We start from the raw sequence: 71,884 nt of genomic DNA on the forward strand, positions 1-71,884 counted from the left end.
GCTTTAAATATTTTAGGCCTGACCTTGGTTTGTCCTTTTTCCCTTGCTATAAAGATTTTAGCTTTATCTGGTAATAATCTCCAAACTATTCTAGACTACACTGGTATGTCCTGTTCCCCTTGCCACTAGGAGTTTAGGTATATCAGTCATGCCCCGTAAAGGTGCTTCCTGAGTCACTCCCATTCCTTTGTTTATCCATAATCACTCCTATGCTCCCTTCTCCAACTAGTTAATCAGCTCTTCCCCTAATCAGACTCTTGTTAATTTGTATGGTAAGACCTTGCTAGGACAGTGAACTTGTATTGTAAGTTAATATTGCCTTTCTCTTCTCCTTATGTCTTTTGGATAGTTTACTTTAAAACAATCTCTTTTTTGTATGGACTAAGAAAGACACTTGTTAATATGCTTTGGTAACATGGGATTTAATTGGCTTCAAGTATTATTCACTCCCGGGCATCTACTTTCTCGACTTAAACCTCAGCTGCCCTTGCATCGAGACGGGACTGGCCAAAGTGCCTAATGCTTAACTATATGTTAAGAGCTTGGTCATGGACATGTCATGTCATGATCCAAAAGCAACGACGAGACTAGGACCCTACTAGGGATAGGAAAGACTAATCTGGCCTGAGCACTGTAGTCTGAGATTGAGGTGACCCCAGGAAAGCAATTCTATAAGCTTAATGCATCTCTTGCTATGTCTATACAAAATGATTAATATTATGGTTACTTATATGTTAGTTGGACAAGGAGAGGAGAAATACACCCATGGGATTCCGCTCTTGGGTGGGTGTCCTGCTGGAAGAGAATCTGCCTGGAAGCAGCATCCCCTGAGGGAAAGAACTTTATCCCTATAGATTGTGACCACACCTATGTGTAAGCCCCAACCCATCATGCTTGGGGATTTAACTAGGCTTTGAGAGTGGGCTGGGGGCCAGTCCCAGTGCCAGATCTGGAGAAGCTAGATCCACATCCAGATCCAGAGGAGAAGGAGAATGAAGTAGGATGGGGGAGGAAGAAGCAGGAGGAGAATCAGAGGAGAATGGAGATGGGAATGGAATAAATTGCAACTGAGACCAACGAGCCTGGCTCTGTTCCTTCCTTCACCTGCCTCATCATCACCATCAACCTCCCTGGGGTGGGGAAGCGGCTGGAGACTACTGAACGCAGGCCTGTGCACAGTGCCCACGGTGTGGTGCTCCGCGTGGCCCTCTTCCTCTCCTCTCTTTCCTTTCCTTTTTGTGTTTTTACACACTCCACATTCTCTTCTACAGTGAAAAATTTAATTAAGAGGCCAAACTAGATCATAAAACTTAAAAAATGCATTTGGAATATTTGTGCATATTTTATTTTTTTGTACTGCATTTCAGTAATCCTCTATCTAATCACAGAAAGTAAACAGGTATGTAATTTGCAAAATAGGAAGATAGCTGACTAAATGTCTATATATTCAGTATTATATAATTTGCATCTGCTTCTTCCGAAACCTGTTTTTAAATCAACTCAATAATAAATTTGATCAATTATACTATTATCATGTCAGATGAAACAAAACCATTGATCACAGTAAATTGACACACTGAACTTTTTTCCCCCTTTCTTTTTTGGGTCACACCTGGTGATGGACAGGGGTTACTCCTGACTCTGCAGTCAGGAATCACCCCTAGCGGTGCTCAGGAGACTATGGGATGCTGGGAATCCAACCAGGTCCACCGCATGCAAGGCAAATGCCCTACCGGTTGTGCTATTGCTCCAGCCCCATACTGAACTTTTACTTTTATTTTTTTTTTAAATTAAGCTTTTATTTATTTATTTATTTATTTATTTATTTATTTATTTATTTAGCTTTTTGGGTCACACCCAGCGATGCTCAGGGGTTACTCCTGGCTTTGCACTCAGGAATTACTCCTGGCGGTGCTTGGGGGACCATATGGGATGCTGAGGATCGAACCCGGGTCGGCCGCGTGCAAGGCAAACGCCCTACCCGCTGTGCTATCGCTCCGGCCCCCATACTGAACTTTTAGAGTTACAATACATAGATGTTTTTACCATAGGTGTTCATGCTATAATTATCAAAATTTGATAAATGGAGCAAGTAAATGTTTATGTACTTAAAAATTCATACAGATTAAGAACAGTTAGTATTTGAAGTATTCAGTTTGATTTCGGGTTTATGTTAAATCCTCAATAAAAGCTGGCAGTCGGGTAGGCAAGATGGTACAACGTGTACAGTGCTTGCCTTGAACGCAGGCAACTCAAATTGCCTGACGCTACACCCCCCCCCCCCCCCCCCCGGCATTGGGAGTAATTCCTGAGTGCAGAACCAGGATTAAGCCCTGAGCACTATGGTGTGGTCCAACCAGCACCCCTAGTAGTGATAATACAGCAGATAGGGTGACTGCCTGGCAGCCTCCCAAGAGGCCCAGCTAGGGTTAGATTCTCGGCTTGAGGACAGAGCCAGAAGTAAGCCACGGGTGTGTGGCCCCCCAAACAAAGAAATAAAGCTGGCAGTCATTCTAATAATTCTATTATTTTTTCCCATGAGATTCTTTGTGGGTGTCTCACACCCGTTTGAACACTACACTTATCCTCCTTCCCTTTGTCTTCTACATCTTGCTTTGCAACTAGTCACATGTAACTGCTAGATACTAAAATTTACTAGCGTTCAAACTGGCCATAAAGAGAAAATTCATTGGGTTGCAAGGTCCCGTTCCAATCTTTCCATGCCTCTGAGACGCTGCATCAAGATCCTGCCCATTTTTCCCAGAGAGGAAATACTGGGTATACAACTGAAATAATTCCCTCCCCTCTTACCCACTTTCTGTCTATTAAAAAAAAAAAAAAAACCAAAGAAAAAAACCCGTGTTTTGAAAGTTTCCTCAGAACTGTTATCTGAGGCAGGAGATGTCTAATAAGGCCGAGAATTCAAAAATTAACAGAACTGAATTGTTTAATGATGTTAAACGACACGTCGTGTGCGAGTCTCAGGACCTTCGCACTTCTATAAAGGGAAAGTATATACGTATGAAGGGGCCGGGGGCCAGGGGGCCAGGGCTTATTCGGCGCGTAGGGCGCTTGCCGCGCACGTGGCCGTCTCGGGTTCGCTCCGCAGCACCCCATAAGGCGCCCCGAGCCCCGCAAGAGGTGATCTCTAAGTGCAGAGCCAGGAGTAACCCTAGCGTAGCTCCTGGTGTGACCCAAACCCCAGAAAAGTAAACGAAAACGAGGGAGGAGAGGGGCCTTGCATCCGGGAGACGCTTTCCAGAGATTTCGCTACAGAAGAAATTGCTGAAATTCTTGGGAATGTGTCCCGTGTGAGTCCGAAAGAAGCAGAAAAAACCTTACCCAGCAGGTTAAGCTTTCTGAAACGCGGGCACGACGCACTCAAAAACAACGGGAGCCTTTGTTAGCAGGCGTCCTCCAACGCTCGGCTCCGGCTCCTTCCCACAGTTCCGTTCGAATTTCCCGGCCGCGGCGGACTGCAGCCAATCACAAACGTCCTTGTCCGGGCCCCGCCTCCCCCGCCGCCGCCTCGGGGAACCCGGCTCGGATTTCGCGCACTAACCCCCTCCCTCTCACGCACGCTGCGTGCGCACGTCGGGCCCTGACGCCGTTATCGCCCCGGGGCTGACTCCCGCCCCGGCCGCGCCAGCCCGGGGTTGGGCGGCGGGGCCGCAGCAGTCCCACCCTTCGGACCTCCCCCTCCCCCGCTCCGCTCGGCCCGCTGGTCCGCGACCCATGTGGGGGTTCGGGCTTCTGCGGTCGCCGCCGCCACCACTGCTGCTTCTGCTGCCGCAGCTCAGACTCGGAATCGCCGCCTCCTGCTCGACTCAGGCCGGAACCATGAACCTGGGCGGCGGTAGTAGCGGAGCACGGGGCTCCCCCTCAGCCGAGGGGCGCCCGCCGCAGTGCGTGAGGCTGTCGGCGGTGGCGGGAGCCGACCCGCAGCGCAGCAATGAGTTACTCCTGCTGCCGGCGGAGGGGGAGGGACCGGCGCGGCGGGGCGCCCCGGGGGACCCGGCGGAGGAACAGCAGCCACCGCCGCCGCCCCAGCATCACGTTCTCTATTTCCCCGGGGATGTGCAGGTAACCCCGGGGCCTCCCTGGGCACCTGTTCCTCCTCCTGGCGTCGGTGTCTCCTTTAGTGCGTTCCCTTCGGGGCCGGTGCCTGGCCTGAACACACCCCCACAGGCGCATTCGGGGGCGGCTCTTCCTTTAGCCTCACGAAATCCAGAGCCGCCCGGTGCACGCCCCTTGACCCCCCCTCCTCGTGGAGCCCCAAGAGGCAAGGTGTCCTTGGAGAGCCACGACCTCGGAGGAGCACGCGATCGGTCCCGGTTTCGAGGGAGTGGAATGTGAGACGTAGGAGGAATTAGACTGGGTGTGTGTGCGCGTGTGCGCGCGTGCGTGCGCGTGTGTGTGTGTGTGTGTGTGTGTTTGTGTGTGTGTGTGTGTGTGTGTGTGAGAGAGAGAGACAGAGACAGAGAGAGACAGAGACTTAGAAGGAATGAGACACTGTTTGAGACATAGAAGGAATGAGACGTGTGTGTGTGTGTGTGTGTGTGTGTGTGTGTGTGTGTGTGTGTGTGTGTGGCGGGGGGTGGTGTTGTCTTTTCAATTAAATTCAGAAAACGCTGGAATCAGAAAAGCACACCAAGCCCAACAAAAACTACAGGTGTTCAACACTCTCTGTAACTCGAAGAAACGCAGATTGGGTGGAGAAGAGAGGGGAAGGCTAAGCATGTTTTTTATTTTATTGCTCACCTACATTCTATATTTTTGGTGGGACGTTTTCTTTATTATTCCTTTTATTAGCTGCAGGCAAATACCCATGGATATGTTGTTCGGCAGATACTGGGTCTTAAACTCAAACTGTTGTCTAATATAGTAGCTATTAGCTATGCAAATTAATTCGGATTTAATAGAAGCGAAAATTCTGTTCCTCAGGCATCCTGGCGGTCTTTCAAGTGCTCAGTAGAGTTGTGGGTGCTATAATGGGCAGTACAAGGTACAGACCCATTTTTTACCGGATGTTGCCATCATCACAAAATTCTGTTGGATCATGGTGGTGGATGGTGTAGACAGATAAAGACAGTGGCTCTATGTGTTTTTTAATATGACGAAACAGTAATTTATTGCTTTTGAATTATTTTTTTAATGTACTTACAGATTCTGAATTACAAAGTGAAAATTTTGTGTAGATGTTTTTCTCATTCCCTCAAAATGTCTAGCTCACAAAAATACTGCTAAAAAGTTAGTATTTAGATTTAAGAGAAGAACCCTAATTTAATCATTTGATACCTTTTTTTCTCCCAGGGCATTACTGACAGTTACTTTCAGAGACTTGTGGACTAGCTACTGAAGGACCAAGATGATGATGATGATCATAATGATCCAACTTTTATTGAGTTCCTACTCAGTGTTTTTAAAGCATGTTGGCCAAAATTGCAGCACAGCTCTTTAGATGATCTAAAGTGCTAATACAGTAGTATCTCCTTTCACTTTGACACCACCCATTTCTTTATGAAACCTGAAATTTCATTAGCTTTTTGAACAGAGATACACTGTTGATTTTTTGCACAGTATGAAATGCTTCTAAAAATAAAAATCTTTAAGAGAACAAATAATGTATGATGATGCATCAAAAGATTAGAGGCTACATTACTTAAATTTGAACCCTGATTCTGCGTCTTGGGGGTTGTTGTTAAATCTGTGTGATAGATAGCTAGCTCAATTGTAACCTATGAGTAATAATTTATAAGCTGTTAGTGAGGATTAACTATGTGATTATCAACCGAATTATTACTTTTTTTTCAAGAGATATTCTCCCACTGAAATCTTAGATTTTTCTTGTCTTCTTTTACTCTTTTGATGATCTTTTAATTTGTGACTTCACATACCTATAAAGTTATCTTTATGATCTATGATTCTACCCTAGCACACTTCTAGAACTTGGACCAATTCTTGGGAAAACTGCATGTGTGATATTTCTTTTGGATATTTAGTAGTAATATCTTGTTTATTTATCTTATAGATATCTTATATATCTTATCTTATATATAATATTTAGTAGTAATATCTAAATTTTGGATATTTAGATCTAGTAATATCTACTAGATATTCAGTAGATACTTAGTAGACCTAAAATCTTTGGATCTTGCCCCAAATTTGTTCTTTCTGCAGTCTTCTTCATCTACTATTCCTTTTTATTCAAGTTAGAAGTTGAAATTATCCTTTAGTTCTTTCTTCCATACCACCAGTCTTAATCCAGCAACAAGGTGGATACATCTTCTATATGTACCTGATTAGAAGGATTCAGAATCATTATTTTAAAATGTAAGTCATGGCACACTTTGCTTCAAAACTCTGTATCCATACCCCATGTCAGAGTAAAAGCCAGAGTCATCTCACTGGTTTTCAAGGCCCTTGAATCTCTTCTCTCCCTTCTCTCATCTCAATACTTTCGTCTCCTTTTTCTCCTGTTTTACTCTTTACCTTCCCTGCTTCAAAAGTTCCTTCCCTTCACAGCATGGCTTTTTCTGAGCATCTCTCATGTCTGTACAGGATCCCCGCCTATTCCATTTACTACTTTGGTTAATCACTTTGTTTACCTTATTGGTTATTCATCTTGTTTATTATTGGGTTTTGTTTACCTATTTAATGATAGATATCTGTTGCTTAGTGACTGTCATATGGAGGTGGTTGATAGCTTGATGAAAAAGGTGGTTTTGTTATATAAGTCCTTATTAAGCATCACTCCATTTCCAGCCTCTCTGGAGAATAGGGGGTAGAGTTGAAAACTCTAATCATGTCCTGGTCTTTCTGGTGACTAGCACCCATCTGGGAGCCCACCAAGAATCACCTCATTAGAACAAAAGACATTCTAATCATTTAATAAATTCCTGAGGATTTAGAATATTATGCTAGAAAATTGGGAGTTTTTATTTCATACCTGCCCATATACTCTAGCTGTTCCTGGATCTAACAGGCAGTCTTCTTAGTCTGACTTTCTAGCTTGCTTCCTTGAGATACTGACTTTATGATCAGTAAAGGACTCTGCCCCATTTAATCAAATTATGGCTTGTAACCAGTACAGTTCTTAATGTGCTATAAGTACAGTTCACCTTAAATCTTCGTCATGAATGTCTCCAAACTATTGGAGACAAATGTCAAGTTTCCTTTAAAATCCTTTGTACCTTTTGGGCTGGAGCAATAGCATAGCGGATAGGGCGTTTGCCTTGCACACGGCCAACCCGGGTTCGAATCCCAGCATCCCATATGGTCCCCTGAGCACCTGCATTCCTGAGTGCAAAGCCAGAAGTAACTCCTATGCATCGCCGGGTGTGACCCAAAAAGTAAAAAAAAATCCTTTGTACCTTTGCTTCAATAGCAGTTTGGGGTAGGCTCAGTAAATTTGTGCAAGTCTCTGCATTAATCTTCATTAATCTCTGTAAAGTAATCTCTTGTCTTTTGTCTCACTAGGGTTGAGTTGTTGCCCCTTAATCCATACCAGAAGAGCAAGAGTATTGTATTCCCAGCTAGCATGAAAACAGAAAGAAAACAAGATCTTTACCCATGGTTTTTACCTTTGCTAGAGATTGGTCATGGGTAATAGGATTGCAGATTCACTCTTGTTAGCAAGGCCTACTGCAGTCCTAGAGTTCTTTCAGAGACATTGTAGATTCATGTAAACTATTTTTGTTGTTGTTTCAAAAACACAAGTGTAGCGGAGTATACCAGGGGCCTTTTAGCACTTATTTTACAATATATATATGAATGTAGTTATTTCATTCTTAGGAACCATAAGGAAATGTCCTTTTACATATTTAATTGTGTTTATAAGTAGTATATAAGTGAAATAAATCTCTAGATGTGGAATTACGAGGCCAAAAGAGAAGTACATTTAAAACTATATTGTATATGTACTCTTTATAACTGTTAGAAATAAAGAAAAATCACAACTATTCGTTCACACCCTCTATTCAATCCCTCAGCAAATCTATAAAAATTTATTCGGTCTGACTTCTTACCATCTTACCATCTTACTCTACAACTGGTTCAAGCTATATTTTCTCATTGGCTTCATGCTTCAGTAGCCTCCCACTGGTTTTTCTCCTTCAGTTTTTTGTTTCCCCTTCACATATAGAAGCCAGAGTAATCCTTCATCACAGGTGATTCGTCCTCTGCTCCAAACTTGTAGCAAAGGCCAGAGACCACTTGTGTCTTTCCAGGCGTGATGAGTGTTAACCAACAATCGCTGGCACCCTGTAGCACTGTAGTCCCATTGTTGATCGATTTGCTTGAGCGGGCACCAGTAACGTCTCCATTGTGAGACTTATTATTACTGTTTTTGGAATATTGAATATGCCACAGGTAGCTTGCCAGGCTCTGCCATGCAGGCAGGATACTCTTGATAGCTTGCCGTCCCTCTGAGAGGGACGGAGGAATCGAACACGGGTCAGCTGTATGCAAGGCAAATGCCCTACCCACTGTGCTATTGCTCCAGCACCCTAGCAATCATTTTTGCTCCTTCTTTCACTTCCACTGGAATGACACTGCCCTGCCCTGTTTCTGTATTTTTATTATGCCAACCATCCTTTCAGCTCAGCATTTTTTGTAGTTACCCTTCTCATGCCAGGAAATACCCACTTGGCTGACTTCCTCAGTTCCTTCACATCCTGCTCAACTAGTCTTTCTAGAGTCTACCCTGTTTTAAATCTTCCCACCCTTCTACTTGCTAAGCCTTCTACTTGATTATGTCCCACTGCACTTAACACACTAATGTTTTGTACAGTCCATTCATGAGCCTCACCACCTGAAATGTTGTTCATTAAGAATCCAAAATTTTAATATTTAGATCTAAATCTCAAAACTGAATTGTTCTTAGAAAACTTTAAAATATATGAACATTGGGGTTATGTGAATCTTTTTTAACTGTAGATTTCATGAGAAATTCAGATTATGTACTTCCAATGAAAATTTAGCATCCAAATTGAGATGTTCCATAAATATACTGGGTTTCAAAACTTGGTAAGGAAAAGACATAATCTCAACAGTTTTTCACATTGGTTACACATTAAAATGGTAACATCTTGGATCTATTAAACTCAGCATTGAGTCATTCAGTTTTTAAATCCATGTTGGATGTTTTCCAGTGCCTATGAAATTAACAACAGAAAAAAAAATTAGGCCGCTGGAGGAAAGTATTAGAATCTGTACAACCAACCTTAAAATAAGAATTTTCTCATTGGCACAAAGTAAGCTCGAGGTTGAAATTTTCATCCCTGTGCCACTCATGGTGCTAAGTATGGTCCTGTGGTGCTGGTAGACACCCAGTGTCACTGTTAAGTGGGCATTATCTGTTGCATTGCAGCCAGGTAGGTTTATGTGAGTACAGCTGTGGAGCACAGTCCCTGGAAAGCCTGTGTACAAACACTATCATCAGTGTGTGTAACCAGATGTGCAAGCACTCCCAGCAAGTGTGTGCAAATTCTGGTCATGAGTAGTCATGAAGGAAAGGGAAGAACTTATACCAAGTTTCTCTGACCTAATTTTTCCATAGGACTGGAGCGATAGCACAACAGGTAGGGCATTTGCCTTGCATGTGGCTGATGGGGTTTGATTCCTCCTCCCTCTCAGAGAGCCCGGCAAGCTACAGAGAGGATCCCAACCACATGCCAGAGCCTGGCAAGCTACCCGTGTTGTATTCGATATGCCAAAAAAAGTAACAAGTCTCACAATGGAGACGTTACTAGTGCCCGCTCGAGCAAATCAATGTGACAGGACTACAGTGCTACAGTGCTAATTTTTCCGTGTCCAGAGATCTATTTAAAAGAATGCACTCACAAATTATTATACAAAGGGGTTTTCCCCATAATGTGTATTATAGCTTTATTTGTGATACAAAAATTTAATTTTTAAATTAAAAATTTAAATTTAAATAGCAGCTTTAATAGGAATTATATATTTATGTATAAATTGTATATATATGTGTATATATATGTAAATTATATTTGTCCAAGTCTCATAAATCTAATAAATGCAATTAATGTTAGTAATGAGAGTGTAGTACATCAAATAAAAATTATAAGACATCTGAATTCTTTTAAAGCAGTTTCCCAGAGTAGATGGTACTACTAGATTTCCCTGATGGGCACTGGATTTATTGGGGCAGGAGTAGGTGGGTGCGTGGGGTGGCAGCTTCAGGCACATTTGGGGAAGTGCTTCCTGAGATCTTGGATTGGAAAGGAGCACAAAAAATTTGTTCACATACTTGGAGATTTGGATATGCAAGTGACAAGCCAAATTCATTTTGAAAATGAAAATCTTCAGATTTTCAGGCCTGGGGAGATAGTCCAAGCATTAGGGATATGGTTTGGTCTTTTGGTGTGAACCAGGAATAGCCCGAGAGGACCCCAAGTATTGCTGGATGTGGCCCTGCTAGTTCCCAAGCACTGCAGAACCCCAGCAACACTGTATCCTCAGATCCTTGCATTGAACCATTGACCAGATTGGCTGAGTGTCACTGGGAGTGGGCCTTGGGCCAGGCCTCCTGAGTACCTTTTGGGACCACACTCCGCCAAAAAATTTACAGGAAGGATGCTAAATCATTTTTCAAATAGATTTGAGATATAAAGTGATTTGTTTAAAATCTTAAAATCATAATTTATATTTTTTACTCTAGTATTTAACCACAGACTCCTCCCCAATAAAAATGGGACTTGTTATTTTGTAGAGATAATTTACATGTATATTTAATAATTCTTCCATCTTTCTTACCTTTCAGAACTACCATGAAATTATGACTCGACATCCTGAAAATTATCAGTGGGCAGACTGGAGTCTAGAAAATGTTGCCACCATTTTGGCCCACCGGTTCCCCAATAGCTACATCTGGGTGATAAAGTGTTCCCGAATGCATTTGCACAAATTCAGCTGCTATGACAATTTTGTGAAAAGCAATATGTTTGGTGCTCCTGAACACAGTAACAACTTTGGAGCTTTTAAACACCTTTATATGTTAGTAGTTAATGCTTTTAACTTAAGTCAAAACAGTTTCCTACCAAAGAATATGAACGATTTGAATAAGGACTCCAAAGCATCGAATTGTAGATCCAGCTCTTCTCATACCTCTAATGGTTGCCAGAAAGGAAAAGAGAGGACCTGTGAAAATTTTGATGAGTCTGCCACTAGTTTTCATCCACCATCGCTAAATGGTGCATCTTTTACTTTGGTTGGATTCAGTAAAGGTTGTGTTGTTTTGAATCAGCTGCTTTTTGAATTGAAAGAAGCCAAGAAAGACAAAGACATAGATACTTTCATCAAAAGCATAAGAACAATATTCTGGCTGGATGGTGGTCATTCTGGAGGAAGCAATACTTGGGTTACTTACCCAGAAGTCTTGAAAGAGTTTGCTCAAACGGGGGTTGTTGTTCACACTCATGTTACACCTTACCAAGTACGTGATCCAATGAGGTCTTGGATTGGAAAGGAGCACAAAAAATTTGTTCAGATACTTGGAGATTTGGGTATGCAAGTGACAAGCCAAATTCATTTTGTAAATGAAAATCCTTCCATAGAGAATCACTTTAGGGTTCATGAAGTGTTTTGAGACCATAAGATTATAAATGCGCTTGTTCAGTAGAACATAAGCACTATAAATTCAAATGAGATATTCTTAAAAGTACTATCTATCAGAACAAAGCACACATTCCTAAAATGATTGTAATGTGCATTGGTATTCCTTGCTTGTGAAGTTTTCAACTTGAACTGTTAAATGAAATTAAAAGCTGGTTTGTGATAATCTCACCAGGAGATGTAAGACCCTTAACAAGGTTATATTATAGTGTCCTTATAAAAGATAAAATTATTAGAAATAGTACATTTTCTGAGTAATGTTTTAAACTTATTTTGGTAACACTATAATAGTAATTATCAATTTCAGCAGTTAAAATTTGAGCGGAAACATTTTTTCAGAGGTAGAGGCAAAGGCATTGATGTTTTGTCATTCATAAGTGACTGAATACTGTCTCTTAGGTTTTGTAAACGTGGGATGATTTTTCAGTGTGCCACCAAATGTTTTTTCTTGAGTCAAAATGTATTTGTCCTGAAATGTAGTGTAAAGCTGATTATTTTTTAAAAAAACATTACAGGCTGGCTTAATTTTTAATTGACAACTTTTGGATATGTTAGAGTTCCTTCAATCTTTGACAAAAACAGTTTAGAAAACTGTTACATAATTTTCAAACAAATTGAAAAAAAGTTGAACGTAATTGTGTTTTGGTAAAAATAAACTGTAGATTTAAAATTTATTCTTCCTATCTTGAAAGATATCAACTTAGGTAAAATATTATTATATATATAATACTATTAGTGTTTTGTTGAAAGGAGACAAATTGTATAGATGTTGGTATTTCTTCAGAAGCATTTTTTGGTCTGGCAAAAGAAAGCGATTCTCTTTGGCCAAAATGCAAAATTATATTGCTGTTAAGAAAAGTTAAAAGGAAAAGTCTGAAGGCACAAGTGAATTTGTTTTGGCTCAGAAAATGAATTTGTTTAACACTGCTACATAATTTGTGTGAGTTTCCTTCTGCCCATTTCTTTTGACCTATATACATATATTTTGAGAAGTCAAGATGAAATGTCAAGCAACAATGAAATATAACTGCAATTACAATAAAAGGTGAGTGGGGCTTTCTTGTTTAGTAATGATTCACTTTTGCAGGTTATAAAATAATTAAGGGGAAGTTACATGTTGGCTTAGTTTTTAAGTCACCAAAACTATAACACAAAGGACATACAATTTTTTTTTAAACAAAAATGTTAACTTGTTTTTCCCCAGAATATATTTTAATGTCTGAAAAAACATTCTAAATACTAAGACTAATGAGAAAAAAATTCTTAACCAAATTCTTAAAAAATAACATTTAATTTTATTAACTACAAAAGTGTCTCAATGAATTTTGTGTTTCTGAACAAAGTACTTTAATACAGTTTCTTTAAATACCTGTCATTTATTTTGAAATCAAACGACTCCTGGTACTGCCATTGCATCAATATGAGGCAGTCAAGTAGTTGATCCATCTTCAAATAATTTTAATACACAAATTTGTCCTTTAGGTGGTTAAAATTGCTGTGTATTTTAGTATATTCTTCTGGATTGTGCCTTTGTGATTGTGGCATGAAATCAGTCAACTTAGTCATGTAAATATGAAAATTATTAACACCACAGCATGAACATACAATTGTACTAAAATTAATCCACAGAACTTTAGATGTGCTTTATGTTACTGAATTTGTTAAAACTTTAGTAATTTGAAAGGAAGCTGTTTATTTCCATTTTTTCTTTGGATATGCCTTTATTAAGCATGTTTTTTCAAATTAGTCTTGATTCTTTTCTATAAGAATACTTTTTTTAAATGTTCATAAAAATTTACATTATTTCTATTTCTTCTATAAAGAGTTGTATAAAACAAAATCAAAAATAAGTTCTTCCTTTTCTGCACTGATCATCTGTGTCCTTTAGCTACTCTTAAAGAGTTAAAATCTGATTTGGGGATATGGTATAGGAAAAAAACCCTAAGGTGTGAATACAGAAATGAAGATTAGACTAAGCCTGAAGAGGCAATACATTTTATATATGTATGTGCATGTGTCTGTATAGTATTTGTGGGTTGGGGGAGGACTGGGCCACAAACTGCCTTACTCCAGACTCTGTCTCAGGGATCATTCCTGGCAGTGCTTAGGGGACAATGGTGCTAAGGACCTAATTGGGGTTGGCTATTTGCCAACTTCTTGGCCTAAGGCCCAAAAGGCAGTATTCTTAAGTGTTAATGTTATCCCTCATTAAAATTATTCTATAGAAGTGTTTCTCAAAATGGGTGGTAATTCCACATTAGGAATTGGGTTCCTAAAAAGATGGAGGTGAGTGAAGTGGAATTAGAAGCCTCAGGTTCAAATGGTGAGTATTCATTTAAAGTAGATTTCCAGGGGACATGGCTGAGTGGATTTTTTCTTTTCCCTTCCTGGAAAGGGGTGGTAGGCCAAATAGGTACAGCAAACTCAGCTTTTAAGAGTCAAAAGTATGAAGGTGATATATAGATTTTTAGGTATACATTTAGAGAGAAATCATTAATTCAAGTTGCTCTTTATAAATGATACAAGGGGGTGAGGAGCTATTTGTGTTAGAGATAGGAAGTCACTTCTGGTCATTCTAGTATCCCATAAAATAGAACTCTGAAAACTAGAATGCAACCTTGGTATATTGAAGACAACAGACTCGTCCTTTGTTCTGGAAGCAAGACTTCAAGGTAATACCAAAGACAATGAAGGGTGACTGCCAATCTACGTCAGTTCTTCCTGAATACATTTATTAGTTTAGCACTAGTCAGAAATACAGTTCCAACTCCATCCAGAACTGCATTCAGCTTCCTGCCTTTTTTGGGGTAGAGGGGGCTGTCAACTTCTATTCAGCTAAGTCTGTTGGCAATTTCAGACAGTTGAAAGACTAGCTACTAAGGTTTATACCAAATGTACACCTAGCTACTGTTTAAGAGGATAAAAAGATTCAAAATAAGCTTCACAGTCTTTGTTTCCCATTTTGTTTTGTTTTGTTTTGTTTTTTTTTGCTTTTTGGGTCACACCTGGCGATGCACTCAGGAATTACCCCTGGCCGTGCTCAGGGGACCATATGGGATGCTGGGATTTGAAGGCGGGTGGGCTGCATGCAAGGCAAACGCACTACCTGCTGTGCTATCTCTCCAGCCCCATTTTGGTTTTTCATGGTCACAAGCTGAACATTAATTACTGAATAGATTCCAACTTATAATTCCACTGTAATTAATACCAAGACAAATTCTCAATATTTACCAAAAGCCAGTAATTATAGCCTACATATGTATTTTCAGAATTTACTTTGAAAATACACAGAAAAAAAGTTTTAAATAATAATACACAACTGTGGATTCTGGCCTGCCCACCTGCTTATTCAATCACTACTCAGAAGCTATCATAGTGGTTTATTTTTGTGTAAATAATTCAATGCATACACAGATGTCTACTTGGAACATGTCTTTGTTTTATACAAATGCACATATTAAACACTTTTCAAGTCTTTTTTTTGTCATTTGGTATCTTAAAAAAATTCCTTGTCAATACATACATCTCTGCATCTCGTTTCTGTAATTATACAATATCCATCCTATACTGGGCTGGCAATTATTCATCAGTCTTTGTATCCCTTTTCTATGTATCAGTGAGAAGTTTTGCTGGCAGATGAAAAACACTACTTTGTGAGTCAAGTGAAGCCCCCAAACTGTAGCCAAATCTACAAAACCATATAGTTTATTCACAATGAGGTATTAACAGGGAATTATTAATTTGGTCACAACTATAATTCCAATTTATTTTATCCAGCTCTTTGAATCTGAAAAACTTACTTATTTTTGGCTTGGTTTTAGGCCACACCTGGCAGTTCTCAGGATTTATTCCTGCCTCTGTTTAGGGGTCAGTGCTGGTGGGCTCAGGGGACCATATGTGGTGCCAAGGATACCAACCTGGGTTGGTCATGTGCAAGGCAAAGCTCTGCCCATTGTACTGTTGCCCCAGACCCTGGACAGTTTTAATATCACAACAGGAACAATCCCCGATTCTTACATAAAGAAAGTATGATTTTCTTGTTTGTTTTGGGTCACAACAGGCAATGCTCAGGGACTACTCCTGGCTCTGCACTCAGGAATTAGCCCCTGGCAGTGCTGGGCCATATGTGGTAGCTGGGATTGAACCAGGGTAAGCTGCAAGCAAGGCAAACGCCCTCCCCGCTGGACTATTGCTCTGGCCCTGAAAGAATGATTAAATAGAAACAAACACCAGCTTTCAACTGTGTGCCTGCCCTTGAACTTTCTCCTGTATTTAATCAGTCATATAAATTATTAGTTAACTGTTTTGAAAATAAGGAAAATAAGCTTCAAAAAGTTTTATTTAACTTGCATAAGGAGAGTCAGTTTGCTTCCCAAATAAACAATAAGATGAATATTCTCTGCCAAAACTGTAATGTTTTCCAAGTTCCCAAGCATCTATCTATGACCCTACATAGATACTTTGTACCAGCTCTCTTACTGATTAAAAGAAAATTAGCAAAACCAAGAAGGGCTTATTAAAGAACTGACTATAAACAAATAATTTCAAACTCAGAATGGTTTTGACTTTTCTGTCAAAGAAAACAGTACTGTAATACTTTAACAATGAAAGACCAAAATTTATAATTAGATATAAATCCTTCATTCCTTCTGTTAGCCTGAACAATTAACTCCAAAGAAACCTAGAAAATTAAGAACAATTTTTCATACAATTTTCATTTCTTATTTGTGCCAAGTGATCTGAGATTAACTCCACATACAGGATATAAGCAGATAATTCTGTATATTTTGGGGACCACACCTGGCAGTGCTTAGGGTTCACTCTTGACAAGAGATGAGGGGACACTGGGGTCAGGGAAATCGAACCCAGGGTTGGCCATGTACAAGACAAGTGCTCTAGTCACTGTACTATTGCACTGGCCATTCAGCAGATAATTATTAATAGGAAAGATTCTTTTCTCTAATATGCACCAAATTGCTATCTCTGAGATGGCTTTTATGTGGGTACCATTGTGTTCAGAAAATGTACTGGGTGTTTCTTCAATGACATTGTAATATAATACTAAGTACAAAACAGAATGGTACAGCCCACATACAATGGCTTACTGTCTTTGATAACCACAGCATTATTAGAATCCCACATACTTGTTTTTATGAACAGAATTTTTTTTTCTTAAGTAAGACTGGCTAAACATTATTAATTGGTGAAAACTTTAAAGTTTATCCATTAGGTACACATTAAAACGGGTTTCTATGTATGCTGAAAACAGTATTTTTTAACATTCAAAGTATAAAGAGCTACACTCAGTACCAAGAATGAAACAGGATCACAGTTTTAGACAAACCATAAAACTAATAATCCAAATAACTGTAATCTAATGCACAATGGTTCTTACATATCAGAACAACCTCTAAGGGGTAATATATAGAGCTATCTATACCAAATTCTAAACACATTGAGACCAAGGCAGCTAGCTGTATGTTTTAGAACCTCAAAAGATTACTGTAATTCGGCATTGCTGGTTTCCCTTTCTTCCTTTCTTATCAGAACTGTTTAAAAATTTCCCATATTTACCCACATCATCCCATTTTCATGTACCTCAGATAAAGAGAATTCTACATTCAGCTCCACAGACCTGACCAGACAAAGCATTATTCTATTCTTGGCTCTCTGCCAGTGACTGCCTTGGATGTACATGTCTATGCTGCCTGAGAACAGTAAGACCCAAGGATCTGGAGGCAAATTCTGGGAAAGTTTTCTTCCACTGAGAGAAGGCCCCTGGAATCCAGTTTGGTTCCTCTGCTGCATGTAAATAAAGAAGCTCATGGCCCCCACTGCTATTGGCAAGCAATCTATGACCACGAGGTTAGCTGGCCTTAAGATGATGCCAATGCTGCCACTGAAAAGAGGGGAGGGAAAAAAAACCCAAAGGTTCTTTGTAATACCAGTGAATCACCGGATCAGAAATATAGAAGCCTATTCTATCAGCAAACTTCATGATGATTCAATACCTTTTATTGTTTTAAATTGGACTTTAGTTATATGCATCTGAAAGCTAGGGTGGATCGAGTACAGTATTCTTCACCAAAACAATCTGTCCTAAGTAGAAACTACAAATATCCCTTCATGCTTGCTAGTTTATAAACCTGAAATTGCTTTATCTTTCCCATAAGAACACAGAATCTTTAAAAGATGATGTTAATGTCACTTCTCCAACATTTGAGCTAAATTATAAAAATTTACATTCATTGCATTTACTTCATCATCTGTTTACTCAAAGTTTTTGCTGTAGGCTTTGTCTTGAATGTGTAAGACCATTCGCCGAGCATAGAAGTCTCTGTATTCCTCTGGTAATTCAGCCAGTGTTTTTAAGGCTCTATCCAAAATTTGTGCAGCTCTTGATGCTGCTGTAGGATCTTTGTTTCCATAGGTATCTGTTTTATCATAGCATTCAGAAGGAAGGTGCTTCCAGAAGACATTCACTCCCACTCCAAACTCCTCAGAAATTACATTATGGAACCATAAAGCTAGAGAAAGTTTTAAAAAACAAGTTAAAAATAAAATGTACAGTTAAAAAAAAAAACACACCAAAATGTCAGTGAAATATCACGAATTGCATATAGCCAATGCAAGAAATAATTCTTGTAACTAGATCTCTTCTTTAGCATACTCCCAGCTTTTAACAGAATCGTTTTAACTTTTATGAATTGCCAACCAATTTAAAGTGTCAACAGCACAAACCTACGTTCTTTGGAAATAGCGATTTTTTTCCTTTAAACTTGAAAGACATAATAAAGTTATATTTGTTTTGTAGGCCTGTAATTTGGAACTGTGTTTTGTGTTACTTGTTTACATTTCCTGAGTCTCTCAACCACATCAAAAGTGTTTATTTTCTTATAAACAGACCATTTCAATTATTTGAGGAATATCTTTGACCTTTTCTGACTCAGCTGAGTAATTTTGTTCTGAAAGACTTCCTGTTAAAACTGCATTTGGTTTTCTAACTTGTCTAAATTTACACTCTTTTGTAGCCTCCTTGGCATTTTATTTCTAATGCAATTATAATTATGTATTTAGGGTTCTTTAATGATATAAAACATTTTGGTGATCCGGAGGATAAAAAACTTTATCACATTGTATTACTAAGTGGTATTTTATATCCACCAGAAGATTTTATTTCTTTTTTTTTGGGGGGGGTCATACCCCGTGATGCACAGAGGTTACTCGTGGCTCATGTACTCAGGAGTACTCATGTACTCCTGGTAGTGCTTGGGGGACCATATGGAATGCTGGGAATCGAACCCGGGTCGACTTCGTGCAAGGCAAACGCCCTACCCACTGTGCTACTGCTCCAGCCTCTTTGTTTTTTAATCTAGTCAATATGTTTTCAAAATATACGTACTATAAGAATATTAAAGCAACAACACCACATTGTAACAAAAATGAAGCACATTCATATCAAAGAATTTTTTAATTTTGTGGAAAGAAGGAAGATTTACAAGATGTTGAATTTTAGAGAAAAATTCTAAGGGTGCTCTAAGAAAAAAAGCCTAAAATACATTGATTTGCAAAATTACTTTTCAAAACTAATTTTCAGTTTTAATTTTAAATATATTTCCTTTCAAATCTTTCCCCCCCAATCAAACAGAATACAAAGAAAGACTTATAGGGGCTGGAGTGATAGCATAGCGGGTAGGGCGTTTGCCTTGCACGCGGCTGACCAGGGTTCAAATCCCAGCATCCCATATGGTCCCCTGAGCACCGCCAGGAGTAATTCCTGAGTGCAGAGCCAGGAGTAACCCCTGTGCATCGCCAGGTGTGACCCAAAAACAAACAAAAAAAAACCAAAAAAAAAAAAAACAAAGAAAGACTTATATTCTTAAAATTTTAAAAACCATTCAGTAAATTTAAATCCAAAGATAAAACTTTTGGTTTTATTTTAAAATATAAGTAAATGGTCAGAGACAGAGGGGGCCCATGAGTTTTAAGATGCTCACCTTACACAAGGCCAACCCAAGTTGATCCTAGTGTCACATACTGTCCCCTGAGCCCTACCAGGTGTGATTCCTGAACACAGAGCCAGGAGGAAGCCCTGAGCATTGCTGAGGGTGGCCTCCAAACAATAACAACAAAATTGTAGATAGAACAAGGGAAAACTAAATAGCCTTTAGTCATGCTTTGACAAAACTAAAAATCTTAACATTTATACTTGCTGTTTTTCACTAATACAAGAATTAGAGGCAATAAAATATAATGCAGCCAAAAATAAAAAGAAGTAAATGTAGCAGATCTTTATGGACAATTATATGAACAATATTATATCATCTTTGAGGAATACAAACTATATATTTCCTTTCTTTTTTTTTTTTTTTTGCTTTTTGGGTCACACCCAGCGATGCTCAGGGGTTACTCCTGGCTTTGCACTCAGGAATTACTCCTGGCAGTGCTTGGGGGACCATATGGGATGCCGGGGATCGAACCCGGGTCAGCCGCGTGCAAGGCAAATGCCCTACCTGCTGTGCTATCGCTCTGGCCCCTATATCCTTATTCTTAGGCACCAAGTAAGAATATATTTTTTAATCAATACCTTTTTACTTAACTATCACTGAAAGAAGGTATGAATGGTTACTCCATTAATTTAGGTTTAGGAAATAACTAATATATTTTAGATATAATATATAAATAGAATGCTCATTTAAAAATTTTTTAATCTGGTGGTATTTATTCACTTTTGAATATTTATAGATATTAATCATATAATTCTGGATACTAATAAAAGGCAATGCTTATAAGCTAAATCGTACAGAAATAAATCCTATTGTATAAAAGTTATGTGATACTAATTCATAATACAGAATAAAAGCATACACAAGATGTCACAAGTGTTAACATTTGTAGCACATTGATATTTACAAAAATAATGTGTTTTGACTTTGAAAAGTATTTCCACCTTTTTAGAAAACACGTTAACATCATAACTTAATATTAAATTGTGGGTTATTTGGGGGGCTTATTTTTGCTTTTGGGGCTCTACCCAGCAATGCTCAGGGGTTATTCACGTCTCAACAATATTCTTGGCAGTACTCTGGAGGACCATACGGAATAAGAGGGACTGAACCTTGGTCAGGTTCATGCAGCACAAGCGCCTTATCCACTGTACTATCGCGCTGGCCAGAAATTATGGGTTACTTTGAAATCAAGATAATGATGCTTACAATAATTGGGCTAAGTACTGGTTTTGGGTTTTCTTTTTTCTTTTTTGTTTTGATTTGGGGCCACATTCAGTGATATTCAGGGGTTATTCCTGGCTCTGTGCTCAGAAATTACTCCTGGCAGGCTCGGGGGGACAATATGTGATGCCAGGGATTGAACTGCGTTCGCAGCATGCAAGGCAAGCACCCTGCTCACATTGTACTACTTCTTGGGCCCTTTTGTTTTGTTCTGGGATCATACCCAGTGGACTCAGGGTTTATTCCTGGTTCTATGGCAGGGATCTCTCCTAGAAGTGCATGGGGGAACCATGTGGTGTTGGAGTGAACTGGGATTGGTCCTGTCCAAGACAAATGCCTTATTCATTGTACTGTATCTCCAGCTCATGGACCCACACTTTTACCTGACAACTGGTACCTATGCAAGGACCTGTGATTAAAAACCACTAAGTGGCAGTAGCTTTTTCCTGGCCTGGCAGGAAATTTCTATGAATGAGATCCAGTTCATGGTCCATTACTTAAAAACCACTGCTTAAACAGCTGTGTGTAAAATCATCTTTTATAGGATAAAATACATACATTTTTTTTTTTTTTTGGCTTTTTGGGTTACACCCGGCAATGCACAGGGGTTACTCCTGGCTTTTGCACTCAGGAATTACTCCTGGCAGTGTTCGGGGGATCATAAGGAATGCTGGGAATCAAACCCCGGGTTGGCCGCATGCAAGACAAACAACCCTACCCGCTGTATTATTGCTCCAGCCCAAAATACATACAATTTTACAGGACATAACACATGCAACTTTTCTGGAAAGAAAAAATCAGCTAATGCATGGCAGAATCCAGATTTTATAACCAACATAGCGAGGCAGAGAAATCTTACCAGGAATGAACAATACATCTCCAGCTTTGAGAGAACATTCATACCTTCTGGCCTTGGAAAACAATGGATATTTAGTTAAATCTGGGTTATCTATATTCAGTACTTCTGATTTAGTACCTGAAAAGTTAAAAAAAAAAGTGGAGGGAAATAATATTAATTGGGTGAAGTTTGCAGTTTTTATAAAGAATCACATGTAAATCTGAAAAATCCATCACTTTTTGTACAATTTATGTAGACTGTGAGAAGTGCTTTCTTCTGAAAGCTAAGACAATTTCCACTGGCCTACTCTTTATTATAACTACATGTAATATGATTAAGAAAATCTGAAAATCTCATTATCCTGTCATTACGTGTATGTATATATATAATGGAAAATAATACATCATAAGGAAGAAGTTCTAAGATGTTTTTCCATGAATAAAGAAGTTTCTCAAACAAGGTAATAAAATATTACTAGATTTTAGAGATATGAATTTGAAAAAATATTACCTGATAAATATAAGTATTGGGCATCACGAGGACTGAAGAGTATAACACGCTTTTTTCCTGTCACTTGTATTAAGAAATTATCCATTACCTAAAAACCAAAATGTTATAGATGAGTAGTATCTAAAATTCTAATACAATCAATAGCATTCAAAACAGTTCACTGTAATCCTATTCTTTTAATAAGATATCACCTAGAACTCTTATAGTTGAAAGAGTCTAACAATGAACATGCAAGACATGCAAGACATTTATATTCCAAATAACTATGCCTTTAATTAAAATTATCTCTGCAGCTCTGCCTTAAAATGGGAATGTGTTGGGGCTGCAGAGATTGTACAGCAAGTAGGGCACTTGCCTTGCCTGCGGTTCACTTAGGTTTGATCTCTGGCTCCCAATATATCCCCCTGAGGATTGCTGGATGTGCCCCCACCAAGAGAATGAAATGGAAGGATCAGTAAAGCCATTAAGAAGCCTAAAATAATGGAACTTTTTGTCTTTGTCCTCCCATTATGGTACTGAAGGCAGTTACACCTATTCAGATCTTTAATTTTCATTAATTACTTATTTATCAGTCACGGAATGTCTCTAAGCCCAGTAAATAGACAAAAGAGTGAAAAAACTTAGAAATTAACGAGGTGCTGGGAAAATATAAGGTACTGTTGCAACCCCTCTTAAACTCTTTTAATACCAACCAAATTTCATCATAGGCATTTAAATTTCTCAATTATTTATATACGAATACAGCCTGGCAAGTTTTCTTATTCTTGATCTTCCATGCACCACACCCCCCACCCCTGCCCTACTTTGGATTATACTTTGTTGGTAGAGATTGTGCGTGTAAATGTTGAGTGTGGCCCTGGGGGCCAGGCAGCATTGGGTATGGCCCCTACTGGAAAAAAGCTTTTAAGTTACCACATCACTTTCTCACCACATCATTGATATGAACTCTTTCAAAAACATTATGCTGGGATATTATGTCCGTGATTTACTTGTTACTATATTAAAATAGTCCCAAAGGGTCCTGAGCTCAACTATAAAATACCAGATTTTTAAGTTTTAAAATATTTATACACATGTGCACATATTTAAGCAAGCAAAATTAGAAATCCATGGCAACCAAGAACAACAGTCTATACATCTTATCACTCAATAAGTTCAATAGACATTTAACTTTTTTTGGGGGAAGGGGGGCCCACACCTGGTGGTGCTCAGGATGTAATCCTATACTCTTGCTGTGTATTCAAGAATCACTTCTGGTGGGCTCAGGGGACTACATGGGGCGCCAGGGATCAACAAGTACTCTAACAGCTATGCTACTACTCTGATCCTGACATTAGACATTTTTCAGGGATATTTACTTTAAGAGAGTCTCTTGCCCGCACGCCTGTCTATCTTCCCTGGGGTCCCTTGGAGGGGATGGGCTCCAGCTTCCCTCCCCACCCCGAGCAGAGCTCCTGGCGGCCGAAGACCACTGGTACCTAGCTACAGCCATGCTGGAGGCTCCTCTCCACACGTTTGGACAGGCCTCATGCATGAAGGTACCGGCAGAGGAACCCAGGTGTGTGTAATCCCATCAATGGCCAACATCCAGAGACTTAAAAGCAAGCTCCCAGAAGCGATATCTTGTAGCCTACTTCTTCCTCTGGGAGAAACTGGCAAGCTTCTGAGAGTTTCCTGCCCACCTGGGACAGCCTTGCAAGCTTCCCATGGTGTATTCATATGCAAAATCCAGTAACAAGCTGGATCTCATTCCCCTGACCCTGAAGACCCCCAGTGCAAAATCATTAGGAGGGCCGAGTTGAGATAGACTTATAAGATCTCAGGGAAAGGACAAAATGAGATGTTACTGAGCCCGTCCAAGAAATTGGTGATTAACGGGATTTCGTGATTCGTGATTTACTTTAAGACTTTCAGATACCCCCAATTTTTTTTTTTTTTTTTTGCTTTTTGGGTCACACCCAGCGATGCTCAGGAATTACTCCTGGCGGTGCTTGGGGGACCATATGGGATGCCGGGGATCGAACCCAGGTCGGCCGCATGCAAGGCAAACATCCTACCCGCTGTGCTATCGCTCTGGCCCCTATCCCAAATTCTTATAATTGGAAATTTTAGCTCTCCACAGGTTACTGCCTTCACCCTGAATAAGTCTATTGAGTCATGTGTGTCATTTGAACATCCTCATGCCACACCCTTACTACTTTTTCTACTTTCACAATTTCCCCGCATGCAGTGGCCATTTTTCACATGTACAAAAGACAGCCACTTCATAAAACAATATGTATACACACATATGTACATACACACAATAATGAATCAAAAACAAGACCACAGAAAATGCAAATGGGAAAAACTAGGCTCTCACATTAACTAATGATTTACTCCCATAAAAGAGAACCTGTTACCAAAACCCACACTTACACATTACATATCAAAGATCTTAAGAACACCTTACAGAAAAGCTGAAACCAGACTATTAAATGTGTAAATAATAAGCATTTTAAATATTAAAGATCTACTATTGCTTTAAATATCTCATTTATGTAGCATACATCATAGTGCGTCCAAAGTTGCAATCCCGGTGAGCTAATTCGAAAAACACTGGAAAAGAACTGTTCCTCTTTGAAGAATTTGGGAAACTTAATATCTTGTTCCAGTAAAGGAAATTGTTTCCTGATATCCGCGACATCCTGTGTTGAGAAAAATATAATTATTAAAAAAAAAATCCTATATAAAAACACAAGACTTTTGGGGCTGGAGCGATAGCACAGTGGGTAGGGCATTTGCTCTGCATACGGCCGACCGGGTTCGATTCCCAGCATCCAATATGGTCCCCTGAGCACCGCCAGGAGTAATTCTTGAGTGCATGAGCCAGGAGTAACCCCTGTGCATCACCAGGTGTGACCCAAAAAGCAAAAAACAAAAAAGGACTTTTAATAATAAACACAATACCAACATAGTGTTCATTTATCAAGATGGCCATTAGCACCCATATCTGTCTCACTGTATCACTGTCATCCCATTGATCATCCATTTGCTCGAGCAGGCACTAGTAAAGTCTCCATTGTGAGACTTGTTGTTACTGTTTTAGCATATCCAATATGCCACGGGTAGCTTGCCAGGCTTTGCCATGCGGGCAGGATATTCTCGGTAGCTTGCTGGGCTCTCCGAGAGGGGCCGAGGAATCGAACCCAGATTGGTTGTGTGCAAGGCAAACACCCTCCCCGCTGTGCTATCACTCCAGCCCAGGAATAACAAGCCATGTAATAAGATTAAAGACTCAACAACAATGTATTGGTAAGATTAGGTTCTTCCCAATTAAGTTTGAATCATACCATTGGTAAATTCAAAATAGTAAGTATTTTAAATGAATACTTAACATCTTGAATGTTACCAACTCTGTAAGACTTGTGGGTTCCTCTGAAGGAGAATTAAAGAAAGTAAAGAATTAAATGGTGACATAAAGGGAAACATAAAATCTCACTGATACTTGATTTTTTTAGGGACCCTTTTTTTTATGAGCAATTCATTTTATTTATTTTTACTGAATCACCATGAGCTACAGTTACAAAGCTTTCATGTTTGAGTTTCAGTCATACAATGATCAAATACCCATTCCTCCATCAGTGTCTATTTTCCACCACCAATGTCCCCAGTATCCCGGCCTAACCTTGTCTTACCCTTCCCCCTGCCTCTATGGCAGACAATTTTAGGGACCACTTCTTAGTATGGTAGGGCACATTACTTGGACTCTGAACACATGTCAAGGCTTATAAAATGAATTATTTGAATTTGGTAATTAGATTATATTTAAATTCCATGATTATATATTAGTTGAATGCCCAACTGGAAAGTACACAGAACAGACTTCTTAACTGGATACAAACTGTATTACCTTTTTTATTTTTTTGCTTTTTGGGTCACACCCGGCAATGCACAGGGGTTATAGCTCTGCACTCAGGAATTACCCCTGGTGGTGCTCAGTGGACCATATGAGATGCTGGGAATCAAATCTGGGTTGGCCTCGTGCAAGGCAAAAATGCCCTACCCGCTGTGCTATCACTCCAGCCCCCAAATTGGATTACTTTTAATATTGAGATTTTATGGTCTTGGCTGAACACAAACCCAAACTAAATGTTAATAATCTTATTTTTTATTAAAGAACAAAGATAATCTCCTCATCGGCCACCGTCCAGAACTCACGGATGCTCCTCCCTAAGGGGACATAAAATGAGTTCCCCATAACCATGCCACTGCACTCCGCACCAGGGGCGGGTGAGAGCCCTCCCTGCCCCAAGGGACCCAGGCAGAGCAGCCGACCCCCACTACCTGGAAAGCTCCAGGCCACTTTCCACACACTCGGGCGGAGCCTCACACGAGTGAACAGATTCCTGGGCACATCATCATAAAAGGAAAATATATATATTTTTTCCTGGAGAGCCAGGCAAGCTTCCGAGAGTATCCCACCTGCACAGGAGAGTCTGGCAAGCTCCCTGTGGCGTATTAATATGCCAAATACAGTAACAATAACACTCTCATTTCGATGACCCTGTAAAGAGCCTCCAACCATTGGTAAAGGAGAGGCTGCTAAAATCTCAGGGGTGGGAAGAATACAGACGTTACTGGTGCCTGCTCGAGTAAATCAATGAACAATGGGATGATAGTGATACAGTAAAAGAACACAAATAAGGACTCTAAAAGATGGCTCATAGACTGAAACGCACGTTTTATATGCAGAAGGCCTGGGTTTAATTCCTGGTACCTCCAGACACGCTGTATCTCCCACCCAAAAATAAAGAACAGAAATCATTAAGAACAGGTCAAATGTCAGATAATGAAATTTAAGATACTTGTTGAATTTAAATAGTTTTATATTCAGACTGCTTACCTTTCGAGGGTCTTCCCCAAGAGATCTCAGATAGTATTTCTCATCCTAAAGTCACCAAAGAAAAATAGTATCAGTATTCACTTAAAAATATTAAGCAAAGATGGAAGGAAATGAATCTTAGTATTTAACTTCAGTTAAGTAAGTTCAATTTTCTTATCCTTTCTAGTAACGCTCTCTGGTGGCGATATGAAGAAATATCTTTATATGTTGCTTGTTATAAAGACTGAATTCACAAAACACTAAGTAAAATAAATTCTAAAGGGCACTTGCACACAACACAAAGTCTGAATGCTTAATTTATATGTATTGCTTAGACTCATAATTGTTTTAAGACTTCATAAAAGAATTCCTATTTGTACAGCACACATGACCTCAAGGTATTATTGAGATGAATGTTACAAATATATACTGAGACAAAGTAACTTATACTTTTTTTTTTTTTTGGTGTTTGGGTCACACCCGGCAATGCACAGGTGTTACTCCTGGCTCTTCACTCAGGAATTATCCCTGGCGGTGCTCAGGGGACCATGTGGGATGCTGGGATTAGAACCCGGGTTGTCCGCGTGCAAGGCAAACGCCTTACCCGCTGTGCTATCGCTCCAGCCCCAAGTAACCTATACTTTTAATAAATTACTAAAAAATAGGCTGTTGCACTTTTGTCACAATGCATATTTTATTTATCACAATAAAATAAGTATTTCAGTTAAGCCTATCTCTCATCATATAAATTCACAAGACAAATTCTTTACAGATCAGGTCATGTATGAGTTAGAACTTTATCACTTCATAATAGCATATGGGAGTTGATACTTTCACTGAGTAGCACAAAGAATTACTTTAATTATAAAATATTTCTATTGCCTATATTTCTGTATTACTAGAAAACTAAAATGTCAGTTCAAGTATGGCATCAAACCCTCTCAAGAGTTCTGTCTCAGAAGCGGCAGGCATTCTGGTGAGCAACTCGGCCCGGACAATGCTCCGGACCCGAATCGGGGCCAGCAACACCAGGGGGCCGGAAGGAGGAGGTGCCGCCAGCACACCTTCTCCAGATGGAGCCCTGGCGACACTGAGCAGTAACCAACACGGCTCCAGGATTCGGGACTGGGACACATCCGAGCCACGCGGCCTTTTCTAAAACCTGAAAACATACAATCTTTTAATGGAAAACTAATTATCAAATGCCTCCTTATTAGGGTTATCTTGTTTGGGGATATAACTCCCACAACAATAGTGAGTTTTGTGTTGAAATATGGAACGTAATCAAGGTGAAGAGAAAATGAAGTGAAATTCATCAGTTATACAGTTGGGGTGGGGGGCGGGGGGTATACCGGGGATTTTGGTGGTGGAATATGGGCACTGGTGAAGGGATGGTGTTTGAATACGGTATAACTGAGACATAAACCTGAGAACTCTGTAACTTTCCACATGGTGATAAAATTTTAAAAAAAATTAAAATTAAAAAAAAAAAAGAGTTCTGTCTCAGGGCTAGAGAGACGTATGCAGTAGGCTCGTATGTGGGTGGCTAACACCACTAAAATGGTCTGGTTTAACCCTGTACCACTGGCCCCAGGCAGTACTTCATCCTCTGACCATACAGGCAATGAACTGCTGGGAGTGGGGCCCCAGCCTGAGCACTGCTTGGGAGAGGGTTCCCCTCCCCCAATGAACTGTGCCTCCTATAGAATTTTAATACAAACTTCAAAATATATCTGATTTACCTAATAATATACTACAAATTAACAATTCTGTGTATAGATTCTTTACTGTTTTATATTTTTTAACTAAAACATTATCAGTACGTGCAGGTTTCAAAGAATGTTCTCAAAATTCTAAAAGTTTTTGACCAATCTTAATGTTTCAACTTTTTAAAAAGATGAAGTTGTAGATCCACAGATGCACTATTTAGAATTCTTTCCCCCCCCAAAAAATAAACCCTCAGATTGCAAGGAGTGTGATTAACTTATCAGTGTTAGTTAGCAACTCCTTTAGGTTCAATTCAACTTTTGAACTCAATGCAGGATCTTCTTGGGATAAACCTAACCAATGAGTAAGCAAGATAGTATATACTGGGAATCCTGATGCAGGACACCTCAAAAAGGCAGTTTATGCTCAAAGTTCCACATGAAGCTGGCAGAGACTCTCAGATCTTCCTCACCATCGAAAGGCTTCCTCCTACCCAATCTTCCCTGCTTCCTTTCACACGGTTGATTATTTTACACCCCAATAAATCTTTTGAATTCCTAATTCCAACTAAGCAGCTGCTTCACAGAGGACAAAACTGTCCATATTCATCTTAATTTCCATAATTTTTAGACTTGAATCCAGTCTGTTGTTTTCATTTCATTTGGCACCTCAGGGCTCTTTAAGGTGTTATTCATTACCTTTAGATGGCAAAGTATTAGGACAATTGAATATACACGTTTAACAATGTATATGTTAAGACATGATGATTAAGTTTAAAAGCATTTTAGATAAATCTAAAGGGATTAATTTTAGTGGACATTTTAATCATATTAGACCTCCAGAATACTCTACAAATTTTATTTCACTAATGGAACAGATTTCATTATTATTCCCATTTTATAAATATACTGAGTGTATAAAAATGAAAATTGGCCAACGTGTGAGTTTTAATACGTGGCACAGCTAAGATCTACGGTATACAATCAAACCTTACAAATCAGAGAATGCTATAGGTTTTGTATATCTGATGTTATACTGTTATAGGAAAATACATTTATAATACCCAGCACTAGAATAAAAGAAAAGAAAAAGGTACTTGCTCCTGGCAGTGTTCAAAAAAACTGGAGCGCATGAAGGAGGTCAGGGTTGAATCCCTAGCACAGAGCAACCTCCAAGCACTGCATTGGATATAGCCCCTGAGCACCACGTCTGAGCCTCAAAACAAAACCAAAATAAATAAATAAAACACTCACTCATTTAGTATACTGACATATTTTCTAAAGAAAGTGTTAAAAACAGTTACCTCTGAAATAAAAAATTCTTTATGCTTGTCTTCAGCTGCCCTCTGAATCAACTCATCAAAAGGTAAAGTTCTGAAATAAACATAAAAGAACTCTTAGACATAAGTCAACTAGAGTATTTTAATCATTTTAAACATTAGGACTGAAAAGTTGAATATATCTTTTTTAAATATTCACAATTTTAAATATAACCTATTATGTGGAATTCCTTAAAGATTCATTTAGTTATCTGCTAAATGAATTATTTGTATTAAGATGTCAAAAATTTTGAACTTATTTTTTAAAATCTATGTTACACATGAATTTATCTCAAATGTCAGTATCACCACTTTCCAACTATTGTTGGGGAAAAAAAATGTTCCTACCCTTGGAAATAGTTTTGCCTTTACAGGACCTATTTTTTATTTTGGCGGGGGGCAGGGGTCACACCTGGTGATGCACAGGGGTTACTCCTGGCTTTGCACTCAGGGAATTACTCCTGGCGGTGCTCAGGGGACCATATGGGATGCTGGGAATCGAACCCGGGTCAGCCACGTGCAAGGCAAATGCCCTACCCGCTGTGCTATCACTCCAGCCCCCTACAGTACCTGTTTTCAAGCTTCATGAAAAAAACAAGTTCCGTGAATCATAGGGCAAACTAGTGCTACTTTGGTAGAAAAAAGAAAGAGAATGGTCCAAAGGTAAATCTTCCCTCATGATCTTCCTGCTTTTCAACACTACTCAGAACACGGAAGCCAGCAACATTGCTCTCATCCTCCTGTAACATCTGTCCTTTAAAACCTTCAGAGGAATATCTCAAGATTTCCAGGTATGTGATATTTTTACTCTTCAATATTTCTATCCATATGTCATTCTTTCCATCCAGATGAAACAGGATGAATAATGAAAACGCAAAGTTTGTTTCCTTTACCTCACTCTTGAGCTTAGAAGTTATTTTTCCTTAAAGTACTATTCCATCTGACCCCTCTCAGAATTAAAAATAATGCCCCTTTATGTAGGTGATATCGCCTCAGTAATATCAAAACAATCAAGTCCTCAAAATCATCTGATGAAAAGTCTCTCCCTCCCCCTACACTTTGCCTCCAAACTCTAATTAAAAGTCATAATCTGTGCAGTCTTAATACCAAACATCTTTGGAGCAAATTCTCCTGGGGTAGTAGAGGAAAAGGTTCTTCTGTATGAGATGACCTTGAACATACCTTCTACTAGTTTTTCCAGAAACACACTGGGCTAAGATAAATGTGAAAAAGATCCTATATTACCTAGCAATAATCAGGTAGTACTATTTATTGTAAAAATTATCCTCAAATGGTGAAATAAATGTGGACTAGAAGACTGGTGAGTGATTGTTTGGAAACAAGGGATTTGATTCACTTATCTGCAGTGTAGTTTTTGAGTATATATTGAACATAACCCCTGGATGAATCAGAAAAGCCAAGTTCAAGGACTATTACATGCTACAGGTTCAGTGAACTAAGAGGATAATTAAATAGAACAGAGTCCAGTATTGTGTCATCTTATAAGTGAACTTGAGGATACTAGGCAATTAGAGCTGAGTGAGCACTATAAGAAAGAATAGTCTGTCATCTACTCAGACCAAACTCATACCAGTTTCTGGCCAGTTGTATCAACAAATTTACTTGGAATCATCCTACTAAGTGTTTTCCATCTCTGACCTTATCACTGACTCTTTATTCCTACAAAAGCATCTTTGAAGAATTTGGGAATATGGAAGTCTTTCTGGTTCAGTGCTAACTCTGCAATTAGTATAATTGTTCAAGCTAAATTATTTTCTAGAGAGAACCTGCATGTGTTAAGACCTTTACAAGACCAGGGTGGGATGCTGACTTTGCAAAAGAAGAGAGACCAGCTCAGTCTAAGGAAAGTTTGAATGTTCCGAGCTCTTCCCCTTTAGATAGCTCTGCAGGCAGAACTGAGCGAAAAGGAAATGAAACATATGAATTGAGAAGTTCCTTGCCTTGAAGTTTATCTATCCTCTATGTTTACCTTTTTTTTTTAAAGAAGTGGGGATGTCTGCTATTGAAATGTCCTTTGTCTAGACTAGCAGACAGAATAGTAAGAAAGGTATTATCAAAGAAGCATTAAGATTGCATTGCTATGGAATTAGGCAAAATTTGAGTATAAGTCCAGTTTCTATCATTTTGTGCTATGGTTATCTTGGATAAGTAATACTTAACCCTTTAACGTGAGTTTTCTCACCTGTATACTTTGTATTAAAGAAAAAACAAAAACCTCACAGATTGTTCCTCAGGTTTAACATACTGATGCTGGTGAGTACCACTGCTATGCACCATGAGTGGCAGATACTTTGATATCACATCAGATAGATTGTACCACCAAATATGTACAATAGTTGGTTAAATTAGTTGGTAAATAGAAAAAGCTACCCTATAGTTGAAAAATAGGACCTGAGGCAATAGTATAGCTGGTGTAATGCTTTCCTTGCAGGAAGTTGATCTAGGTTTGAACCCCAGCATTCTACATTGCCCCCCAAGCACCACCAGGAGTGATCCCTTAGTGCTGAGCAAGGAGTAAGCCTTGAGCAACACCAGGTATGGCTCAAAAAGAAAAAATTACTTGCTGGTAATCCCAAATTTTTAAGTTGTATGTATTGAAAAAAAGCAGGACATAATGAAGCCACCAGATGGTGACTAACACTAACTGTAGCATTAGCATCCAAGTGTTAGGCAAGTAATCCAGTCTAGATTGTTCAGTGCAATGCTGGATATACTCTGCTCAGTAATGGAAATATGATGACTTGAACAATGATCACTTCCTTTAAAAGCATACTAATACCTAGTAACATCAATAAAAGGAAAAACAAATTTCTTCTATTCCCCATTCAGAAAATGTTTCAAAATCAGATTAAGATTAATGATAGTACAACGAAATTAGATGGTGTGATAGAAGCACAAAGTTTACGAGACTCGGACTTAAGAAATACGTACAAAATATAAGCAGAGTAGTAAGAGCCACAAAAGGAAGGCTCTTCTTGTCCACATCTAGAGGAGCAGTGAGAAATACCAAGAAGTAGTAAAAGCTAAGACATGGAAATATGCTAGTTTTCAAATGATTAATAAGCAGTAATGTATCAACTTGTACTTCATAAAATAATTATATACTAAGTAATTATATGTGTGTGTGTGTGTGTGTGTGTGTGTGTGTGTGTGTGTGTGTTTTCCAGGATCTTTTCGGCCTTGATGCCTTCTCCCACTTCTCATTTCCTGATAGTGTCAAAAGTGACTTTTTCTCCCTTTACTAAGAAAATACTCTTGCAACTCTTAACAATGCTAATGAAAGGGAGGAAATTGGAAAAGAAACTATTACCTCATGCATGTATTTCAAAAACAAGTTTTGAAAGATTTAAAACATCAAGGCAATTGAAGATGGAAGTTACAATACCTAGTTGTCATGTCACTGAACTTTCTGGAAAATAAACATCATTAACTACAGATTGTAAAACACTCACCATTCCTGCACTTTCTTCTACTTTTATGATTTAATAAAAAATGAAAAGTTCTTACACTCAAAAAGATTTACAGCAATTAAAATCAATTCATAGCCTACTGAAAACCAAAACCACAATTTGAACACTCAAAAGGATCAAAATTGAAAAATGCTTTGGAAAGTTGCTATGTGAGATGGGAAAACTAATGAGAAAGGAATATCCTGAACATCAGAAGCTCTGTTTAACTAATCTCTAGATCTGGAAGCATGAGAGTTCTCTTTAAAAAATCACGATTTTTTAAAAATGAACTATGTGTTTTTCTAATACGTTGAAATTACTGATAAACTGCATGTATTCAGAATCTGAAAGTCATTGCCATTTATTGCCCAAATTTATTGGAAAAATTCAGGAGGAATAAGTAAAGCCTCTCTTTACTTATTATCTTATTATACTTTACTATAGCGTAATAACAGTAAACCCAAAGATCACAAAGCACTTAAGTATAGACATTTTATAGCTATCAACTACCTCAATAATTACTTCAAGGGATGTCACAAGCATAAATGCTCAGGAGACCTGGGGGCCACTCTCTGTGACTCATGGCCAACTGGGCAGGTGGTTCAATGTAAGGGCCCAATAACATGGTGCTACTTGGGACCTGTGATGGTGGGAGCACCATAGTCATTCCAGTGGGGCTGGAGGCCTTCAGGGCAATATCCAGAGATGCTTAGGGAACTATGGTAATCCCAGAGTTAGAATAGACATGAGCACCCATCTCCTTGACTTCCTCAGTATTGACTTTTCAGAGATACCAATGTGGGGTCACAGAGATAGTACAGGGTTGAAAATGCTTGCTTTGCACACAGTCCATCCCCAGCTTGAACCCAGGTACTCAATCTGGTTCCTTGAGCACTGCGGGGTATGACCCCAAAACAAAACAGAAAAACAAGGAAAGAACAGAGAAGAAACATTTGTGACAATTGGATCCTTAGATCATAATATGCTTTAGACATTTAGATAGCATATAAATAATCCCTGGCACTTTTTAGTTAAAAAAAAAAAGATAATGAAGCATAAAATAAAAAACATGATCAAAATTGAAAGTATTCAGTGTTATTTTGTAAAAAGAAAATGAAGTATGATTTTTTAAAAGTCATCCACGTCAATAAAAGAGTCTACCAAATATAGCAACTACTTACGCTATATGTGGCACTCGGGAGACTATACACAGGACTGTGGATTGAACCAGGGCTGGTGTATTGCAAGGCAAATGCCTTAAATCTTGCATTCTCTCCTCAGTCTTTTATCTTTCTAAAGAAGGCAGCAAAACGGGCTTATAATTGTTAAACAAACAAAAAATCTGAAATTAAGAATATTTAAGAAATTGAGGCATTAAAAATAAAAATAGATTTTAGAATTTTTGTTAATGTGGCAGGATCAACTAATAAAAGCATTGTATAATGAATTAAAACAACTCACTAACTTTAGACTGTAATCTAACTTAGAAATTCTGTTTATGACACTAGAAAATATTGGTTTTATACTTAAAAGGAAATGTCTTCATATAATAAAGTGTGAATTATAATCTTTCGGAAGTCTCTCTTTAAAAGTTAGTTATCTCATGACTGATAACTGTATTAAGTTAGCCAAAAGATGACATGCAACATGATCTTTGTATAAGAATGCAAATATACCTGAAATGCTTTAAAAAGGTTATCTACATCCCCAGAGTAAACCTCAGAAGAAAATACCTATATACAAAGTTCTTACTAATGAAGTCCATCTGGGCCACTGCAGCAACATGAATCTTCACTTCTTTTCTGCCTCCGACCTGGCTTAGGTAATCCACTGTCCATTTGCTGGTACATGCCCCCAGATCAAGTCCTTCCAAAACTAGAGGTTTTCTCTGTAAGTGTGGGGAGAACTCCAAGTTAGGAAAAAAATCAACAAAATATCAGACTCATATTTGACAAAACAGGGACAAAAATCAAATAATCAATTATTGATGCCAAGATGTAGAAAGTCTGACAAACTTCTGACAATTTGTACTCTTACTAAAACAAAAGGACCCATTTTAATACACTTAGAACAAAACTTTAACACTGGAAAACAAGACAGCCATTATCATCAATAGCTTAGAAAGAGAAACCTGAAGATTACTTAGAAGTTTTGTAAACATTATTTCTGCCAAAAATCTAAGTAACTGAAATTTATAATTGATATAAATCTTGCTTACAACTTTTAATCTTGGTACAATATCAAATGTATGACAGTTATACAAATATTATAAAAGTCATGTACACCCTTCACTAATGATTAATTTTAGCATTTTACCCCACTTTACCATTTGCTGCCACTTATACTAGAGTATAGAGAGGTACGCTTAACATGATTCAATATTTTTTCTAAACTGTTTCAGAAGATGTAAAAGACTACACTTCTTTTCCTCTAAAATACCTGGCGGCATATTTCTAATAACAAAAACATTCTCTTTCATAATCACAGAATAATTATTTAAATTATATTCAACACTAGTACATTACAGTCTATACCCAAATTATGCTAGCCACCCTGATAATACATAATTTATTCCCCACTACCCCATTTTGAGGTTTCATAATGAGTTTAGTTGCTACATCTCTGTACTTCAGCTTTTGTTATCAGTGATCCTGACATTTTTTGAACAGCACAGTCCAGTTATTTTGAGTAATCCCTTTAAATCTGATTCACATTGTATTTATTCATGATTCAGCTTATGCACTTTTAGGAGCTTGTTCTTTACTTCTCCTTTCTTACACAGAAAATATCTTTTGTAATACTGCTTTCAATTCAGATTATCATCCCCATTGTTTTCTGCAGTTTAGTACACCACACCATAAATATCTTGTTCACTTTCCAACATCTTGATTTTTACTTTATTTGTAATAATTTTCAAATACAATAGACATCACATAGTTTCCTTTGTATTGTCAAAGGTGTATCCCAAAGCAAATCCTTTTTTTTTTAATTACTGAATCTCCATGAGATAGTTACAAAGCTTTCAGGATTGAGTTTCTGTCAACAATGATCAAACACCCATCCCTCCACCAGTTTACATTTTTCCTCAGGAATGTTCCCAGTATCCCTCCCGCCACCCACACCCCACCCCATCCCCTGCCTCTATGGCAGACAACTTCCTTCTTACTCTCTCTCTACTTTTGGGACTTATGGTTTCAATACAGATACTAAGAGGCCATCATGTTTGGTCCTTTATCTACTTTCAGCACACACCTCCCATTCCCCTGGATCCCTCCATCATTGACTTAATGGTCCCTTCTCTATCCCAGCTGCCTTCTCCCCCAGCTCTTGAGGTAAGCTTCCAACCATGGAGTAATCTTTCTGGCCCTTGCCTCTACTGTTCTTGGGTGTTAGTCTCACATTACATTATTTCATATTTCACAAATGAGTGCAGTCATTCTATGTCTGTCCCTCTCTTTCTAATTTCACTTAGTAAGATACAATCCATGTCCATCCACCTATAGGGAAATTTCATGACTTCATCTTCAAAGCAAATTCTTAAAAGAAACTGCTAGGGAATAGAGTAACACATAAGGCTTTGTCAAAGATATGTCAAATTCCTGTCTAGAATAGCTGTAGAACTTGGCAGGGTGAGCAGGACTCAACTGTTACCAAGAATCTTTGATTTTTGCCAATAAGGTATGTAAGAAACTGCATCAAATTGGTTTTAATTTTGTGTCAAATTGAACACCATTTCATACACTTAAAAGGCCATTTTATCTTTGCCAACCACTTTTTTTAATATCAGATTTTTGGCCTTTAACCCCACTCTTTTAAGTTCATATATTAGATAAACACTGAAAGTCTCTCTCTCTCTCTCTCTCTCTTCCCCCTCCCCTCTCTCCTCTCTCTCTCCCTCTCTCTCTCTGGGCCAGATGCTGAGAAGCCAACTTCTGCACCGGAAGCCAGGTAAGTTAGAAGACAAACCAAGAGGGGGAGTTTCCTGCGGGATTCCCATTCCTTTCCCTTTTGACTTAAACTCAAAAGAAAAGCTTCTCCTCCAAATCCGGTAAACTCAGGACACGGACGTGCACACTGGCCGGGGGTCGTCGGAGACTTCTTCGCAATTTTAGGAAACCGGAAGGACGATAGGGATGCAGGGGAGGCGGGTGGTACCTCGCAAGGCGGCTCGCAATAACGAGCAGTGCTTATTAGGCAAAATATTCCTCCTCTGTTCCCAGGGATCAAGTCGCTCTCCGGAAAAGAACTATTGATCCCGGGTAATTCTTTAACATAATACAGTCCACACGCCCCCATGCGCCCCCTCCCTCAACTGCGGCTCCAAGCCGCTACCTGCCGCCGCCGCCCCCGCGGTCCCCCCAAGTCCAGGAGCCGCGGGCTGGCCAGGGACGCTGCCCCCTGCATCCCCGCAACTTGGCTGGCACCAGCGCCTCACCTGCGGGTAAAGGAGCTGCATGAACTGCTCCTGCGAAACCCCCTGGAGGCGGGGTACCTGCAGGCGCGGCCCCGCCATGCTTGCTCAAGCGGGTCTTTTAATCCCGGGACTTCGGCGGCCCTCCGCCCCCACCAGTGTTTCTCAGTGCCCGGTCCGCCCGGAAACACCACCCGGAGAGAAAAGGTCCGCCAGGCGACTCTTTCCTTGACGCCAAGCGAGATGGTTTCCCGCCGACCGCTTTTCGGTTCCGCACCATCACGCACCGAGGTGAAAGGTTTTAAAAATGGCGCTGGCCGCTCGGCTGCTGCCCCGCTTGTTGCGGTGCCGGCAGCTCCTCGGCGGGGCCGCCCGACCCTGGACCCCCCGGGCGGCCGAGGCGAGGCGGCCGGTGGCTGGACTCTGCTGCTTCTGTCTCCGCACCCTGAGCTCGGGAGCGGTCCCGTTTCCCCATGGCGCGTGTGCCTGGGCCGCCTCGGCGCGGCTCGCTCAGGGGCCCCGACGTCGCCTGCTCATCCCTGCTGGACTGCCCGCTGTCGTCCCGGCTCATCCTGCCTGTCCCCGCCGCAGCTACAGCACCGAGGAGCAGCCCCCGCAGCGCCAGAAAACCAAGATGATCATTCTGGGCTTCTCCAACCCTATCAACTGGGTTCGGACTCGAATTTACGCCTTTCTAATCTGGGCCTATTTTGACCAGGAGTTCAGCATCGCGGAGTTCTCCGAAGGAGCCAAGCAGGTTGGTTGGTTCCAGAGGTAGATCTTGGCGTCCCACGTTCTCAGCGCTGAAGGGTCTGGCGGCGAGGTTTGTTCCCTGGGACGCGTGGGAGTTTCCGAGCGTGGGAGTTCCCCAGACACAGCCCTCTGGTCACTCTTCGACCTTCATGGAAGCTCTGGGCACCTTTGCCCAGTCACCGTGGAGGAGAGGTTCCACGGAAACGCCAGGGTAGTCTCCCAATTTCCTTTTCTGCTCTGTGGGTTTTGAGTCCGATAGAAACGGATTTCTAGAGCACTGTGGCAGTGAAAGATTTATTCCTTTGTAATTTCTAAAAGTGATTTTCTGCACGGTAAAGAAGACTTTGTCACTCTACATCTACAAGAACAGCAAGATTAGCCGAGCAAGCCAAAAAATAGAGAATTGATCTGAGAATTGAAATTCGGGCTACACCGGTGAGGGGCACAGGTTGCAGGGAGTATGGCTTAAGGAAGTGGTCAGAAAGACAGTAACGAATCTTTTTCTGCAGTGTCACTTTATCCATCTTTGGTATGAGTCCAGTGGTCTTATGCTATACCTGCCTTGGGAGACATTGCATCAGTGTTGATTTAAATAAATCGGTGGTGAGGATTGCTTGAGGAGAGAATAACATGGCATTTCCAAAGTACAGTATTATCCTTTGGGGTAGAAATATTTTCTCACCAGCAATTGGAAGAGCTCTGTTACTTAGCGCTTCTCTCCCCACACCCTTCAGATGTCTTGGAGAAGAAAATGGCCAAAAGAACCTTCCCTACCAGATCTCATGCTGCTGCCACTCTTCTTTGCATTGCATGGGTGTTATTCTCAGGCCTAGAAATAATGGACAAAAATATCAGCTAGTGTTTCTACTTAATTTGGCTCCATTTTCCCTTTCTCTTTATGACAATCTCAGCAAGATGTCATTTTGGAATGTAAATATCATTTAGAGGTATGTTCATTAAATTTTTTCTTTTCTAAATCATAGAATGTGAAAGTGAAAGGGCACCCTAGGGTTCATCTTTCCAGTCTAATTCCTCATTACAAATGATACCCAAGTCCCAGCAAGCCCAAACAATCGACTGTGCCTATTAGTAAGTGCCATGGCATTTTTCTGTAGTTCGGTTTTAACATAATGGTTGTGGTTCTTGTTCTTCTGCCGGCATATCACCTGGATCTGCATCTGAGGGATAATTAAAGCACTTAGCATCTCTAATCTTGAGCCTCTTTAAAGTGTTTTTAAGGGGGACTTGGATACATTAGGAGAGGGGCGTGTTCTCAAAACTCATCTCTCTTTATTAAGCTGGTTTGTTGGGGCTATCAAAACAAATCCGTATCTGGGCTGCATAAACCGTATAACTCTATTTCCTCACAGTTTTAGAGACTTGAAGCCCAGGTCACTCTGTTGACAGGTTTGGTTTGTTCTCAGGCTTCTCTTCTCAACTTGTAGGTGGTTGCCTTCTTGCTCTGTCGTCCTGGTCTTTCTCTTGGTGCGCATTCCCCTGGTGTCTACATGTGTGTCCACATTTTTCTTTTTCTCAAAGCAATGACATGGATTAAACTCCAACCAAAGAGCCTCCTTCTATTTAATCATCTCCTTAAGGGCCTTATTTCCAAATCAAATTGAGGGTCAGGATATTAGGGCTTCAACTTATGAATTGGGTATTGGAAGGCGACCTTAATTTAGCCCATAGTAATTACACCTTCTTATCTTCCTGCTGTGTCTGCACCCTTCTCCTGCTGCCAGTTAAAGATTTTACTTCCTGTATATGGGGAATCTTTTTTCTGCTAAGGGCTATTGGATATACATAACATCATGTTGGGGCCATACATCAAGAAGCCTACATGTCTGTCCTCTTCTGTACCAGGGCCAGACCACATGGTTTTCTGGGCTGCACATTACCTGCCCCTGCTTAGGCACCCCACTCCATCTTCTCAAATGCTTTTGTTTGATTTAATCATCATGTTCTTAACTCTGTCATAATTCTTGAACTTGTTGGTTTACTTGCTTCCCTCAAGTAAACAAAAGCTCCTTGAAGAAAGGTGTAGTCTAATGCATAGTTTCATTCCTCACTGTTAATAATATGAAAGATTGCACATGGTCCCCTCTTGCATTGCCTCCCACTTATGCATGCATGCGTGCATACATACACTCATACATCAAGGTTGATGTAAACTCCTGAGTTCCTCTCCCTTTTTGTCACCCCCAGCTACCTGAGGAGGTCCAGACTGCAGCCGATCTCCAGATTCCCAGTATAGTTTAGAATAGATTATGCTTCTCCCCAGCTACTATCTATGCTTAATAAGAGGAGGATCATTCTGTAGTCAGGATGGTTCTTTTGGTATACTTGAGGACCATGCTATGCCAGGAGCAAAAGCCCAATAAACTCTCTCCAGCCCCTATTACTATTTAAATGGAAACAAGGAAAAATCTCTATTGAGAACTAGAGTGTACATTGAATACTGTGTTTCTCTAGGTGCTGAGAGTAGATGTGCAATTAACATTCTGCTGCCTTATGACCTACTATAAGGCAAGGCCCTGTAATAGAAGAAAATCCAATCAACCTTGAAGACTAATTTCTCATCCAGTGATTTGATGTTGCTGATCATCTTTATCATAAAATAGTCTTTATTGCACTTAGCCATTTAAGTAAGAATATTATTTGTTGTGTGGTAGTTTATTAGCATTTTGAAATGATGATCACCATCCTCCCCCCACTATTTTTTTTAAGGCTTTTGCTCATGTGTCCAAGTTGTTGTCACAGTGCAAATTTGATCTCTTGGAAGAACTCGTGGCTAAAGAGGTAAACTTTTAACTTTCCTTTAAATACATAGGGTATTTCCTTACAATTAAGGGTGTACTTTGTCCTTATTTATGCTTAAGAGTGTGTGTGTGTGTGTGTGTGTGTGTGTGTGTGTGTGTGTGTGTGTGCAATCAGCCAATGTAGAGCCCTTGTATCTTTATTATGAACCACTGCCTAGCACATAAAGACATGGAGAAACTCCCAAATGAGGCTTGAAGTGAGTAAATATGTCTTTTTTTTCTAATGTAAAATGTTCTGTTAGGAATTAGCTGAATAACTAAAATTCTGTTTTGTATTTTACTCTGCTTAAGGAAAAGCTCTAAAGAAAAAGAGGTGGGGCTGGAGTAATAGCACAGTGTGCAGGGTGTTTGCCTTGCATGCTCTGACCGAGTTTGGTCTTTGCAATCACTCCCTAAGCCCTATTAGGAGTGATTCCTGAACACAGAGCCAGGTTAAACCCTAAGCATTGCTGTGTAAATGCTCCTCCTCCACCCAAAAAACAACAGGTGAACTTCATGGAGAGAGTGAGGTGGGGTGTTGGGGATGGAGGACACTGGTGGAGAGTATAGTATTAAAACATTATAGTTATGAAACCTGTCATAGTGGCACTGTAAACCATGGTGCCTAAAATTATTGAAAAACTTGTTTTTTGATAGATAATTCTCGGTTTTCTGTTTTTGAAACTTAGGTGCTACAAGTATTGAAAGAAAAAGTTACTTCACTACCTGACAATCATAAAAATGCCCTTGCTGCTGACATAGATGAAATTGTATATACATCAACGGGAGATATCTCCATTTACTATGATGAGAAAGGTAAGGCCAGGACACAGTCAATAATTGTCCAGAATAAAGTTTTTTTTTTTTTTAATATGGTGGCTATCTTTTTCTTTTTTTGTTGTTTGTATTCTTTTGTTTCATTTTTGTTTTGGGGTCATACCCAGCAATGCTCCAGGCTTACTCCTGGCTCTGCTCAAGGATCATTCCTGGCAGGGCTCAACAATATGGGGCGCTGGGGATTGAGTTTGGGTTGTCCACGTGCAAGGTAGACACTCTACCACTCTACTATCTTTTAGACCTCTGGTTATTTCTTTATTTAAATACTTAGTTTTGCTACAGTAGAGTTGCCATAATAATTTTTATGTTTATGCACTTTTCTTTAAATATTTTTCCTGCTGTCTTTAAGTCCAATAGAGAACAGTGTCATTTAAGTTACTGAGAATATGGGACAAGCTACTTCTGTAACTTCAAGTTGAAAACATGTTGCAAGTTTCTTAACTTGAAGGAATCAGTTGAGAATTTATTTATTTATTTATTTATTTTAATTTTATTTATTTATTATTTTTTTTTAAATTTTTATTATATCACCATGTGGAAAGTTACAAAGTTTTCAGGTTTATGTCTCAGTTATACAATATTCAAACACCATCCCTTCACCAGTGCCCATATTCCACCACCAAAATCCCCAGTATACCCCCCGCCACAGCCCCCCCATCAGTTGAGAATTTTTAAAGTGTAGCTCTGTGTAAAATGGAAGGAGTCAAGAGTAAGAGAAAAGTAAAGGCTATCTTTAAAAGATGAACTCTAGAACTACCAGATGGGATTTATGTGGAGATAATGAAAAAACTTGAAAGACACTTTAGTGATTATCTGGTCTCCTCCTTTTCCAGTGCATCCATTTCCAGTGCCTGCATTCCCTTACCATTCTCAAAAATTTATTGACTTACTCCCTTTACAGATGCACACAGATGTTCCTTTTGGCAGGTACACATGGAATCTCACCATTGCTGATACATTTCCTGAAGCAAGTCTGAGATAGAGAATTTTTTTAATGCAGATGCATAATAACTTAAAACACTTAGTACAGGAAATTTTTGCAATAAATGCTTTCTTTTCCCTACCATTTCAGTTGTAAATCTCAACACCATGGTCACTAACTGATTTTTTTATTCTAAATTACTTATTGATTTTTTATGAAGTTGTTCATGACTTATTACAGTCAGTATTGACTGTAGACTGTAATAAATCATGATCAACTTCATAAAATTCAATCCCACCAATCCCACCACCAGTGCATCTATCCACCACCATTATTATTCTTTTTTTTTTAAATTTTACTGATTTCTCCATGAGATATAGTTTCAAGCTTTTATATCTGAGTTCAAATCACACAATGATCAAACACCCATCCCTCCACCAGTGCACATTCCCCACCACCAATATCCCTAGTATACCCCCACCTTTCCCACCCTCACACTGCCTCCATGACAGACAATATTCCCCATACTCTCTCTACTTTGGGGCATTATGGTTTGCAATGCAGATACTGAGAGGTTATGTTTGGTCCTCTATCTACTTTCAGCACACATCTCCCGTCCCGACCAATTCATCCAACCATCATTTTCTTCATGATCCCGTCTCTATTCCAGCTGTCCTCTCCCTGCCTGTTTATGAAGCAGGCTTCCAACTATGGAGTAATCTTCCTGACTCTATTGTCCTTGGGTAGCGGTCTTGTTTTATGTTATTTTGTACTCCACAAACGAGTGCAGTCCTTCTTTATCTGTCCCTCTCTTTCTGATTTTTAAATGGGATGTCGTCTTGATTATCAGACATAGCAAGGTGAAATTTAGATAAAATTAAAATTTGGCTTCTTTCTAGTGATTGGTGTCAGATCAGTTATTTATTGGTAAGAAATATGTTTTTCCTCTTTTTTTTGTTTAATAATATATGTTACTATAATTTTAGGAAGTGCCACAAATTGAAAAGAAATTATGCAATATAAAGAATATGACAAAAGTGTCATAAATCTTCTGAAAATATAAGGGTAACAATACAGATTTTAAAAGCTAGATCAGAATAAGCACAAAACATGATATATAACATAAACTGTGGAACTACTGCCAATATTGATTTTATTTTTGATAAATGGATGACAGATTTGTATTTGTATGTGTGTTTTTTCTCTAAGGAAGGAAGTTTGTTAACATCCTGATGTGCTTTTGGTATCTAACCAGTGCCAAGATCCCCAATGAAACTATAAGTGGAGCCAGTGTCTTCCAGGTTAAGTTGGGGGATCAGAATGTGGAAACTAAACAACTTCTTAGTGCAAGCTATGAGTAAGTCTAATCACATTCCATTCTTTCCTTTCTCTAGAAAATGGAAGGTAGTGTGAAGGTATGAAAACTAAAGGGAGCTTTAGGAAGAAAAGGATTGAAATTTGACAAGTTATTTATGAAGAGAAAAGGTCATAAAGACATTCAAACCGGGAAACAGGAATGTTCAGAAATTAGAACGAGGTAATATTTTGCTGAATTGAATAAAATGGTATCTCAGCTGTCTATTACTACTCTATAGACGATTCCAAAACTCAGTATCTTCAAACAGCCCTTTTGCCTGCTATTTTCCTGCTAAGGAATTTTGGTAATGCTCACCTATGAGATTTTTGGTTCATGTTGCTTCAGTGGGGTTGGCAGAGGCCAGAGAATTCATGTCCATAGTGACCTTTTCACTCACACGGATGGGCACCTTGTGCTCCTTATTTCCAGGTGTCTTATTTTCCAAGGCCTCTCTCTATGGCTTGGATTTAAAGTAATCTTTGACTAGTCACATTTATTACATGGCTTTGGCACCCAAAAAACAGAGAAGAAGATGCCAGGCTGTACCTTTAAAGGGCTCTATCCAGGATTAGAATAACATCATTTTCACTTTAAGTTATTGATCAAAGCAGTAATCACAAGACCTGTGCTGTTGGAGGGGAAGGAGGAATGTCCGCCTCTTTATGGGGCAACAACAAGATCACGTTTCAGAAGAGCCAGTGTGATGGAAGAGTCTGCTCTGACCACCCTGGGAAAATAAAAGCTGCCACACAGGGCACCTGAAGCTTCCATGCACTAGACGTTTGTCCATAATCTCATATTTACTGAGCATTCTAGTAGGAGGTTCAGATACAAGAATGATGGGTTCCTACCCTTAATCAGGTAAGTAAGTTATTTTAAAGACACAAAATATATTTTTGTGGTAATAAAGTTTGGAACAGTGGACAAATTTTGCAGGTCAATAGAGATACAATATCTATGTAAAAGTATATTATTAATGTTGTCCAAGTTAGAAAAATTTGCTTTAAAATAACAAACAACTCAGATATGACCTAAGAAAGTATATTCTGTTTCCCTGAGACAGGGTGGGGGATAGGGAACATCCAGAGGGAGTGAATATTCTCATTTTTGCACTTTGCATGAGAGAAAAGGATTTTTTTATTCTTTCATTTTTCAATAATTACCCAAACTATTCTACATGTTTAAATAATAATTCTACTGAATTGCCTTTTTTTTTTTTTTTTTTTTTGCTTTTTGGGTCACACCTGGCGATGCACAGGGGTTACTCCTGGCTCTGCACTCAGGAATCACCCCTGGCCGTGCTCAGGGGACCATATGGGATGCTGGGATTCGAACCCGGGTCGGCCGCGTGCAAGGCAAACGCCCTACCCGCTGTGCTATCGCTCCAGCCCCCTGAATTGCCTATTTTTAAGATCATTTATAATTTTTTTTTTTTTTTGCTTTTTGGGTCACACCCGGCAATGCACAGGGGTCATTCCTGGCTCATGCACTCAGGAATTACCCCTGGCGGTGCTCAGGGGACCATATAGGATGCTGGGATTCGAACCCGGGTTGGCCGCGTGCAAGGCAAATGCCCTACCCGCTGTGCTGTCACTCCAGCCCCCTTGTGCATGTTCTTTAAATATTGACTCCTCACCTAGTAGTGGGGGGGGGTGAGTGGCAGGGTCATTCCGGACTCCTCAGGTGCTAAGTTGTGCTGTGGCTTTGCCACTTGAGCTGGCTTTCTAGCCATGTGCTGGGGTTTTTTTTGTTTTTTTTTGGGGGGGGGGGGCTTTGGGGTCACACCAGCAATGCTTGGGAGGAGTAACTCCTGGCTTTGTGCTCGGGGGACAGTGCTGGGGATCCAATAAGGTCAACCACATGCAAGGTAAGCATTCTACTCTACTGTCTCTCCAGCCCAGTGCTGTTATTTTAAATGTAAGTATAAGCCAAATTCTATGAAGGTGCTGTTTGATTTTAATTTATTCAAATCCAATTTATTTCTTCTTACTAGGCATTGATTATATCTAGTATTTAGTAACATTTAATAAAATCCAAGAGGCCTGAAAGAAACCTTAGTGGTTTAAATCACTTGCCCAGCAAATCTGAGATTTGAATTCGAAGACTAGTGTTGCCTTTATGTATCAGGGTGATCCCGACAGCTCTGTTTGTGATCTTTGGCAAGAAAGGCCTTGAAGAAGACTTGATTTAGAATGTGCAGGGAAAGCATGAAGCCACAGCTGACAAAGTCATACGGGAAGGCAATCCTGACACCCTATGGTCTGTGATTCCCACTTGTCCCCAGCTAGTGAGGGGGATAAGGGAGGGAGCCTATTCAAATTTGACTCAAGAGCTGGCAGATATTAGAGAGTAGTTGAGAATGTACTTCTATTTTAGTGGGATATTTATTTTTTTTAATTTTTGTTTATTATTTGATGTTTGTTGCTAAATGATGATCTCTAAGGAATACTTAGAAATTATATAACTAGAATGTATTTGGACTAATATCAAATTCATATTATTTGTAATTTTTTCCCCACTAGATTTCAGAGGGAGTTTACACAAGGTGTAAAGCCTGACTGGACCATTGCACGGATTGAACACTCAAAGTTATTAGACTAATCTGTCGGGGAAAAATCAGCTTATTGGACTATAAGCAATTCTAAGAAATTGAGGAAGAGAAAATTTTGCATCAGTCAGTCTTTTAGAGAAGTCTGTGGATTACTTTTGTATTATTTTGAAATAATTGTAATATATTGGCATGGCACAATAAAGTATTTTCCACAGATTGTTACCACCTTCTTAAAAGCGTTAAAGTCAAACTACTTTAGCACATTGTTGATGTCATATTCAGTTTTCTTCTAATGTTTATATATGTATATATACATAAACTAATTTTATAGATACAAAGGAGGTATTGGAACAGCTAGTTAAATCTCTAAATAGTGCTTATATAATTTATTTTTGGTTAATACATTTATATCAGCCATTCAAGTCTATAAAATTTATTTTCAAAACTCACTGCTATCTGACTATTTCTTTGGTCACTAACAGTATATGCATATTTCTTTTCTCAATCTATACAAGTTAAAGATTTATGTAGTCTTTCTAAAGTGTTGAAAGGAAAAAGCGTGTCAGCCTAAAATTATATAGTCAGCAAAAGAACCTTTCACAATAAAAGACAGGAAAATGAAAAAATTTGTAGCCCGTGGACAAATGTCTGAGAAATATTAACTAGATTCATAAATGCACCGGTGCACATTGAACAGTTGGGTTGTTTTGTTTGTTTGCTTGTTTGTTTTTTGCTTTTTGGGTCACACCCAGCAATGCACAGGGGTTACTTCTGACTCTGCATTCAGGAATTACTCCTGGCGGTGCTCAGGGGACCATATGGGATGCTGGGAATCGAACCCGGGTCGGCCATGTGCAAGGCAAATGCCCACCCGCAGTGCCATCGATCCAGCCCCAACAGTTGTTTTCTTGACGAAAGTGTCAGTACAATGAAGAAAAGGTATTTTAAATTAAGAAGTTTAGGATATATTCAGTAAGTGACCTCAACTTTTGCATTATTATCCAATTTTAGAACAAAATTTACATTGCAGTATAGATCATAGACTTAAAAGGTGACAGTCTAGAGGAAACAATATATTTCTATCTTGGCAAAGGCAAAGATTTGTTAGGACACAAGATATGAATCATGGAAGAAAATTATAAGCAATGTATGAAAAGTTCTCTTTGAAACTAGCAAGATGAAAATGAAAAACTACGTACAAGTTGGGAGAAAATACCTAGAATATATGTATATAATAAAGGATCTATTCTGAACATGAATAAATGCTTAAGGATTTAACAACATTATATTTGATATCAATAATAAATGCCTCCAATTTAACAAGGAAAAAAAGCCATTTGGGCAAATATATAGAGGAGTCTTGAGTGTGACTTAGTGTCAAAAATACCCACACTGCAAGTGTGGAATTCTGAGTTCAATCACCTGTGTTCCCACCTGTGCCAAATGTGGTCTCTGGCCCACCAGAGTGCTAGCCCCCTGCAAGCCAGGCATGTATGAGTACCACAGCTAAAGTATATGACTCACAGGAAGCACCACAAAAAGATGTGCAATCATCTCAGCCAAGAGCAAAGCCCCGAGAAACCATGCATGTGGGTACTATGGCCAGAATTTGAGCAAGCCCCAAAATAAAGGAATGGAATTCTGTAAGCACATTTATAAATTCCCCAGTTGAAAGGGGCCTGATCCTCAGCACCATAGCTAAATGCCAGCACTGAAACCAAATGTGTGTGTGAACCCCAACATGGATGAAGTGAAGGGGGACAAAAAAACTTTGAGTTCATAGTAAAAGATAATCCAAATTGCTAATAAACACTAAAGGATATTCAACACCTCCCCCCAAAAAGCCATGGAAGTATTGCTACAAATCTGCTCAAATTGTGTACATATTAACTGCCAAAAGCAAGTGCTAAAGTTGGGACGCTTGTATATTGTTGGTAATAATGCAAAATAGTAATTTTTAAAAATGCCATTTTAATTGAAAAACGGGTTTGTAATACTGCTAATAATACTTTTCATGCTTATATCATTCTGACACCACACCATCACCAGAGTGCCCACTTCTTTTTTTCTCGTTCCCAAGGACCTGTTCCCTCGCCCCCTCATGTAAGTTTAGTTCTATAGACAAAGAACTTACAATCTGTTCTTTCTTTATTACTTTTTTAATCATTTATAATTTTTTTTATAGTTTGAAGATGTGACACATATAGGTGAATAGAACTAAATAGAATTTCACAAAATTGGGCTGGAGTGATGACACAGCGGGTAGAGCATTTGCCTTGCACGAGGCTGACCTGGGTTCGATTCCCAGCATCCCATATGGTCCCCTGAGCACTGCCAGGGTAATTCCTAAGTGCAGAGCCAGGAATAACCCCTGTGTGTCACTGGATGTGACCCAAAAAGCAAAAAAAAAAAAAAAAAGAATTTCACAAAATTGTAAATGGATAAATTGAGAAAGTAACTTTCTCAACACCTTTTTGCATGTATTTAAAAGTTAATATAGGGAGCTGGAGTGTTAGCACAGCGGGTAGGGCGTTTGCCTTGCACACGGCCAACCCGGGTTTAATTCCCAGCATCCCATATGGTCCCGTGAGCACAGCCAGGGGTGATTCCTGAGTGCAGAGCCAGGAGTAACCCCTGAGCATCGCCCAGTGTGACCCAAAAAGCAAAAAAAAAAAAAAAAAATTGATATAATAACTGCTAATACATTTTAAGATTTACATGAAATAAATCCTACAAATGTAAAATTTAGTTAGAGAGTAAGAGTGAAGAGTTAAGGAAAATTTAAGGGGAGAATATTAGAGCTACAGAAGTAAAAAAAGTGATTTATACTAAAAAAGGGAATATTGACTGTTAGAAACTACGGATATTGCTACGGTGCCTGCATTAATATGTAAAAATCTCTGGATGTAAAATATACACTTGATCAGATATATAACATTCAGTATTAATAAAATGTTAATTCGATACTGCAAATGCATAATCCCTTAGCAGGATGGTAAGGGATTAATAAGAAACCATAAGCACCATGGTGAATGTCATACTCAATGTCAATTGCGGAAGAGTTTGTCTTGCTTTTTAAAGAAGTTCCTTTAATGCTTTTTGCAAGACTGGTTTCAAGGATATGAATTCCATAAACTATTGCCTGTCCATGAAGTTCTGTTTCATTCTTTCCAATCTAACTCATAATGTAGTTCAGTAGAGTATTCTTGGTGAGTGTTCATTTTATCCAGTTTTTGTACTATATCACTCCATTCTCTTCTGACTTGATAGATCTGCTGTAGATTTTTTTTTTTTTGGCTTTTTGGGTCACACTAGATGATGCACAGGGGTTTTGCCTGGCTCTGCACTCAGGAATTATTGCTGGCAGTGCTCAGGGGACCGTATGGGATGCTGGGAATCGAACCGGGTCAGCCGCGTGCAAGGCAAACGCCCTACCCGCTGTGCTAACACTCCAGCCCCTGCTGTGGATCTTATGGGTTTACTTCTAATGTAAATTCCTTCTTGAAAAAAAATTATTTTATAAGGTTGTTCACAGTTTATTGCATTCAATATTCTAACACCAAATCCACCATCATTACACCTTACCACCACTATTATTCCAAATTTTTTCACCATCACCCAAACCTGCCCCAAAGGCAGATCCTAAATAATTTATTTTGTATTGCTTGTTAAGAGTGCTCCACTGTAGGATATCATTGGTTTGTCCTTTCTCCCTTGCCACAAAGGGTTTAGGTTTATCTGGTAATAATCTCTAAACATTTTAAGACAACATTGGTATGTCCTGTTCTTGTCACAAGGAGTTTAGGTTTATTAGGTCACACCCATCAAAATACTCCCGAGTAACTCCCATCCCTTTGTTTATCTGGAACCACTTCTCTATGCTCTCTTTCCCAACCAGTTAATCAGCTTTTCCCCCTAATCAGACTCTGTTAATTTGTAAGGTCAGACCTTTCTAAGACACTGAACTTGTAAGTTAATATTGCTTTTCTCCTCTCCTTGTGTCTTGAATAGTTTACTTTAAAGCAATGTCCTTTTTGTATGGACAAAGAAAGACAGTTGTTAATATGCTTTTGTAACATGCAATTTAATTAGCTTTGAATATTATTTACTCCTGGGCATCTGCTTTCTTGACTTAAGCCTCAGCTGCCCTTACTTCCTACCACCCCCAAAAGCAGGGTCCCAACGAGGGACGGAATGGACCCAGGGCAAGCGGTGAGTTATGTGCTACCCTTGCGTCGAGATGGACCTGGCTAAAGTGCCTAATGCTTAACTGTAAGTTAAGAGCTTGGTCATAGACAAATGCTGTCATGATCCAAAAGTAATGACCGATCCAAAAGTAACGATGAGACTAGGACCCTTCTAGGGATAGGAAAGACTAATCTGGCCTGAGCACTGTAGTCTGAGATCAAGATAACTCCAGGAGAGCAATTCTATAAGCTTAATGTATCTTACTATGTCCATACAAAATGATTAATATTATGAATACTTATATGTTAGTTGGACAAGGAGAGGAGAAACACATCCATGGGATTCTGCTCTTGGGTGGGTGTCCTGCTGAAAGAGAATCTGTCCTAGAAGCAGCATCCCCTGAGGGAAAGAACTTTACCCCTATGATTGTGACCACACCTATGTATAATCCCCAACCCCTCATGCTAGAGGATTTAACTAGGCTATACGAGTGGGCTGGGGGTTCCAGTGCCAGATCTGGAGAAGCCAGATCGAGATCCAGATCCAGAGCGAGAAGGAGAATGAAGTAGCATGGGCGAGGAAGAAGCAGGAGGAGAATCAGGAGAATGGAGATGGGAATGGAATAAACTGCAATTGAGACCAACCAGCCTGGCTCCCGTTCCTTCCTTCGCCTGCCTCGTCATCTCCATCAACCTCCCCAGGATGGGGAAAGTGACTGCAGACTACCGAATGAGGGCAGCAGGTGAGATAGAGCATGTCCTGTGCTGCCCCCCTTTTTGTGTGTGTTTACACACTCCACTAAGGGGCTGGAGCGATAGCACAGCAGGTAGGGCATTTGCCTTGCACGAGGCCAACTCAGATTCGATTTCCAGCATCCCACATGATCCCCTGAGCACTGCCAGGAATAATTCCTGAGTGCAGAGCCAGGCATAACCCCTGTGCATTGCCGAGTATGACCCAAAAAGAAAAAAAAAAAATGCTCCACTAAAAATGATCCAAAAAAGTTTCCTTAGAGGAAAATGTACGAAGATTGTTGTATCTCACCTTGGAGCCAATGAGCCCTTGTATAAGAGATTACTAACACAGTGATACTGGTTGAGCTTTGTGTACTAATATTGTTTTCTTTTTGATTGAAATTGATTGTCTTCTACTTTACACCCCAACAAATGTGTGCTACTCTTGGTATATCAATGGAATAGATTATGAGATGTCCAGCGGCCAGCCATGCACTCCAGGAATTCTAACATTTAAAATAGCGTGATAAGTGGGAAGTCTCCCATTCCTGACTCCGTATGAGCTTGGAGGTTTTGGCCACAAAACCTTCATACCTGAGTTTTTCAGCAGATTCATTCTTCTGCATGGGGGACTCGTCTGTGGATATTGGCTGTGAGCATGATAATGATTGGGTTCTGGAGGTTTTCGGCTGCCAGGACTCTGTTGGGGTGGGTGGTGGGCTCACCTACCCCCCTCGAGGGTGCCCCGGATGAATTCAACTTAGCGTGGGGCATGGAGGCCTCTCGTAAATTCCTTTTTTGATCTTGCTGCTTTCAGTATTTTGTCTCTGTGGATTTTGTCATCCTCAGTACAATGTGTCTTGGAGTCTTCCTATTTGAGTCTATTTTTCACTGGGACTCTTCAGCCTCTTGGAGTTTGGTGGCTGGATCCATCAACTCTGAGAAATTCTTAGTTGTGATTTAACTATTGCTTCTTCATCAAATTTGTCTTCCTTCTTCAGGGACTCTGATGATTTTAATTTTTGTTCCTCTTGAACTCATCCCATATTTCTCTGGTATGCTGTTCAGTTCCTTTTAGACTTCTTTCTATCTTCTGTTATTTTCTGGCAGTTTCTCTCATCTCAGATTGGAGCACCTCAATCTTTTCCTCAACTGTTGCTTTTCTGCTGCTCAGAGCTTCTTGAGATTTTTGTTTCTGACTGCAGCTTTCTCACTTTGGCACTGTGCTTTGCTACTTGTGCCATCATTTCTTTGAGCCCATTAAACATCCTCAGAATAGTATCACTAAAGTCAGATTTACTGAGCTGGTTGGTGCTGGTTGAGCCTTCTGTTATTGTTTTCACTCGTTGAACTTGTGCTTCTACAAGTCTTTCCTATTGGGTTTTCTAAAATGGTACAGTAATTTGGAAGATACTTTCAACAATTAATAGAGTACAACATACCCTAGGTTGGACCCAGCAATTCTATTCCTTGGGATTTATCCAACAAAAGTTAAGGAAAAAACCTCAGGAACATTGATTTGTATGAGAGTATAGCTGTTTCTCAGTTCTAAACTTCATGCTCCAAGAGCTGTGAAACTTGGCATCTCTTTAAGATAAGTCGTGGAGTTGTGAAGCTTGGCTGTTTCTCTGCCAGAGGATGTTGTGTGTAGGTGGGCCACTGTTTCTTTTGGCAGGGTGGGGACTCAGCCCACCCTCATCCTGATAAGGCTCCAGAGATCTCACCCTGGAGACCTGGAGACCTAGGACAATTCAGCAAAAGCATTTCAAGATAAGTTGTAGAACTGTCTGTAACCATTTTCAAGTCAAAACTAGAAAAGTAAGGACTGGAGTGATAGCATATCAGTTTGGGTGTTTGCCTTGCATGCAGCCGACCCAGGTTCGATTCCCAGCATCCTATATGGTCCCCTGAGCACCACCAGGGGTAATTCCTGAGTGCAGAGCCAGGAGTGACCCCTGTGCATCATTGGGTGTGAATGGTGGAAATAGGATACAACTTTCAGTTAGCTGTAAGTTGATTAAAGTCTGAGAAGCCAATGGCAACATGGTAACTATAATTGTTAATATAGCAAGAGTAGGTCCTTGAATGACATCATTGTGTTCTATGAATTTTGTTATAGTGCTAGTGAGAAAAAAATAATCTCAGCAATGATTGGTCTCAATGGCACTATCTGAGGATCTGTTGTGGTACGGTAGTTTTACCTAAAGTGGGTCCCAGGAATGATATTGAAGACTTATAAACTGAAATCTGCCAGAAAAGGATCTTAAGCATTCTTACCAAAAAAACAAAAATGGGTGGTACTGGTAGGATACATGAAGTAATTGTTAATGAACTTGATTGCAGGAATACTTTCACAATATACATGTATCATTTCAACATTACAGTTTTGTCTGTTATAAATCAATGTGCTTGAAAGAAACAATATGCCCCCCAGAGATATAGGGTTATAAGGTACACAAAGATAACAGCAAGTCCAAGACAAATGTCTAAGGGCACTTCCCATATGAACCTAAAAGGCCACACAGCTCTGATGAAACAGTTGTCATAGTAGAATGTGATTAAATGACCACATGACTAGAAATAGCATGATATGAATAGGGATTTTTTCTGAGATAACAAGGGATATACCACTTTACATTTATTCTGTAACCAATCTAATTCTGAGGAAATACAATTTAAAGAAATCACCAGGAACCCAGAGTTATTCAGTGGCACAGTCTCTTGAACATCTCCAGTAAGCTAGTCAGATACAGAAACAAAGCCACTTCCAATGTCCCACACTATATTGCCTTCAGTTCAATATCAGATGACCCCAATCAGTACAATGAAGAAATGTGATCAAGTCATTCCCTTATTCATGGCCAAAAATGTTGTGTTGTCTCAAAATACCAAATTAGAAGCTGTTAGGCAATTAAAATGAGCAACTTTATACATGAAAGGTATGATAAATGTTTGACTTTTAATTATTATCAATGTTTAGAATAAGAGTGCATTAGAGCACTGAAGACCTCTAGTATTTTTGCTTTGTGTGTTGAGAGTTTCATATAGAACTAATGGCTTGGTGTTTCAGTCTTTGTAACTAGTACTCTGGATGATGCTCCTTGGCCTTCTTGGCCCTCTTAGTGGAAGAGTAAGTTGAACTGTGTCCTTTCCACAACTGTCTAGTCATCTTTGAGAGTATCCTTGTGTACTAGTCCAAGAATATCTTAGGCTAATATTGTTTATTTGCTGCTCAGACCTGGAATAACTCCCAAGGCTTAGTTCCTTTTATTAAGAAACCACACATAACCATAACCTGGGCACCAGATACTTTAAGAAACCAAACATTAGTTACATTCTACTCCCACTCTCCGTAAATAAACTTTGTATTTATTAATCTCTTTCATTTTAAAGCTTTAATAAGACATGTGCTTTGTATTAAAAGCTGATAAATCCCACAATGTTTTATTGCTTTTAGGTCACATTCTTCCTTCATTTAAAATAACAAAAGTTTAGAAGTATTTTACAATTAATGGCAAGGATGGATTAAATGTGTGCATGACATTGATTATCTATTTCATCTAAGATATACCTAATTGATAATTATAAACAAGTTAGTTTGTTTCTGGGCCACACCTGGCAGTGCTTAGGGCTTACTCCTTGTAATGCTCAGGGTACCATATGATGCTAAGAGATTTAACCTGATCATCTGCATACAAAACAAGCACCTTACTACCTGCTGGACCGTCTTGCCAGCCTCAAATTAGCTTTTTAAAAATATTTATAATCATTTAAGCTTTCATACAACTAACCTACCTTCCTTCCTTCCTCCCTCCCTTCCTTCCTTCCTTCCTTCCTTCCTTCCTTCCTTCCTTCCTTCCTTCCTTCCTTCCTTCCTTCCTTCCTTCCTTCCTTCCTCCCTTCTTTCCTTCCTTTCTCCCTCCTTCCCTCTCTTCCTCCCTGTCTCCCTCCCTCCCTTCCTTCCTCCCTCACTCTTTCTTTTTCTTTCTCTTTCTTCATTAGTTTTCAGCCCTTCCCAGCAGTGCTCAGGGATCACTCCTTGCCACATGCAAGGCAACACTCTACCCTCTTCAACTTACTTTTCTTGTCAAACATTTCAGTGCTTTAGGCACAGTTTATGTAAAACATGCAAACTCATAACTTGATATGCACCATTTTGGACAATTATTTTTTTGGTTTTGGTTCACACCGAGTGCTCAAGGCTTACTCCTGTATATGCACTTAGGGATCACTCCTGGTAAGCTCGGGGGGCCAAATGAGGTGCCGGGAATGTAACCCAGGTCTGCCACATGAAAGGCAAGAGCCCAATCATCTAAAATATCTCCACAGCCCTATAGATTAATTTTAACCCTTCAAAAGCTACCTAAAAAATAGTACTCTTTTGTGTCTTCTTTTCACAGTACTGATAACCCAGTAGGATCACAGCTAATTACATGAGAAAGTTGCATAAAAGCTCACAAAGCTCAATAAGCAAAAACAATAACATAGAAGGCTCAACTAGCACCAAATAGCTCATTGTCCTTAAACAATGAAAACACTGTGAGATCTAACAATCTTCACAAATTTTCTTTTACTGAACTTTTTTTGATAATTCCATTTGCAATTTTTTTTGGCAAGCAATATAAAGTAAAATATTTTGTGTATGCTTAGGGAGAAGGTTTGGAGGATGGGTGGAAAACTGTGGACATTGGTGGAAGAAGGTCACACTGCTGATAGGATTGGGGTTAAAATATTGAATACCTGAAACAGCTGCACTATGAACAACTTTGTAAAGTTTCAAGCATAAAAAATGATTATATATCAGTGATATCATGCAGTATTTGCCCTTGTCTGATATTTTGTTTAGCATAGTGTACACCGGATTCATTTGTGTTGAAGAAATAGACAGTATTTCCTTTTTTAAGGTTGAATAATAATTTATGTATTCATCTCATCTTTCTATACATTTATCTATGCATAGGTATTGTTTATTTTTGTACTTTTGCCGTTGTGAATAACGTCACAATAAATCAATTAACATGAGAATATACAAATGTCTTTTAGATAATGATTTGGTTTTCTTTGAATAGGTACTCAAAAGTGGGATAGCTAAAACATATGGTAGTTCTGTTTTTAATTTTTTGAGAAGCTGTTATATATTTTCTATACTGGAAGATCAACTTACAGCAACTTGTATAAGGGTTCCACTTCTCTACATGTTTATCAGTATTTCCCTTGACTTCTTGATAATAGAAATTCTAACATGTATGAAGTTTTGATGAAAATATATGTGATAAAAAATAATCTTGAGCACCTTTTCATGTGCCTAGTTATAATTTCTCTTGTTTGGCCGGAAAAGCCTGCACAGTTCCTTCTCTCTTTTGAAAGTTTGGACTGGGTTAGGGACAGAGAGATCATAAAACAGGGAATGTATTTGCCTTGCATGTATCTGATTTATTTGTGTTGTAGCAAATGACAGGATCTCCTTATTAGTGAATCACCGTGAGGTACAGTTACATACTTACAAATTTTTGTGTTTGCATTTCAGTCATACAATGATCGATTACCCATCCCTCCACCAGTGCCCATTTTCCACCACTAATGACCCCAGGATCCTTCCCAGCAACCCCCACCCCACTCCACCTCTGTGGCAGGGCATTCCCTTTTGTTCTCTCTCTCCTTTTGGGTGTTGTGATTTGCAATAGAGGTATTGACTGGCCATCATGTTTGGTCTATAGTCTACTTTCAGCACATATTTCCTATCCTGAGCTGGTCCTCCAAACACCCTTTACTGGGTGGTCTCTTTTCTATCTGAGCTGCCTTTTCCCCCAGCATGTGAGGCCAGCTTTCAAGCTGTGGGGCAAACCTCCTGGTCCTTATCTCTACTATTCTTGGCTGTTTGTCTCCTATTCTATTGTTTTATATTCCACAGATAAGTGCAATCTTTCTATGTCTGTCCCTCTCTTTCTGACTCATTTCACTTAGCATGATACTTTCCATGTTGATCCACTTATGTTGCATGTTGATCCATGCAAATTTCATTACTTCATCTTTTCTAACAGCTGCGTAGTATTCCATTGTGTAGATGTACCAAAGTTTCTTTAACTTGTCATCTGTTCTTGGGTACTCAGGTTTTTCCCAGATTTTGGCTATTGTAAACAGTGGCATTTTTTCATGTGCCTTTTGGTCATTCAGATATCTTCTTTGAGAAAGTACCTGTTCATTTCATCGCCCCATTTTTTTGAGTGATGAAGTTGAATGTTTTCTTCTTATAGAGTTCAACCAGTGCCTTGTATATCCTTGATATCAACCCCTTATTCGATGGGTATTGGGTAAATATTCTTTCTCAGTCTGTAGACTGTCTTTGTGTTTTGGTCACTGTTTCTTTTGAGGTGCAGAAGCTTCTTAGTTTAAGATAGTCCCATTTGTTCATCTTTGTTTCCTCTTGCTTGGCCAGTGGCATGTCATCTTTGAAGATACCTTTAGCTTCAATGTCGTGGAGGGTTTTGCCAACCTTGTCTTCCATGTACCTTATGGATTCTCGTCTGATGTTAAGGTCTTTAATCCATTTTGATCTGACTTTTGTACATGATATTAGGTAGAGATCTGAGCCTATTCTTTTTGCATATAGCTGTCCAGTTTTGCCAGCACCACTTGTTGAAGAGGCTTTCCTTGCTCCAACTTCACATTTCACATTTCTTGCTCCCTTATCAAAGATTAAATGATCATTTTTTGAGGGTGTGTGTCAGGATATTCCACCCTGTTCCATTGGTCTGCAGCTCTGCCTTTGTTCCAATACCATGAAGATCTCCTTTTTTAAGGTTGAATAATAATATTTGTATTCATAATCTCCAGCATCACATCCCTGGCAGGAGTGATCCCTGAGTGCAGAGCCAGCAATAGGCCCTGAGCACAACTAGGTGTCTTCTCCCCCTCCATCACCACCAAAAATGATGAGGTCAGGTGAGGAAATCTTGTCGTTTTTACTGAATTTTTTTAATTGAGTTGATGAATTCCTGGAATATTTTCTTTTAATATAATCCCATACAGCTGCTTTTCTTTTCTTTTGATGGATATTCTCCTTGCAATATCTATCGATATATTTATTCACAGGCTTTTTATTCACAGGCTTTTTATTCTGAGAGAATACAGTATCTTTAGTCTTAGTTCAAATTAGGAGTCATTTACTTTACCTAAAGTTATGTTAAACTTTGTTTGATTTGTCTGGTTTACTTTTTAAAAATCTTTTTAAAATGTTCAGCTACATGTAGAAATTCTCCATATTGGAAGTTTTTCTTTCCATCATACTTTTTCTCAGTAACTCCCCTATTTCAGGTCTGAGTTAATTTACAATAAGAGTAAACAAAGCTCCTTTCATTTCAGGTATAAGGTCTATTCCAATCATCTACTCTGTTTAAAGGTTTTCTGAAATCTATTTTTAAAGTCCTTTTTTATTAGAATATCATTACTTCCTTTACATGCTTAAATCTTTTTTCAATTATCCATAAAAGAAAAAATACATGTTCCTGTATAGTGCTGTTCACATATTTTTCTTCCTTTCAAAGCATTTTAATTTATTTATGCATAGCTGGGTTATTTAGAACTCCTAGTGCTTTGAATCCTGCGGTTTTAACCATTTTTGCTTTTTTTGAGAATCTAGCAATTAAATAAGCCAACTATAAATTAGATACCCTTGAATAATGCACAGCTACCAAAAATCCAAATTCTAAATTCTGCAAAAAATTTGTTGATTTTACTAAATTTTAAAAATTGTTTATTTATAGCCTTACATTGTTCAACTCCCATTTATCTTTCTGGCTTAGCAACTTTAAGACGACAGTTTATGGTGAGTTTTTCCAAGAAAATACTTAAGAAACAAGACTATAATATTTAAGGAGACAAGGAGCAGAAAAAAACAGAAAGGGTTTGAGGGGCAAAGATAACAGAAAGATGATAAAACAGAAGAGAGATGATAGATAGATAGATAGATAATAGATAATATAAATGTGTTAGAAGATAATGAGTAAGTAAAGAGTCTGAAATTGGGTCTGAGAGTTAAGGCACTTAGTTTGCACCTTCTGACCCTGGTAGGAATTCTTAGCACCATATAAAGTCCCCCAAGTACCACCAGGGGTCACTCATGAGTAGAGAGTCAGAAAGAGCCCCCTGGGCACTGTTTGGTACGGCCCAGCCACCCCCCAACCCTCTGCTACCAAAGAGTCTTCAATACAGTTTAAAGAACTAACACATGTTTTGAGGCCTCCGAAATACCAAAGAAATTGTCTACTGAGCCGTTTAATATTATTTCCCACAGAGTTGCCATTGGTATTTCAGTTGAAAATATGTTTCTCACTCAACTTGCATATACATAACATTGATATCATAGTGAGGATTTACATGAGCAGTTCTGCCAGAAGGATATTATAACTTTGATATGTAAATTTGAGGAAAATTCAGGGCCACAGAGATAGCTCAAAGGGCTAGAGTACGTGCTTTATGTATGAAAAGCCTGAGTTTGATTCCCAGCATCACATGGTCCTCCAAGAGCCACTGGGAGTGATCCTGAGAATCTTTTTTTTTTTTTCTTTTCTCTTTTTTTTTTCTAGTTTTATTTTATTTTTTTTAAAATTTTTTATTGAGTCACCATGTGGAAAGTTACAAAGTTTTCAGGTTTAAATCTCAGTTATACAATGCTCGAATACCCATCCCTTCACCAGTGCACATGATCCTGAGAATCTTTTCCCAGAATGACCCCAAAAATAAAACCAAGAAAATTTAGGCAAAAAATTATGACAAACAAATAGTCCTAATAACTTAAAATATATGGAGTCTCAAGTTACCTGGTCAACCAGAGGTTAAAAAGGGGATATATTGTGGCTGGAGTGATAGCACAGCGGATAGGGTGTTTGCCTTGCATGCAGCCCACTTGAGCACTCTATTCCCAGCATCTCATATGGTCTCCTGAGCACTGCCAGGAGTAATTCCTGAGTGCAGAGCCAGGAGTAATCCCAGTGTATCACCATGTGTGACCCAAAACGCAAAAAAAAAGGGGAGGCCATATTATAAATCACCTGGTAATTAAAAAAAAATCATTGAATAATCATGAATACTGTCACTGTCACTGTCATCCCGTTGTTCATCAATTTGCTCGAGCTGGCAACAGTTATGTCTCCATTCGTTCCTGTCGAATGCTAGTGTAGCCCGATGGTGTATTGAAGGCTTTTACAGGATCAGGGGAATGAAGACCATCGTTGTTACTGTTTTTGGCATATCAAGTATGCCCCAGGTAGCTTGCCAGGCTCTGCCATGCGGTGGGTGATACTCTCGGTAGCTTGCTGGGCCCTTTGAGAGGGATGAAGGCTTTGGGGGCGGCCTCTAATCGCCTTTACAGGTGTTCCCAGTCTACTGAATGTAAGCTTTTGGACAACTGGCATGTTGTAACAATCTGCACACTGACAAACACGCACCTGCCTGCATCTCTGGGCAGCACCTGGGACATCTGCGGCCTCTGGTTGATCTCCTTGAGGCTGATGGAGTGCGTCGAAGGTTGTTGAGTAACTGGCAGAGCAGGACCTTATTGTGGAGGGTCTGTGCCAGGCTGAATATCTGCGCTGAGCCCCAGGTCACTCAGTGATTGGCTGACAGCATCCCACAGTGGATGAGCAACTGCACACACTGCCACCAATGGCTCTATGTCTGACAGTGCTGTGACTCTGCCTGGCCGGGGCAGGCGATAATGCCACAGCCACCACGGTTTGTCCATGTCCTGCCAATGCTCTTCAGTCTGAATCTTGCAAAACAGCCAACAATGTCCATCAGGAATCACACATAGAGTTCCATGCCTCACGTGCTGAGCTGCGCGTTGTCTAAGGTAAGATGGTGATGAATACAAAGTTATAAAGTTATTAATGATTGATTTCCAGGGATACAATGTTTGTGCACCAATCCCTTCACCAGTGCCCACTTTCCTCCACCAATGTCCCCAGTTTCCTTCTTGCCCCTTGGCCTGCCTCTCCGGAAGGCACTTTTTTACCCCTTTTTCCCTTTTAGGCACTGTGATCTACAATACTCTTACTGAAATGGTATCATACTTATCACTTTACCTACTTTCAGATCCAGTCCTCATTCAGAATGGTCATTTTCCTTTATCATTAGAATTTGATAATTTTATTTTGGTATATGGACTTGCTCAGGGCCACTCTCCACATGTTCGGATGAGCCTCACACATGGGAGAACCGGTAGAGGAACCCAGGTGTGTGGGACCTGGGGCCAAGATCTCCAAGGCTGCTTGGATTGGGATTGGGCCTCTTCCACCCAGATCCCCCATTTTCCAGTAGCTAAACAGTCCCACCCAAAGACTGCCCCTGGCGCCTTGTAATCCCATCAATGGCCAACGTCCAGAGACTATGAAACCAAGCTCCTGGAAGACAGTGATGCAGAGTCCCTTGCCCCTGCACCTGGCTGTCTTCACCGAGGCCCCTTGGAGTGGGTGGGTTTCAGTTTCCCTCCCTGCCCCAAGCAGAGCTCCTATGGCCAAAGACCTCCAGACCCCAGCTATAGCCATGCTCAAGGCCCCTCTCCACATGTTTGGACAAGCCTCACGCATGAAGGAACTGGTAGAGGAACCCAGCTGTGTGGGACCCAGGGCTGAGACCTCCAAGCCTCCTTGGATTGGGACTGGGCCTCTTCCACTCAGATTTCCCATTTTCCAGTAGCTAGGCGTTCACACCCAGGGACTACCCCCAGTGCTGTGTAATTCCACCAATGGCCAACATCCAGAGACTATAAAACCAAGCTCCCAGAAGACATTTTATAGCCTAGTTCTCCCTCTAGGAGAACCTGGCTAGCTACTGAGAGTTTCCTGCCCACATGAGAGAGCCTTGCAAATTCCTCGTGTCGTATTCATATGCCAAAATCAGTAACAATGATGAGTCTCTTTCCCCTGACCTTGAAAGAGCCTCCAATGTGGCACCATTGGAAAGGACGAGTACAGAAAGGTTTCTAAAATCTCAGGGCTAGGACCAATGGAGACATTACTGAGACTGCTCGAGAAATTCAATGATCAACTGATCAACGGGATGATGATGATGATGATGATGATGATATAGATTAAACAAAATAATTGATAATACATTCATTAATTGATGAATATATGAAATCTTTTAGGGTATTGAGGCAAAGTTTGATCATGAATTTGTTGCTGTTTTATTCATATTTTATTGTTTAATTTTGGGGGACACATTCAGAAGTGTTCAGAGAATATTCCTGGCTCTGTACTTAAAAGTGACCCCTGGCAGTGCTTATATAGAGCCAGGGATTAGAACCTGGGTTAGGGGGATCCAAAGCAAATGTTTGACCCCAGTTTTATCTTTTAGCTCCTTGTTGCTGTTTTAAATAGAATTCAAATAGTCCTTGGACTCATGTGGGGTTAGTTCGAGAATAAAGGGATTTATTTCTCCATCTATTCCTTCAGAGATCACATAAATCTTCAAAAGATACAAAACTATCAAAGACAACAGACACAAAGTTTTTGAGCCAAGATTTCATAAATAGATGAACTAAAAGGAAACAATCATGCAGTTGGAAAAAATAAAAAATGAAGTCACAGCCAAAGTAATTATCAAACAATGCAACTAAATCAAAGGTCTAAGTAGCCTTAAAAAAAGACCTGTTTGGATAGGGAACTCATTGAATAATATAAATTTAACAATAAGTGTTTTCTGAGTAAAAAAAATATATAAAATTCCAGACTAATTGGTGTCTGAGTGTGATATAAATTCAAAACATAAATGCTTCAGTCTAGTGGGCACATCTGAATACTGTTAGGGGATTCAACAACAGGACTCAGTGAAATCAGAATTGTTAATATATGAAATCACTATTCAAACTCAGGAAAGTCAAAAGTTACTTGATTGAATCTATAGAGATAGCACTCGGGGGAGAATTGCTCCAGTCTAAGTCGAAGTCTTAGATGTGCAAGCCCCCTGCATTCCACAGATCCTGCAGCGCATACCTTCCCCACTCCCCGAAGGGCAGCTGGATGTAGTCCTAGGTAGCCCTGAGCACTGCTGGGCCATTAAGCTAAGCAAACTGGTGATCTCACAGGGGAGTTTTGTAGAAGAGTTTGTTGTGTTGGTTGAAGATTCAGAGATGGTTTTATATCAACTTTCTTTATTTCATATGTTGTGGTTTTCATCTTTAAACACTCTGGTTTTTCAGAATTCCCCCCCCCCCCCATTTTCCTTCTGTTCCTGTTTTCTTTTAGTTTCTCGAACATATAAAAGTTTGGGGCCAGTGAGTTGAACCACGTTCTTTGCATAGGGGAGGCCTAGGTTTGATCCTCAACACTTGTTTGATCTTCCGAGCACTGCTAGAAGCAGCCCTGAGCATATTGGGGTAGCCCCTGAGCACCATGGGGTGTGGCCTTCCCCCACTCTCAACAAAGGTGTTGTTTTAATTTCATTGTACTCTCTCCACCACTCTTAAATATCCTTTAAAATAACTGATTTTCTTTGAGGTATGGGTCAATTTTTCTTATTTTTTTTACCAATTTTGTAAATTTTGATGATGCTAAAATGCAAATTTTTAGATCACTAAATATTTTGCATTTTCTTTTTTTATAAAAATGTTGATGTTGTATTTTAACCTCCACAATCACATAAGCCAATTTTTAAAAAGTTGAATAACCACGAGATACAGTTACAAAGCTTTCAGGATTAAGTTTCAGTCATACAATGTTCCAACACCCATCCCTCCACCAGTGTACATTTTCCACGACCTATGTCCCCCGTATCCCTCCTGACATCCCATCTGACCCCACCCCCTACCTCTATGGCAGGCACTTTCTTTCTTACTCTCTCTCTATCTTTTTGGACATTATGGTTTGCAATACTTATTCTGAGAGGCCATCATCTTTGGTCCTTTGTCCACTTTCAGCCCACATCTCCCATTCTGAGAGATCCCTCCAACCATCACTGACTTAGTGGTACCTTCTCTACCCCAAATGCCCTTGGGGCAGGCTTCCAACTGTTAGCCAATTCTTTAAAGTAATATTTCTCTTGCTTTATCTATTATATATAAAAATTTGGAATATTTGTGATAGAGTGATAACACAGAGGGTAGGGCATTTGCCTTGCATGCCGCCGACCTGGGTTTGATTCCTCCATCCCTCTTGGGAGCCCAGCAAGCTACTGAGAGTATCCCGCCCGCAGGGCGGAGGGTGGCAAGCTAAATGTGGCGTATTGGATATGCCAAAAGCAGTAACAAGTCTCACAATGGAGACTTTACTGGTGCCTGCTCAAGCAAACTGATGAAAAACTGGACAGTGCTAACGACAGTGCTAACAATGCACACACATTCACATATGTGTATACGTATCCACAAATACATTGTTGAGTTCCTGTCTCACATCACAGAAACATGTTCCTCTTGCATTTTTTATCCTTTTGGTTTTGGGGTCACACCCAGTGGTGCTCAGGCTTTATTACTGGTTCTGCCCTCAGGGATCACTCCTTGAGGTGCTCAGGGGACCATATGGAGTGATGGGGATGGAACCCAAGTCAGCCACATGCAAGACAAGCAACCTGTCTGCTGTACTATGTCTCTGGACCCTTGCCTTATCTTTTTAATTTATTTTTGATCCACACCCGAAGTGTTCATGGCTAGCTCTTTCCTCTGCACTCAGGGATTGCTCCTGGAAGGCTCAGGGGACCATATGGAGTGTGGGGGATCGAGTCCGGGTTGGCTCCTGAAAGGCAAGTGCCTTCCCTGCTGTCGTATCTCTCTGACCCCACCTTTCATTCCATGTCCTAACTAGCTGAACATGGTTCCTTTTATCAGGTAGTGTCCCTTTGGAAGGTTAGATGATATTGAATCTGTTCTTGCTTTTATGACCACATGTAAATGTCATTTGCTCTACATACCACACGGGGGAGCCAATAGTATATGAAATTGAAATGTCTGGCATGGTTGTTGAGAAATGGAGCCGAAGTTACAGGATTGCTTTGCTTACTACTGACAAATTATTATTATTATTATATTATTATCATCATTAATTTATTTTTGTAGATGAGCATACTATGGAAACTTCTGACTCAAAGAGTTTTGTGAACTATTTTAAGGGGTATGGGATGCTCACATCTAGCTTTGCTCAGAATTTAATCCCACCAGTCTCTGTGCTCAAGGATCACTCTTGGTGGGGCTCCGGGGACCATATGTGGTATCAGGGATCAAACCCAGGTCAGCTGGATGTGAGGCAAACACCCGACCTGCTGTACTATCTCTCCGGCCACTTAACATGATGTTTAATACTAGGCGAGTAAGCATGAGTCTAATCAGAAGGAACCCACTTCTTTGGTAGCTGAACCACAGATTATATCATTTGTTTCCTTCAAATTACCTCTGTTCTCAGATGATAGGATGCATCAGTCAGGAAAACAAATTTTGCAGTGCTAACAAAACACACAAACAAATCCAAAAATACCTCCAATTCTCCAGTGGATTTAAGCAAAGGAAAGGTAGTTTTTTGTTCATAGTGTTTGGGGACTCTACTTGGTGGAAGAATCACACATCCTTTTAGAAACACACAGCTGATGGCTGTCACTGCCTGATACAACAAATAAGGACAAATACAGCTCTGAAGAGTCTCAGGTAGGCGTATTAAATGTTGAATAGGAAGAGATATAGTTTATTGGCTAGAATAGGACCCTCCTCAATCAAAGATTCAAGGAGTATAATTCTACCCTGTACCTGAAAAGTTCAGAGTAAGAGAAGAAGTATTTGGTCAATAACCATTGACCAATAACCACTGACCAGCAATAATCATTATCATAAAAAGCAAGTAAATATTTCTTGTTAAACCCCATGAATAACTTCTGTAGAACCAGTTAATGTCCACTTTTGCTTCAGAGATACCAGGAAACTAAGGAACAAAGGGGGCTTTCTAGATATTCTTTTGGTGACATACTATTAACTGAGAATTACTGTCTATTGTTGGAAATTGAAGATAAAAAACTTTAATTCTGCATGCCAATAATTACCAATATTATCTTCCAGTTATGAAAGCTACCATTTATCTAGTATCAACAGACAGGCATTGGACACGTTTATACATTACAGCAACCCTTAAAATAGGCACAATTGGTGGCTTCATTTTGAAGATAAGGAAACTGAGGCACAGAGTGACAAACTTGTCTAAGTCCGATAGATATTAAGTAGTGAAGGCTGTGATTCAAAGCAGAGGACAGGTTCCAGAATTCTGTATTGATAAGATAAGCACTACGATGGGAGTCTCAGTGCTATTTCTCTGGGCATCAGATGGGGTCCTCATTTCCCCAACCCACACAGCTATTCATTAGTGACCAAAGAGCAAGTGATATTTCTTTCCAAGCCTCAACTCCCTTGGCAAATAGTAATATAACAGTCACAGTAATAATAGTAATAATGGCAAAGGTACTAATTTCCATGCAGGGTTGATTAAAATTCTAGGCTGAGTTTTGGACATGTGCTCCTGAATTTATTTCTCTTCTCCTTCCCATTTTATTCCAAGTGCCCGCCTCTGAAAGCGAGTCCTAAAGACTTTGGTGAGAGGTCTACTGGGAATATAACCTTTAAGCAATCTGCAGGGTTCGTGTTGTTGACCAGGAGCACTCGGCAGTAGCGGTCTGCCAGGCTGGCATCTGTCCTCCTCTGCTAATGACCAACAGCTCCAGCTATCAGCAGTTTCCCATTAAGCCAAATGGGGCTTTTAAATCTGTGCTGATTAGATACCCCGGGGCCTGGCTGACAAGTAGCCTTCCTGCTCCATTTCTCCATATGAGTCAGTGAATTAATTGCCTGACCTATTGTTTTCTAACATAGCCAATTAAACGACTTTTCAAAGGAACAGGCGGAGTTTTGTAGCAGCAGGGGGCGCCCTTTGCTAACATAACCGAGTGGTCAGGGTCTTAGACAAGCTTGCAAAGCTTTTAAAATGTGTGTCTCTCCGAAAAGCTTTCTTAGAACAGCAATTCTAAATTTGGAGGCAACATATCTCTCTGAATAGAATTCCGTGATTGGGTGATGGGAGCAGAGGAACTCAGCTCAAAAGTAGCATTTCTTTCATTATAAATGTAGACAACAAATCATAGATATTTGTAGACCCCACTACAGTTGCTGCAGACTGTGAAATACAATTTATGTATGCCTCATTGCTTTGAAACTAATGTAGCTATAGGAAATTCTGGATGCTGCTACTCTTGTTTTTGATACATTAATTTAAAAAACAGTGGACTACCTCACAACCTTGTTTTTCTTGTTGGAATTTTTGGTTTTGTTTTGTGTTTGTTTCTGTTGTTTGGACCACACCCACGGTGGTACTAAGGGCTTGCTGCTCATTTGTGTTCTGAGGTCACTCTTGGCGGTGCACGGGAGACCATATGCAGTGCTGGGGAATCAGACCAGAGTCAGAGCCAGAGCAATTGCCTTACTTCCTGTACTATCACTTCAGCCTCCTCTGGGGATTTTAATAGCTGTCTTATGCTATCCTTATTTTTGTTTTGTAATCCCATTGTAGTTTATTTTATCTTGTTTAAAACATTTTCTGCAAAAGGGTTCATGTACTTCACACATACACACACACACACACAAACACACACACACGGGGTTAAGAGCATCTGGCTGAGGGGGTGAAGAGAGAGGGCAGGGGTAGATGCTTGTTATTGCATGCATCAGATCCTAGTTTGATCCTTGGGAACCACACATGGTTCCCTGAGTACCACCAGCAGTGATCCCTGAACACGGTACCATGGGTAAGCCCTCAGCACTGCTAGGCGTGGCCCAAAACCAAAAAGAAAAACTTGGGTAGATGTAGGATAACAGCCTCGGTAGTTTAGGTTTATTGGGTTACTCCCGCTACAGTGCTCCTATTTATCTTTGTTTATTTGTAGCTTCTTTCTTAGTGTTCTGTTGACTTGTAAATAATGTTTTTCTCTTCTCCTTGAGTCCTTTGCATAGTTTATTCAGAGCAATGTCCTTTTTGTATGGACACAGGAAGACTTAGCAAATGCTATGCTTTTGTAACCTGGGAGTCATTTGACTCTACCCGATATTTCCCTCCTGGGCATCTGTTATCTAGACCTAAGCCTCAGCTGCCCTTACTTCCTAGCACCCCCAAAAGCAGGGTCCCGGACGAGGGACGAGACGGACCCAGGGCAAGCGGTGAGTTGTGTGCTACCCTGGCATCGAGATGGGCCTGGCCAAAGTGCCTAATGCTTAACTATAAGTTAAGAGCTTGATCAAGGACAAATGTTGTTATGATCCAAACAGTGATTACTAGATTTGGACCCTGCTAGGGTGAGGAATGATTAATCTGGCCTGAGTGCTGTGGTCTGAGCCTGTGGCAAGATGTTGTCAGGAGAGCTGTCTTGCAAACCTCAAAGTATCTCTTGCTATGTCCATGCAAAAATAACTAGTATTAAGATGTTAATGAGTGCTTGGAATGGGGAGAGGAAAAAAAACCCTTAAGAGGTATTTTGCCTACTGGCAGTTCATGAAGGGCCTTGGAATGCCCCTAGGTTGTGTTCCCTTTGAACCTGACAGTCCTCAGGAAGGGCTTTATTATGTTGATTTTGCTACCTGGCAGTGTGTAACCTAGGGGTAAGAGCAAGAGAGGAAAAAGGGAGGAGAGAAATGGAGAGAGGCTGGAACAGATCCAGAGAGAGGCCGGAGCTGGGAGTGTGGGAGATGAGAAAGATGGAAGATTGAATAAACGGTAACTAATCAGCAACCAGCTTGGTCCTCGTTCTTCCTTCGCCTGTCCTTGGCGTACGGACGTCCCGATCCAGCCCATACACAGAGGTTCCAGAGCACCGAACGTGGGCGGTGAGACAGCCGCCCGGAGAGCCCGTAAGTGCACGCGCCCCGTCGGTGTGCCTTAGTTTTTTACAGGTAGAGAGGAATGAACAAGCAATAGAACGGTGTGTAGGAAAGTTGCCTTGCATGCAGCCAAGCCAGGTTTCATCTCTGGCACCCTATATGACCCCTCGAATTTGATAGCCATAATCTCTGAGTGCAGGGCCAGCAATAAGTCCTGAGCATTGTTGGTGTGGTCCCACCAAATTAGATGAAGTAGCTGGATGGGATGTAGCACAGGGGCCTGAGAGGGAATCTTAGGCCCTTTGGTGGTGGTGAGGTGAAGCAACTGTTTATGCCAAGGCTATAAATGTCAACACCTGTTGTAACCACATTATCTTAGCTATATTAAGTTAAATGACATAAACAAACAAACAAAACCATCTGGCTGAGAGGCTAATAGGGAAAAATTTCAGGGAAATCTTTGTATTTAATTTTTAGGCCTCACTAAACTCTTGTCTTCGCATCTTTGGCAGTAACATAAACTGTATCACACTGACATGGAAACTATTGCTGACAATGCCTGTCCGATTTCCCACAGAATGAAAGTTTGGTGTATTCCAAATTGGGCTGATTTCAGCACAGCATCCGGGAGGCCTTCATCTTAGATTCTGCCCAGCTGCCTCACTTCACACAGTCACACAGGAATCTTCGGGAATCCCAGGAGCTTCTCTTTGTGCTCAGCACTGTACTTCACTGCTCTGACTGCAGTGTGAAGGCCTCAGTTCCCAGAGTCTTTGCTTCCAGAATCTCTCCTCCCTAAGCCTTGAGGAAACTGGGGGAAAACACTTTACTTGACAGGGAGAGAAAGAAACTTACCTCCCCGATTCTTCTGTTTCTTTTCCTCAGGGAAGTAAGGCCACAAAGGGAAGGAGCAGATGGGCCAGGCCGAGGTGTCCAGTTTTCCTGAACAAATGGGGGTGGGGGATTGGAGTGGGGGGTGGGGGGCTGGGATGGGGGGTGGGGGGCGTTGTATTTTATTCACAGGGCTTGAATATAAAAGCCTTGATGATGATTGCCACCTTAATGCTTTTTCAGACCCCACTTTCCTCTTTCTGAGCCTCCTACTTCGCTCTTCAAATGCTAATGTTTGGTTGCATTTATGCCGCATTATTTGATTACAGAGCTTTATGCTGCTACCTCTCTCCCCACCCACCTGGCCGCTCTTCCCCATGCTACTCTCCTGCCCCCTCACCGCTCCTCAGGCCTGCCCTTTTATTCCCAAATAAAACCTTTTTCTTCCTTCCCTAGGAAAAAAATGGTAATCCCTGCAGCCACAATAATAGCAAAAACAATAACCACCCCTGTTTTTCTTTAAAAGCCTATCATGTAGCAGTATTGAATGAGGCACGGTAATGACTCCCGCCTGCCCAGCTAATCTAACCAGCTTTCATGGGTTCAGAGAGCGCCTCTCCCTCCCCACCCCCATTTGTGAAATAGGGTCTTTGCAAATGGAGTTAGTGAAGAATAGAGATGAGATCATCTGCCTCAAAGCAAATGACTGATGTTCCCAAAGAAAAGGAGAGGACTCAGAGATCCAGAGAGATTGACCCAGGAAAGGCAGAGGTGGGCATCAAGCTATCCAAGCCAAGAAGCTCCTGGTGCCCCTAGAGGCAAGAGGAGGCCAGGAAGAATCTCTAGAGCTGTCGTAAGGAGCCTAGTCACAGGCCCCAAACCCTGAAGAGAAATGCTCCTGTTTGATGCCACTGTGGGTGGTGCTGACCTCCCCAAACATGTCTAGAACAAGCTTCTTCGAGGATGTCCAGAATAGGCTTTTTCCCAGTGTATGTCACCTTGTCATGTCACTCTGTTAAGTGAAGGTCAACAGAGACCCTGTGGGTCTCAAGAGAAAGGTGGAAACCTTAGAGAATGAAAATTTCCTAGTTTTACAGT

At 40.0% G+C, this 71,884-nt stretch overlaps 3 protein-coding genes across 8 annotated transcripts; 2 read left to right on the forward strand and 1 right to left on the reverse strand.

Annotated features, from left to right (window-relative positions):
- The first annotated feature begins 3,601 nt into the window (after positions 1 to 3,601).
- Positions 3,602 to 12,806, forward strand: CXH2orf69 (chromosome X C2orf69 homolog). Its single transcript, XM_004601258.2, has 2 exons — positions 3,602 to 4,083; positions 10,784 to 12,806. The coding sequence occupies exons 1-2, from the start codon at positions 3,736 to 3,738 to the stop codon at positions 11,606 to 11,608; spliced, it is 1,173 nt and encodes a 390-aa protein (XP_004601315.2). The 5' UTR covers positions 3,602 to 3,735; the 3' UTR covers positions 11,609 to 12,806.
- Positions 12,807 to 15,000: 2,194 nt separating this feature from the next.
- Positions 15,001 to 38,155, reverse strand: TYW5 (tRNA-yW synthesizing protein 5). 5 transcript variants are annotated; one of them, XM_004601259.2, is made up of 8 exons: positions 38,007 to 38,155; positions 35,305 to 35,459; positions 30,087 to 30,156; positions 27,098 to 27,142; positions 24,762 to 24,899; positions 22,213 to 22,300; positions 21,724 to 21,840; positions 15,001 to 18,161 (listed from the first exon to the last, which is right to left on the reverse strand). In XM_004601259.2, the coding sequence occupies exons 1-8, from the start codon at positions 38,082 to 38,084 to the stop codon at positions 17,905 to 17,907; spliced, it is 948 nt and encodes a 315-aa protein (XP_004601316.1). In that variant the 5' UTR covers positions 38,085 to 38,155; the 3' UTR covers positions 15,001 to 17,904. The 5 variants fall into 5 exon arrangements, with proteins under 5 accessions (XP_004601316.1, XP_054976840.1, XP_054976842.1 ...); XM_055120865.1 differs by lacking the exon at positions 38,007 to 38,155 and adding an exon at positions 34,753 to 34,913 and having other exon boundaries at positions 35,324 to 35,452; XM_055120867.1 differs by lacking the exon at positions 38,007 to 38,155 and adding an exon at positions 34,753 to 34,864 and having other exon boundaries at positions 35,324 to 35,432.
- Positions 38,156 to 38,274: 119 nt separating this feature from the next.
- Positions 38,275 to 47,414, forward strand: MAIP1 (matrix AAA peptidase interacting protein 1). Of its 2 annotated transcripts, none has more exons than XR_008627454.1 (5): positions 38,275 to 38,739; positions 41,463 to 41,534; positions 42,223 to 42,349; positions 44,687 to 44,829; positions 47,172 to 47,414. XR_008627454.1 is itself a non-coding variant. In XM_004601260.2 (5 exons), exons 1-5 carry the CDS (start codon positions 38,290 to 38,292, stop codon positions 47,248 to 47,250), a joined length of 876 nt encoding a protein of 291 aa, XP_004601317.1. In that variant the 5' UTR covers positions 38,275 to 38,289; the 3' UTR covers positions 47,251 to 47,414. The 2 variants fall into 2 exon arrangements, 1 of the variants encoding a protein (XP_004601317.1); XM_004601260.2 differs by lacking the exon at positions 44,687 to 44,829 and adding an exon at positions 44,502 to 44,649.
- The last annotated feature ends 24,470 nt before the right edge of the window (positions 47,415 to 71,884 follow it).

This window comes from Sorex araneus, chromosome X (assembly GCF_027595985.1).
Source record: "Sorex araneus isolate mSorAra2 chromosome X, mSorAra2.pri, whole genome shotgun sequence".
Lineage (NCBI taxonomy): Eukaryota > Metazoa > Chordata > Mammalia > Eulipotyphla > Soricidae > Sorex > Sorex araneus.

Bases quoted from the DNA above. Each gene is read 5' to 3' on its own strand.
- CXH2orf69 (XM_004601258.2), top strand. From the start codon at position 3,736: ATGTGGGGGTTCGGGCTTCTGCGGTCGCCGCCGCCACCACTGCTGCTT. The intron at 4,084-10,783 runs GTAACCCCGGGG...CTTACCTTTCAG, and splicing joins ATTTCCCCGGGGATGTGCAG to AACTACCATGAAATTATGAC.
- MAIP1 (XM_004601260.2), top strand. From the start codon at position 38,290: ATGGCGCTGGCCGCTCGGCTGCTGCCCCGCTTGTTGCGGTGCCGGCAG. The intron at 41,535-42,222 runs GTAAACTTTTAA...TTTGAAACTTAG, and splicing joins AAGAACTCGTGGCTAAAGAG to GTGCTACAAGTATTGAAAGA. The intron at 42,350-44,501 runs GTAAGGCCAGGA...TTTTTCTCTAAG, and splicing joins CATTTACTATGATGAGAAAG to GAAGGAAGTTTGTTAACATC.
- TYW5 (XM_004601259.2), bottom strand. From the start codon at position 38,084: ATGGCGGGGCCGCGCCTGCAGGTACCCCGCCTCCAGGGGGTTTCGCAG. The intron at 27,143-30,086 runs GTAACTGTTTTT...TGGTGACTTTAG, and splicing joins AAGAATTTTTTATTTCAGAG to GATGAGAAATACTATCTGAG. The intron at 22,301-24,761 runs GTATGCTACATA...TTTGGTTTTTAG, and splicing joins AACTTTGGACGCACTATGAT to GTAATGGATAATTTCTTAAT.